The sequence below is a fragment of the Stegodyphus dumicola genome, chromosome 3, assembly GCF_044657685.1.
Source record: "Stegodyphus dumicola isolate Sdum_Otavi_A_Nest chromosome 3, ASM4465768v1".
Taxonomy (NCBI): Eukaryota; Metazoa; Arthropoda; class Arachnida; order Araneae; family Eresidae; genus Stegodyphus; species Stegodyphus dumicola.
In genome coordinates, this window is record NC_140770.1 from 97718449 (window position 1) to 97790537 (window position 72089).

Genomic DNA, 72089 nt, shown 5'->3' on the forward strand with positions numbered 1-72089 from the left:
GTCAGTAAGAACGCTGCTTGCAAAGACGTAATAGTGAGATCGGGCCAGCCCCGAGCGAAGATTCTGTCGAAGGAGGGTGGCGCTTCTGCGGTATTGTGGATAACAAGATTTTTCGAGCTGAGGAAGTCCTCCAGTTCTTTGCCCTTTGTGTCCGTGGCACGATAGCCCCAGGTAGTATTATGGGCGTTATAATCTCCCCCGAAAAGTACGTATGGAATCTTTATCTTGTGTAAAACTTGCTCCATGAACCTTGCAGTGGGCCCAATTTCCACTGTCGGTGGCGAGTAGCTCGAAGCGATGGCCAAAGTAAGTGAATGAACTTCCAGGAGTACTGCAATGTTGTCTTGTTCCGCTGCGATGATAACCGGCGACCAGTCCGGCCTGCAACATACTAAAATTGCTTTTGGTGCATTATATTTATCTATTTTCTGAAATACCGTCCATTTTACCGGGAAACCTACTGCCATCCCCTCTCTGACATAAGGCTCTTGACCAAGGATTATATCTATGTTCTTTTCGATTGCATATTGTATTGTATGAGCGACTGCCGCTCTGGCGCGCTGCATATTGATTTGTAGTATTTTCACCGGTGTTTCTTCTGCTATAGTCTCTCGGTTGACAAGTACATCAGTTTTTGACTGACTTCCGCTGTTTTGTGATATGATGCTATTATCAGTACTGGGTAATACTTCTGATATATGCCGCTGCACGTTGGTACTCTGGACACTCCGCTGCATATGTCGGGTGCCTGCAGTCATACCTAGCTCCGTGTCTCTCATTTGCATCCCGACAGTTAATGCATTCTGGAAGTTCGGCTTTACATTTGCTGGTGTGATGGGGTCTGGCGCAGTAAGCACAGAATTCCTTTTTGCAAGTACATTGGTCTTGTGTGTGGCCGAGCTGTTGGCACTTGTAGCATCGGCGTATTCCCAAATACTCTGTAATTTTATGTGCGTGCCATCCGATGTAGATTCTTCTAGCTCGAAGGACTGCCTGGATACAGGAGGGGTCGCATTCCAGGACCCATTTAACACGCATTGGATTTCTCTCTCTGAGCTTGAAAAGGGCCTTGACATTTTTGGTTGAAATGCTTGTTGTCGTTGCCAATTCGTCGATGAGATCCTCCGGTTTAACGGAGTCTGAGACGTTGGGAATCGTGCAACGCGGTTTCCTTCGTTGTCGTCTGCGTAGGCTGGAATCGATGTTGGCTTTCTGCAATGCCTCTTCTAAGTTGTCGACGTCCTTCGCTGTCTTGCAATAGACCTCTATCTCTCCTTTTGCTGTGGTGGAAATCCTTTCCACTGCTACTTGCAACTTGCTGAGAGGCGCCTTCTCTTGTAGCTCTTTTCTCAGTTGTGTTTTGTTCTTTTGCGCAGAAGGTTTTAGGATTAGGCTGGGTTTCTGCATAAGCTTGACGACCTCTGCAAACGACCTTGGCGTTGTGTCCTGTGCACCAGCAAATGCCTCTGGAACTGGAGGAGTGGCTCTTTGCTGAGGTTCACTTTGTGCTGCCGTGGGCGGCGTGTGCAGCTGGCTGCAGCAAACAAAAGTGGACGTATTCACACCTATCTCTGCAGTAACTGGCTTGGGCTTAAAGTCTTCACCCTCAATTGCTAAGCCCTGTAGGATACTTAGAGATTGCTGGACCCGATCTCGGAGATCCTGCGGAAGAAGATGCCTTCCCCTTCTGTAAGTGGCAGTGATCTGCCAGATGTCTTTGACAAGGGCTTTAACTCGGTCCTCGTGGGTCAATTCCGAGGTTGTCAGCGCATTTGTATCCAGTGGCTCTTGTAAATTTTGGGTGTCCGTGTTCTCTGGCACCACTGAGGGGTGTGTCATGTCACTTTAGTATCGCACGATCCGCTTTACGCTGAGAAAAATTCACTAAAAAACACTTGGTGTAGCTTAATGCACTTTTGCGAATATACACGATGCGGTAAGCACTGATGACACTTTCACTAGAGCACTCTTATGTGAGTAGACACTATGCACTAATTACTGATGACACTTTCACTAAGGCACTTTTAACAGCTAAACGCGATGCCCTAAACATTGTTTTCACTTTAACTAAGGCACTTTAATGCGAAGAATCGCAATGCACTTATTTTTGGTCAAATAGATAACATATGTCACTCTGTGCACAATTAATCAAGAACTATCTGTATACACCATTAAGATAACTTGACACTTGTTTAATAAATCATGAAAATCACTTTGTGCACGATAAATCAACACTAACTGCCTATGTCAAAATAAGAACACTCATTAAATAAATTACACAAATAACATGTGTCACACTGTGCACAAGTCATAAATAGTTAATTGTATATATCAATTAAAACTTCCTAAGCATTTGTTAATGATGTCACATATATCACTTGCACACAATTATCAAATACTAACTATAGATGCTAATTAAATTCACTAAGCACTTGTTAAACAATCGCATATATCACTCTGTGCACAAATTAACGGGAACTGACTGTATGTCAATTAAATTCGTTATTCAATATTAATACACAGTTGTTCAACAGTGAAGCAACTATGTCAATAAATACACTCAAAATTAAGACCACTGAAACAGGTAACGTGAAGATTTGTTAATTACAGATAATTAACTTCATATACATTAATTAATCTATGGCACCTATCAGACTACAGTTTGCTTAGATGTCACGATATGCGGACTGCACACAAAATAAATACCACAATGTTGTGAAATATCAAAATAAAGTTGCTAATAGCAGGTAATTAAATACACAATTAAAAACTTATCTGCGCTACTTAGCAAAAATCTGTCAATTAGCTTAGCATATGCTTCTTACTCAGTGCTACTGCACCATCGAAGCAGAGCAACACACAATTTAAATTTTAAAATTAGGAAAATTAATTACATTAATTAAATAGAAACCTGTATCTTAGTCATTGAAGTAGCTAACAAAAAGAGTACTTGTCCTATTATGTAATTGATTACATCCGGCGGAAAATTAAATCAATTATATAGCTAAACTCGGAAAATAATTAGATATTTAATTATTGTAGAGAATGCCTACCTTGGCCGTTATTATCTTATCTGTGCTTTCTGTACAGGATGCTGCCGCGGAACTGCGTAATCCAGATTATAGTCACACAACACTTAATTATGCAAATCACGGGCACAATCACTGGAAGATGTAAATTCTAGTCCGGAATAACACAAAGTTAATATCTCTAGTTGTACTCGTTCAAAAATTTCGATTTTTAAATATCCGTGATCCTTATCGCGTGAGGATTCCAAATCCAAGGGTCCCGACGAGTTACTCCAATTAGCCGCTTGATTAGCAAATTGTGCTAATAATCCTCAGTCCTTATTCCCGTTTCTGTTAGGTGAAAGGGAATGGCATTATTAACACACACGGTACTCACTGTTGACACAGCACTTTTCGCACACAGATGACGAAAATCCAAATAATTAACTCAAAAAATACTAACTCCGGAACTAAAGGGTCGATTGTCTCCAAATTTAGAATCCTGTATCCGCGAGCGGATGTTAGGAGGATTAGTGTTGGTCCCGAGTCAGGGGAACTAATTGGTTATTAATTAACGGCTTGTTAAAGAATGCCCGCTTACACTTGAACGTCCTTGACTATTTTCTCCTGCCCGTGGTGGGAGGGACGATTGCTTCCAACGTACGCTCCTTTGAACTGGTTCTCCTGCCCGTGGGGGGGGGACGATTGCTCCCAAGGGTCGCTCCTTTGAACTGGTTTTCTTGACGTGCAAAATATGCTAACTTAGAGTTTCAAAAATTTTTTAAAAATTGATAAAAAATCATCCACTTATCCAATTCCAATGAAACAACTTTTGTGGTAATGCTGGGAAGTTGCTCTTTCTGATGGTGTAAAAAATTATCCTCTGCGATGGACAACGGCGTCTCGACTGGGTGATAAAGCTAGCGGTAGCACAGAAAATGGCACAGAACAATGTAGTGATTTTCTATATTCTTAGAAAATTCATAATTCACAAACCACTGGTCGTATCCATGTAAACTTGGTATCCGCGTAATGCTTACGCTCTAGGCTACACAGAACAACTACTTTTATACTTCTCCGATGAATATTGCCAGATCTAAAGGCAGAAAACGCGGAGCTCAAAAAGCTCTAACACTCGCTAGCTGGGTCTATCTCCGAGTATATAGAGATCTTCAGGACAGGTGACAGGTGACGGAGGACGGGGACGCCTGGTGTTTAACAGAGGTAAACAGGCATATGTCCCGCGCCCTCCCCTATCTACCGGAGGTTTATTGAGATCTTAAAAGATTTATTACATTGCCATACAGGGGCAGGTGAGAGATACATTGGCTATTTATATTGTATTACAGATTTAGGTTTGCAAGGTATACGTTACATAACATACTGGTTACACATTTAAGAAAAAAAAAAGAAAGAAAGAAAAAGAAAAAAAAATATTAACATAACACATACATGACATGACACATAAATACTATTAATAAAGAAGGTACATGCGCTTAGCAGAAGGAAGATACTGTATTTCCTTAGATGCAGAGGAGTACTTACATTCACTTAAGACCCTGAATTAGTGGGGTTGGCATAGGTCTTGCCCCAGGGCGGTTATCTGGCTGATTATTCTGCAGATGGTATTTATTCACTGTGCCTTTGTTATTAACGATGAATCGTTTGAAGGCTATTTGGTTGTCTGCTGGCAAGTGGAGGTGATTATCCTCCGTGAGCGGGCATTCAAAGATGTAATGGTCTGGAGTTCCGAGCGACCCACAGACGCACAAGCCTGTATGAGAGATACCAAATCGCTCAAAATAGGTGGGAAAAGGCCCGTGCCCCGAGATGTAATTAGTGATGGGAGGTATGGAGTATTGGCGCTCCGTTTTCACTCTAGGCAGAAATAAATTGGTTCTGCGACCCGTATCACAGGTCTCCCATTCAGCTTGCCACTTCTGCAGACCTTTTTCCTTAAGAGTTCTCTTGAGATACGAGGGTGGCGCTGGAATAGTTACCATCTGTGCAGCTATGTTGCGTGCTGCCTCCTTTGCCAGTTGGTCAGCTGTCTCATTACCCTCGTTGTTAACGTGTGCCTTAGTCCATATTAAATTTACAGTTAGTTGAGGATGTGATTGTAGAATATTCTGGAGGTCCGCTACCAATGGGGAGGTGTGGTTATGGTTGACTAGGGCGAATAGCGTTGACATGCTATCTGTAAACAGCATTGCATCGGTGATCCCGCTGTCAATTGCATGCTGAATCGCAGTGGTAATGGCTATGACTTCAGCCTGGAATGTACTGTTTATTGGTTGAAGATGCCCCTTCCACTCGATTTCCTTGCATCCTCCGTGGTACAGGACGAAGGCACTACCTGTACCCTCGTCGAGCTTGGATCCATCTGTATAGTACTGCATTGGGTACCGTGGATCCTGTATTGTAATTTGCTCGCCACTTCTGCTGACGTGAATCCTTATATTTCTTCCCTTGTGCGCAGGGTGCGTCTCCAGGGTATTCTTTGGATGCTCATACTGAACTGGACTATAAGTGTTTCCGCAGAAGATAGCTTCCTTCTTTAAATGGATAACAGTAGCGTAAGCAGCTTCAGTTTCTGCGCGTATGTGCAGTGGCATTAGACCAGATAATACCACTGCTGCACTAGTGGCCGTTGTTCTGTAGGCCTTACACAAGAGTAAGGCGTAAGGTCGTTGTATAATTCCCAGCTGTTTGACTTTTCTACCACTCATCGGACTGGCCCATATTGCTGAAGCGTAAAGGGCTATTTTCTCTGAGACTGTGAGATAAAGAATTTTCTGTATGTGGGGATTTTGACCCCAGTTTCGCCCCTGAAATAGGCGGGCTTTTCTTGCTATTTCGGAAGTTCGCTGTTTAATACTTTGGAGGTGGGGAATCCATGTTAATTTGTTGTCCCACAGAAGGCCAAGGTACTTTAAGGTGTTATTGATTTTAATGTTCCTCTGCATTAATTTGATGCATGGTTTGCGTCTCAGGTTGGCTCTTTGCTTCGGTATGATCAGGGCACAGGACTTTTCAGCAGATAGTTGAAGTTTAAGTTTGCCGCAGAGTTCTGCAAAGAGTGCACAAGACTCGGTGCCATTCTTCTCAAGCTCGTCGCGGGTTCTTCCTTGTACTAACAGTGCGGCATCGTCAGCGTAGGCGACGATGGGCGTATGTCTTGGCCATGTGGCCTCCAGGATGGCGTTGAAAGTAATCGTCCAAAGAATCGGTCCCGCACACGAGCCTTGCGGACAGCCCCTTTCTTGGTGTTTAGTAGTAACTCCGTTGTTATGAGTTATTAGTAGACTTCTGTCCTGCAGGTAGTGGCAGAGGACGCTGTAGAGATTGATGGGGCATTGCGCTTTCCTGAGTGCCTGCTTGATTGCTGGCCACCAGAGTGTATCAAAGGCACTCTGGAGGTCCAGCGAGATGAAGGCGGTGTGCAGGTTGCCTGATCTATTCCTTTGTATTTCCTCCAAGATAGCGTGCAGAGCATGAGTGGTGGATTGTCCAACTCTAAAGCCGAATTGTCTATTACTGAGATAGCGGCTGCGATGAAGGTGAAATCTGAGTCTATTGACTATTAACTTCTCATATATCTTCCCTAGGGAGGATAGAAGGCATATTGGCCTGAAGGAGCGCGGATTTTCTGCATCTTTATTCTTTTTTAAGAAGAGGACGACTTGTCCCTCTTTAAAGACGCGAGGGAAAACTCGATGGTGCAAGAGCTGATTGAAGAATTTAGTAAAGAAGGATGGTCTTGCCTTGTAGGCTATTCTAAGGATGTTATAATCGATGCCATCGGGTCCCGGTGCCTTTTTGAGAGGGAGATGGCGGTAGATCTGTCTGATTTCTGAGTCACTGAAGGGCTCGTCGGCTGGAGTTGCTGGAGGTGTTGAGTCTGCACGTATCTCCCTTTGCTCTGTTGTGTCCTGTGTTGGATCGTCATTCGGGAACAGTGCGTCTAAGTAGGTGGCAGCTGTGGCTCCTGCGATGTCTGTTGTAAGAGAGGGGTGGGCGAAGATCTGTGATGGCTGGTAGATTTTATTAGTCGACAATTTATGGAGGACGCTGTATGGATTGTTATTCTGCGTGCAAAAAGTTCTCCAACTTGTTATCTTTGCTGCGAGGATGTTCTTTTTGTATGATGCCCTTTCCTTACGGAAAATTGAAAGGTAGTGCATTTTTGTGTCCTCGTCGGTTGCTGTTCTTATTCTGCGCCTTAGAGCACGACATTTCTGACGCTGTTGCCTGAGTTCTTTACTCCACCATGAAATGCTGTGCCGTTTCTTGGCAGCTCGCGTTGGAAGCAAATTTGAGCAGATGGTCTTAATATTATCCAGAAGATGTTCTGTAAATTCTTCCATCTCGTCTTTGCCGTTGTAGGCTTCTAGTGTCTCCTGTTCTGCTGTTAATAAAGTAGAGAAGGCTGCTGTCAGAGGACGGATTTTGGCTTTGGGTAACTTAAAGCGCTTTAAAATACAGATGTTGGTGTCACAGTTGATTGTGAAGGTTATGTAACGGTGATCCGAGCAGCTTAGTTCGTCGCTAACTTTCCAGTCCTGTACTTGCGATAGAGCCGTTCCTGTTGCCAGGGTGACATCTGGCCAACCTTTGCAGTACGTATTATCAAAGGTAGGGGGTGCGCCGCTGGTATTGACCAAATGTAGGTCGTTTGCTGTTAAGTAGTCCTCTAGCGCTTGTCCCTTGGGAGTGATATCTTGGTATCCCAAGTTTACATGATGCGCATTAAGATCACCCCCATAGACTTGTGGCGTTGAATGGCATTTAGATCGGACGTACGTTGCGTTTGCTACGAAATTGTCGATGGAATCTGTTGGGGAGGAGTACGCAGATATAAGAATCAGTTGTGCATTTTTGAGCACAATTAAAACGGCAACAAAGTCTCTGTCCTGTTTAATTAGCAGCGGATTCCAGGCTGGGTTACAACATATTAGACCCGCTCTTGGTGCTTGATCTTGGTTCCTTGCTTTTGACTGGAAGACCTGCCATGCTATAGGGAAACCTGCAATGCGTCCTTCCTGGCAGTACGGCTCTTGGATCATCAGGAAGTCTACAGAATGCTCCGTTGCATGTTGTATCGCCTGTGCTGTAGCAACTTTTGCTCTTTGCAGGTTTATTTGTGTGCAGCGGATTATCTGTGCTGTCGTAGGGTTATTTGATTCTGTGGGTATCGGTTGATTATTACTTGTTGCTATTAGTTGGCTGTTAGTACGCTGTGCTGCGTTGTCGCCGTTCAATATATCGTGCGTATGTCGGGCATGAGGCTGTGTATGCTGCATGCGCGGTATTGATTTTACCACGTGTTCTGAAATTAAAATCGGCACAGTTGATGCAGGTTGGTCTGCTGGCTCTGCATTCCTTAACGCTGTGACATCCTGAGCAGAAGGCGCAATGTTGCTGGAATTTACATTCACTTTGTAGGTGTCCGAATGCCTGACATCTATAGCACCGTCGCGTATTAAAATATTCTGAGATTCTGTAGACTCTCCATCCGAAGCTGATCTTTTTGAGTTGCGTAAGCTTGTCGTATGCCGCAGGTTCGCATTGGATAATCCACTTTGTTCCATTTCGTCCTTTTAGTCTGTACAGAACCTTTGCTGTGGACTTTGTAAGAGCAAATTCTGAAGCTAGAGTCCTTTCGACCTCCTCCCTCTGTACTTCTGGCGGTACAGCGTGAATTGCAACCCTAGGATGCCTTTTTTCCGGGAGTTTCGTCTGTACAAGTTTTTGACCTTCTTCACTGCCCAATGTATTGGCTAGTTTAGAGAGGTCTTCTTTTGTGGGGCAATCTACTGCCAGTCCTCCTTTTTGGATTTTCCTTATTGCATTAACTCTAACTCCTAAGGTAGCAAGGGGGAATTTTTCATTCAAGGTGGCTTTTAGATCTTTGCCTGTTCCTTTGGCGTCTTGGGCCGGATAGATCAGCAGAGTATGGGTTCTGGGTTTTCTAGACTGGCTGGGCTTCTGAATCAGCTTTGCTGCCTCCGCAAAAGATCTTGGGATGGGAACCTGGGGAATTACAGCTGTTTCTACGTCAGTGAAAGGGCTTGGTGCTGCTGAATCACTTGGTCCTGCGTTAGGTTGGAAGTGCGCTAAGCCGCAACAGACGAGGGTAGATGTGTTTGTGCCTGCCTCGTGTGTTGGCGGTTTTGGACTGAAATCTGGCCCTTCGAGTGCCAACCCTTTTAGCACTTCCAGTGAATCCTTGAGCCTGTTCCTTAAGAGTTGGGAAAGAACGTGTTTGCCTCCTCGATAAGTGTCGGCAATTAGACTGATGTCCCTTGCTAGAGCTGCAGTTCGCTCTTCGCGTGTAAGCTCAGACGTCAATAAGGCCTCCGTATCCAAGTTATCTTGTGAGGTAGTTCCTGCTTTATCTGATAAAGTTGTCGGACGTGTCATGTCAGAGTGGAACACAGCACTGAGCAATTATGCGCTGAACACTAAAAGACTAGCACTTAGCACTTCGAGATGACACTTGCGTCACACTTGGTGAACTTATAACACTTGACACACTTTAACACACTTTTAGCGCTATTGCACGATTGTGCCTCTCTGGGTATCTTGGCAGACAGACTTCTCTGTTCTTCATCTGATATTAATTAGTTGAAATCTAATAATTGTTATCCACGGTAAATGTATTTCTAACTTTGACACACACACTTGCACTATATAAACACTGCACTGCACTGAATTCTGCTATTTATTTCTAACTTTGACACACACACTTGCACTATGTAAACACTGCACTGCACTGAATTCTGCTATTTATTTCTATCTTTGACACACACACTTGCACTATATAAACACTGCACTGCACTGAATTCTGCTATTTAATTCTAACTTTGACACACACACTTGCACTATGTAAACACTGCACTGCACTGAATTCTGCTATTTATTTCAAACTTTGACACACACGCTTGCAGTATGTAAACACTGCATTGCACTGAATTCTGCTATTTATTTCTAACTTTGTCACACACACTTGCACTATGTAAACACTGCACCGCACTAAATTCTGCTATTTTTCTAACTTTGACACACACCTTGCACTATGTAAACACTGCACTGCACTGAATTCTGCTATTTAATTCTAACTTTGACACACACACTTGCACTATGTAAACACTGCACTGCACTGAATTCTGCTATTTATTTCTAACTTTGACACACACACTTGCACTATGTAAAAACTGCACTGCACTGAATTCTGTTATTTAATTCTAACTTTGACACACACACTTGCACTATGTAAACACTGCACTGCACTGAATTCTGCTACTTATTTCTAACTTTGACACACATACTTGCACTATGTAAACACTGCACTGCACTGAATTCTGTTATTTATTCTAACTTTGACACACACACTTGCACTATGTAAATACTGCACTGCACTGAATTCTGCTATTTAATTCTAACTTTGACACACACACTTGCACTATGTAAACACTGCACTGCACTGAATTCTTCTACTTATTTCTAACTTTGACACACACTCTTGCACTATGTAAGCACTACACTGCACTAAATTCTGCTAAGTCCAATAAATAGAGGAAAAAAAATGTATCTCCGGATCTAATTATCGGAATGACACCAAATTTGGAAACTTCTGTCCGCGAAGGTGAAGTATGAGTAATGGCGTTGGTCCCAGATTGGTGCATCGAGTTGTTCTTTAATTACTACGTTGAATAAAATAACCCACTTAATAAAAATTCGCCGTTGTGAATGACCTTCGCGAACTTCCTGCAGCTCGCGGGGGGGGCGAAACGATTTCCTTCAACGGTCGCTCCAACGGTCGAAAAGTGCTTGCTGAGCGAAAATTCGCTAACTTATATTAGTAAATTAATTATAATTCATCATCCAGTTTGCCGATTGAGATAAAACCAGTATTAATAGAAAGCTGAAGTAATCATCTTTCCAATGATACCAGTATTGGACTGCTGCGACTTCAGATGGCTTCCTAATGCAGTTGTGAAGATGGAATTCACGTCGAAAATGGCGTCAAGGAACGCTGATTAATGTTCAAAATTTGTAAAATCCACAGTTAACGAACTAATAGTCGTATACGCATAAAATTGATATCCAGGTACTCCTGAGGGTATACGCTATTACGTAACAACTACTTTTGCGTTCGTAGAACGATTATTGCCGCTGCTGTAGATCAAAACGACAGAGCGCTATCCGAGCGTGGCTCAGTACGTGACACACACACAATTTTGATCTTCAGGACACCGCAACGGTCTTTTTCCGTGATGGTACTGAGATTAAACCGTATTCCGACCTCTCTCCAAATCAATTTGGTTGAGAATGCTTGTGGCACTAAAACGACTCTCATCCGTAAGGAGGATACGACTCCATTGATGAGATGCCCAATTTTTGCGCTTCTTGCACCACTGTAAACGGTGACGCCGATGGCCAACTTTCAAATGGATGCAGCGTTCAGGACGGCAGGCGCATAGGCCACCTTTATGAAGGTGTTTGGACACAGTAAACCACGACAATTTTCACCCCGTTGCTGTACACAGGTGTTGAACTATGGAGTTTGGTGACTGATTTCGGGCTCTTTTCGCCTGCAGGACAATATATCGGTCATCCACTGCAGTTGTTGTCCTTTTGCGGCCACCACCAACCTTTCTAACTGCCGTAGCTTTGGTTTGTAAGGCTCCAAGCGCGCGAAAAGACACTTTTGTTGATTCCGAACTCTTCAGCTATACTGGTCACACTTGCCCCTACTCCAGATTTTAGATCATTCTTCCACGTGGGAAGTCATCCAGATCCTTTCTTCTTGCCAAAAATTTGTTACACGAAAGAACTCCTTTTACTTGCAGCGAATGTCTTTAATTGCGTATCCATCCTTCCTTTTATGGCAGTCTCGAGTCGAGCGTGCCGACCGTGCGCGTTTTGCGTACGCTCATGTAGCCTGTGACTTTTTTTCTTGACATTTGCATACGCATGACCTTTCTACTGAATTGCATGTTCATTTCACTAAACACAAGAACCCCTTTTCTACAATTTAATGGCTATCTGATTAAAATGTACATTCTTGCTTAAGTTTTGCACACCAGTGTAGTTGTAGTATTATCAACAATTTAAATGCTTAAGTGGCGATAGGCCTAAAGAATCCACCACTTATTTAGATTTGAAATTCTTAGTAGAATAGTGACTTAAGTCAGTAAGCTCACCAAGTTAAGTGTCTTTCTGCCCAAAGTGGCCGGAATTTTAATGCACCAAAAACTTTGTCTTCTTGCATGTTGGCTGAATTGCTTGTTTTTGCACACAAACTCTAATTTTAATCGTAATTGGTGTTTCCGGTTTCCCTCTATTTTATATTTTTTAATGAAAATGTTTTCGGTTTTTATGTATATTCTCCTTACAGCTATGTGAGAACTGAAGGCGAAATAAGATCGCTTCTTTACAACTTGCGAGATTAATTGAAAGAAATACAACGCGAATTAATATTTCATTATCAACATCAGCTCTGTAACATTGCAGTATATTAAGTGGATTATAAGGTCTGAAAAATCTGCAGGAATTTACAGATTGAGTCAGATAACAAACTCTACACAAAGTATAAAAATTTTAAAAGCAAAGAAAGAGTGGTTATATGATCGGTATAAACTAATGTAGGATTTTTGCAAACTCTTTGTGTTTTATTTCCATTTTTTATCATCAGAACTCCGAAGACTCTAAAATTAGTTAATTTTTCAAAACGTATTTTGTTTCTTAAAACGTTACAATTGAGTAAAACGAAGGAGGTTTATTATATAGAAAGCAAAGTGTAAGCATTCTCAATAAAGAAAATACAGAGACCAGAAAAGCGATTACTCTAACAGTGTTCAATTAATCTTGTATAAGAATTATATAAACGCTGTAAGGAATTTTATTTTTAGTATATAGTTGGATGCTAAATCTGTATGTGTATCTATCTATCTATCTATGTGTATATATGTGTGTGTGTATGTGTGTGTATGTATATAAGGTAGAAGTGATAAGGTTTGATAAGAAAAACAAATAAGCTTCTCACTCTTGAGATCATTCTCTTTATTTTTTGGCGGCGGCATATATTGATGCACAGCAACGAAAGGACAGAAGGAAATTCTTGAAGTGATTTTAAGTAAGGTGACAAACATATCACAAGGGCAATTTAATCACTTCCAAAAAGAGTTTACTTTTTTCGAGGGCGATCTTTTGTTAACAAATAGCTGTCACTTCCTTAAAAAGACAAGACGCATGAAAAAGTAAATTTCAGCAAATAAAATAGGTAACAGACTTATTCTAAAACTAAGAGACATCAATAAATTTAAAAGAAATTTCGAGTTTTTTTTAGTGATTTTAAACGGGAAATACTGAAGTGCGATGTTAAGTTATATTATTCAAAATGCCTTAAGCTTGTGGAAAAAGAAATCATAGGAAAATGTTGGACTTTAGGCTCTCGCCTTAGGGGAATGGGAGGAAAAACTGATTATTTTGAGACAGTTTGGGCTTGGTTTGGGGATAGAAGAAAAGTATTAAATCTGATCATTTTAGTTCTGTATTGTGAAACTCTTCGAAAAGTGCTCTAATTTTCACACTTTTCTGCATCACTTTACGATAGTTATTACTGACTTTAGCTGAAATTTCAAATTAGCATGGACCGCCTAAACTAGTGACATAGATTAGTTTTTACTCTACGATTAAACTGGAGGGTTTTTTTTTTCCAAATATGAACACTCATTAAGTAATCAGCAGATTCTACTACAACTTCGATGGTAATTTTCCTAAACTCGTCAAACTGACCATTTTAGTTGGATATCACTGTAAACTGAAAGGCTCCGGATACGATACGGGCTCAGTTCATTCTCTTAACGGATTTTATCATTACCGTTAAGTACCTGATAACGGCAAAGATTAGGTAAACTACAAAACTTTTCCCCATAAAGTATACAATAAACTTCCAAATGAATTCTGTCATTGGGACACTTCGTATCTTAAATGAGCTCAGTTTTGTAATAAATCAATAGACAGAAACGAAAACGAGATTTACTTATTTGTTAGAAGAATATGTATAAGATACTAAGTTTTATTGGTGAACGATATTAATTTAATCGTGGCTGAAATAAGTTAAACTTGCTTTATTTTTTTTCGTTATCTCTATGTTGCCTGTGTAATGGAAGATAAGTGGTTTCAGCAGTAGTCATTCGAAATGGTTATTTATCGAAACAGTCCAGTTTCTGGATCAAACCTCTAAAAAGAATGCTTTAGAAGCTTTTACCATTCGAAAAGAAGAAACAGGCTTTGTTCCATTAAATGTATCTTTCGCGAAACAGTATTTAGAAGCCCGAAGTAGAGATGTGGGCGTCACTATAATATTTGGAAACACCTATGTATAAAACCGCTGCTCGTTTTCATGATCACAATTACTCTACATCAGGCTAGGCACCATATGATACTTTTTATAGGAATACTCTAAGACAGCTAGCTGTCAAGTACTTTTATCCATAACCCAGTATATACTTGTAATGCCATGTTGCTGTATTGTGATCGCAAAGAACTCGTAGCAAACTGATTTGTCTTGAATAAGTGATAACAGAAAAGCGCAAAACAATCGCTTTTTGAATCAAAAATAAAGAAAATTAACATAATAAAAATGATTAATGATGAGAAATTAACTCTGAAGAATAATGTATGAAATTCTATGATATCAACCATAGGAAAAAAGGGAGAATATATTATAATAATTATTTAGGTGTTAGAAAAAGAACAAAGAATTTAAAATTAAAGACTGTAATTAAAATCTTTGGATGGAAGTAAGTAACACTTTGCATATTATCTGTATAATTACTCAAAACGGTGTTGATCAGAAGTGGGTTAGAATTTCAACACCCTCAACTATATGATATTATACGTTGTGAGAATAATGTTCCGAAATGGCGAGTTAGATTTTGATTTCCTTCAAAACTGTTCTCTCTTCCATTACTGAATCATGATGCCCTGCAATCAATTATCAAGAAAGATGAAAATTCTCTACATGGGATTTCCTTGGGATTAGCTTCCTGTAAAACTAAATACATCAAAGCAATAGTTACTTTCATGCCTGATGAATTTTAATCACTTTATATGAGTCACTTTATTTTTAGTCACTTTTATGCTTTGATTCAGTTATGTTAGGAGGCATTTTTCATGCCTTCTAAGACCTCAGTAGCAGTTAAGGAATGTACTGCTGTAAAAGTTCACTGCCGAAAATCTTGCGATGTAAAGACGCAATATACAGGATACGTGCACAAAATATTTGACGAATTCCTTCCTAAGCAAAGTAAAAAAAAAAAAAAAAAAAAAAAAAAAAAAACTAGCTCGATGCTCGATGATCCAAATATGCGAAGCAGCACGTGGTGTACTGTTATATTGCTTACGCTGACCAGTCTAACCTGTGAGCTAGTATGATATGCTCAGATATAACACTAATTTTAAATAAACATGGGTAGTTAATGTTTCTCACTTTTTTCAAATGATGTATGACACATTTTTGTTATGCTAAAAGTAACAAATTTACAAGAAATTAAAACTTGTTTCTGCCTTTTGCCTGTTATGCGATGGGTTGAGAATCAAGTAAATTTTGGACCATTTCATATAGTAGCTCATGATATCATAATATTTATATAGCTAATTTAACAAAATAAGGCTTCTGCAGCACCTTATTAATTACCTGGTGGAATATATCCCTCTCCTCTGGGAAGAACTGTAATATTTGTCTTATGCTGCCCCTATGAATTCTCGAGTCTCGTTTCTAACTAACAAAATATCCTCTAGTGCATTTAAAAGTTATTATTGTGCTTTGCAAATATGGTGAATCGTTTCATGTTTACGGCACAGTACGTGCACTCGACTTTCAGATTGGCAAGTCTTCTTCCAGTATCAAGCTTGCAAATAAGTATTCATCGAATTTTCATTAATATTTTTTTAGTATTTCAGGAATAGTCAGTGTGGGGTAAAATAGTTACTGAAAAACCTCTTAAAGTATATACTGCATTTTCAGACGAAAACTTGTATTTTGCTCTCACGGTTTTAACGTGATCTGTAGTCTTGCACACTGATAATATGTCTTTTATGGATGCCTTTCCCTTTTTTTGGCCCAATCTGGTAATATAAAGTTACCACGTAAAATTTTACATGTTGAAAAAACATTTTTATCTTAGTCATTTTGATGTACATTAAAATCTAATTATGAGCTCTGTATTTTTGTATTATTCTACAGACAAGGTGCGCCGTTTCCTAGAATAGAAGAATATTATTGGCAGTTATAATGTATCGAAAGAGAAATAAATCTTCATGAGAGTCCAATATCAAATTGTTATAAATAACTTTGTTCAACAGGCTGGATACTCCACACCGCATAAAACAGCAGTGAAGATTAGAGAAGAATTTTCTCTAGGAGAGGATTCATAATTTAGTGAAAATTTAGTCGGTATATACTTATATATTCGTGAATATTTGATTCTTTCTCCTAAAATTCATAAATATTTCAGGATTGAGCTTAAACGACTTCATCAAACTGATATTTACACAAGAGATTTTTTTTGTATCTATTATTTTGAAAATAGTGTTTTCTTATTTTGTATTTAAAAGTATTCAACAGTAATGATTCCAATTTGCATTAATACTTTCTGTTTGAATACCGAATATTTTTGCAAACTAAGATTAAAGAATTATATGTTTTCGTGATTTTCTTCGCGAGCCAGTATCTCTTTAAAAATCCTCCAAGAAAGCATCCTAACCCTCAGTTAGATAGCTTTCGCACTATTTTTCGAACTCGATTAAACGAAAAAAAATTACCGATGAGCTTTCGTCGCTTTTTGTGTGACAGTTTTCATCTTAATATTCTGCTTATATAAAAAACCGTATGATTCGATTACAAAAATTAGTTAAGAAAAGCTTTAGATTAGTATAGATTAAAACTAACCCTATAGATTTCGAAGTGATTTATAAACGCCTTTCTCTGTACGATACAAAATTATTAATTTAGTTTACAAATCGTGCTTTTGTCGTATATTGCTAGCAAAGAGCATTGTGTAAATACCAAGAAATAGTATAATGTAGTTTTTTCTTACTCAGATATTTAATTTATTTGAGAAACCTATCATGAACTTGAAGATCCATCAGAATAATTTACATATCTGCTCATGATATTTTCCGCTCTTTGGAATACTGTATCAAATAATAAGACATGTTTAATTTCAGCATAATACTTTTTACCATTTTAAAGATTAGTTCCTAATAAAATATTTTTCATATTTATTTATTAATTTATCAGAATAATTTATCGCTAAGAAGGCGGGAGAAATACTTTATATCGCTAAGAAGGCGGGAGAAATACTCCCCCTTTTAAAGGGTGACTGGAGTTTTTTTAGGGGTCCCAATCCCCAAATCCTGGGTGAGGAGAATCATCATCTAATACCCTTTTAGTTCGGCCGCCACTGTAGAAACATTAGGACCTTTTTAGAGCAGGCAAGATTAAAAATTAGCAAAGCCTTCGCCGTGAATCAAACCGCGGATTTCTGGAATACGCGCCTAGGGTGGAGACCACCACACCACGAAGGCATGCCCAGAAGGCGGGAGAAATAATATTACCTTCTGCAAGATTATATTTTGTAATTATTAGTAATCATTCTGGACCTAAAAGACATATATGTTGCTTACGTAAGTTCAAATTGTCATAACTTCCTACTCTAACTAAATTCAGGCTCATGTGTTGTTGCTTCTGAAGAGAGGCAGATTTTTATGTCTATACCTGCTTAACTACGTTCACAATCAGGTGTCCAAGTCTTTCGTCACCCACCTGCAAATGCAATGCGCCGTTATGACTTGATAAATCTATTTTATATAGAATTATTGAAATGTTTTATACAGGTGAGAACTGATTTGAAGTTGTCAATGAATTAGTCTTTATTGTTTAGTAACATAATAGTATATTATCCTTTTTATTATCAAAATATGGGCTGTGGTTTTTGCCGAATTCCCCAATATTATTTGTTTTAGGAATGAATTCAGTCAATGAATTTAAGTTAAACAGATATATTTTAAACAAAAATATGATAAAATGTTTCTGAAATTTGTCCGCTACTTCAGAGTCTTAAATCAGTGTTTACTAACTATTGCGTCTCAAAATTTTCAAGTTTTACATATTTCATATAATTCTGAATGTATCTATCCATCAAAATATTTTCAAGTTTTCAAACTTGCGCAAATCTATTTGCATATCTAATGCATTTTCTGCACATAAAAGAATGAATACTAAGTAGAAAAATAAGAAAATGGAAACGATTTCTGAGAACCGTAAAAACATTGTTTGAAAACTTTGAGAATATGTCAAGTGAAGATTTAATGTTTAATAAATAACAGAGTCTTAACATAATAATCATTTGAACAAAAGTAGTAAAAATAATTAAAATATTTATGTCTCAAATTTTAGGAACCTTTAACGAAATGCAACGTCAGCCAAGAAGTGTTTCCAATCAATGATTTAAATTATTCATCCAATAAGTCAAACGAAATGTTGATGCCTGAAACATCAACTTTGCTTCGCAAATGAAATAATTCCTACCATGTTAGTGAAGTGGTACACTTAATATATGTGACGGTTTTGTTAACAAAGAAACAAATATTGGTAAGGTAGAAAAAAGTTTATAAGATGTGCACTTTGGAAACCAATGCATAACTATCCATGTAATCGGTCATGATGTTTTTTATCTGAAGCATAAAAAGATACTTTCAGATTGATTTGAAAGGCAATTACAAAGAAGTAACTACTCGTAAAATCCTTCGGAAATTTTGTTTGAAATGAGTCTTATTCTTTAGATACTTAGATAATAAACGTTATTTTTAGTTGTACGTAATTTACACAGTTTAAGTTTAGCATTTTATACAAATATTTGAAACTTTTGAGAAACAAGACTTGTGCGATATAGTTCTTTCTGAGATAATTTATGTAAACTTCTAAAACACTTCCAAATATAAGCTTGTTTGTAAATAAAAATGCTTGTTTCCGAATGAATGCGTTGCTTGTTAACTTGTTTTATTAAAATTAGGGCAATATAAAATTATAGAGGTTTTGTACCGCATCATTTACGTTTTGCCTTATTATCGACGAAATGAAGTGCCTGGTAATATCCGGGCTTACACGGAGTGAAGAAGCTTCGATTAGGGGGGTATGCAGTAATTCTTTTGAAATCTCAAGTAGACAGTGATTCTGCTGTTAGTTTATTTCATGGTGAATTCTGAAAACATTTACCAAGCTCGAACAGAACTGTAGAACAGTGTAGAACTAACATGACATTGTATAACGGTTTCAGTGAGTACTGGTACATGCTTTGTTATCTTTTATGTATTTTTTGGGCCTCTGGCAGCGAAAACGCAACAAGGGCGACGTGAATCTAAAATGGGTGAAGTAAGCTCAGGGTTCTGATATAAATGCCCTCATCGTGGATACTTTAGAATGGCTTTTTGCAATCTCATACAGACAGTTAGCTTTCTCTAGCTTTGTCAATTTTATTAAGATCGGAATAAATTATGGATTCGCCTGAATTTTACGCTACACATTTTACACTACTAAAAAAACATTCTTCTTCATATATACAGATGATTCTAATGAATTCAATTGGTGTAAGTTCAGAGGTCAAGTTATTTATTAATAATAACTTAAATGAATCTGCATTTATTACTTTTAAATCTCTCAGTTTGTTAATTCATAGCAGTACAAATTTGGAAGAATAATTAAAAATCTTACGCCTTGCTCAATGGCAAAATAATAGGAAGATAAAATTATTTTATTTAGGGCAGTGGAAACACACTTCTTTTAAATCGCTGAGTTTGTTTGTTAAATTCGAAACAAAAATATTTTGTAATGGCAATGCATCGCTTTTATATCGTTTAGTTTTCTGATTGAATTTGAAATATTGACCTTGCGCTTTTCAAAGTGGCATCACAGCTTTACCAATGACCGATGCTTTACCAGCTTTACCGATGTTTTGCTGGCCGATGCTTTGGACAAAATGCCTTACCAATGACCGACGAAACCGGTCTATTATAAATACATTTTTAATTGACTGCTTATTTTTGGAATGTTAGTTATTAACCAAGAATTTCAGCATTCTTCCGCGACGGACCCCTTCATCCATTCCCACATAAAGTAATAATTCCTCAGAAAATAAGATATGGTTTGTGGTCTAGCGGTTCATGTACTCTTTCCCTCCAGATCTGGCTTATAATGATAATTTCGAAATGTAATATTATCCGGTGCTACATGGTCTGCGCGTTCAGTTCTGCTTTATCTTTGCACACATTCCAAGAATCCCCAAACTTCGTATCAATAAACCTCTGTTTTGAATAAACCGCTATCCCCAACTCTCTTATCCACAAAGTACTCAAATATTAACACTGCATCAATGGGTTTGTTGAAGTTTTTTATACTCTAGCTGAGCTCGCAGTTTATCTGTTTTCTCTTGGACTCACTTCTGGTGACACAAACTTTTTGTCTGTAATAACATTACCTTCTTCGAATTTACGTTACATAAATTTCACCAAAAAATCACCAAAATGTAAAAATAGGATATTTTTAGAATACCCGATACAGTATTAAATATTCCCATACACGTTTTAATATTATTCTCAAATATCTCTTAATATCTAACTCAAATAGATAGCTGTTGGCGTGGGCATTTAGCCTAAAATAATTACTATGAAAACGGAAAAAGTAATAAAATGCTGTATTAAATCCACGTAATTTAATTTGATATGTCAAAGTGTTAATTAATAAATAAGATAAAGAGCTACTATTTGTAGAATTTAAATAGCTTAATTTGTTAATCAATAACAGGCAGCTTAGATTTAAAATAAAAATTAAATATCTTATGTTTCGCAAATTGGGAGCAAGCTGACTCAAAAAATTATGTTTTAGTTTAATAGCACTTCCTATGATTAAAATAACTACCTGATAACATGGATTTATAATGGTAAATTATCTATTTAACATCTATCAGCAAACCAAAAAAAAAAAAAAAAAAACTGCCTAGTATTTCCCTGAAAGTAATCGCAGAAACTAAGGCAATCCACCTATACAATTTTCTGAACTTCCTAATGTAAGCAAACATCGCGCACTGCCGTTGGCGTTCCTCAGAAAACCATTCTAACTTCCCTACTCCCCGATGAAAATAATAGAATCGCCTCTCTCATAGGCTGCCGTGTTGGGATGTAGACGCTAGTGAGTGTGTGTATTTAATTATCGCAAAGCACACTAGGACTATCTGTCTAAGGAGAGGGATGCCTTCGTGGATGACTTTCTAAGGGAAACTGGCTCGTATATACGTTACACATGGGGAAAACCACGAAAACGCCCATGCAGCCAGCCCGTTCGCTGGATTTGAACCTCGGACCGAACTACCAGTGTTCAGCTACTTTACCGCTCGGCCGCTGGTGGGCGCAAGTACATCTATAATACAGTACATTATACAAATAAGTTGTACCTGTATATTACATAGTTACCAATATTTAATACAATTGCAAGTATATTATAACTGGTACATTTACGGATAAATGACAGAAGTGCATTGATTACAAATACAGTTATGATATTTATTAATCACTTATTGATTAAATACTCATAAATTACTAGATAAATGCATCTTACAATATGTAATATATATTATAATCGCTATTACATTATACAATTACTATGCACAATATTTCATCACATATAATTTAAATAGATACTATCCTGATTACATACTAATATTTTGTTCAGTTACCACTTTTTTGGGGGGCGGGAGCATAAACTAAAACACAAATACATATTCCATTTCCATCTTACAAAATTCAGTACATTATACAATTATAACAAGTCCAGTATTTTTATGCAAATAAACAATTGCTAATACTTAAACAAATATTGTACCTTATAACGCAACCTAATGCAAGAAACTACTAAATAATTACTTATACAATAGCTAAAATGTTAAAAGAACCTTACAAATGCCAATACTAATGTGCGATTTCTAAAATATAATTACCAATATATAATGCAATTACTGATATATTACAAGGCACGTTCAATCGCAAATACATCATGCAGCGTATTGTACCAGAGCATAGTACAAATCTACTGCCATAGACATGGAGCATTCTAATTTTCTATAATCTTCGTACAATTATAAATGGGATATCCTTCATATTCATTTACAGTATTCCCTTAATGAACTGATTTTGCTAAGATTGCTTTGATAAGATTGTCTATGCTAAGAGTATTTATCTGCACACCAGTCAATAATGTTTTTGAGCCGGATGGTGGCATATTTATTATATTGGAAGCTCTTGTACCACATGGACTTACTATCATCACTCGGCTGCCAGAGTCTCTGATCTCTAAGTAAATTGCAGCTGAATGCAAAATGGTCCGGGCTGCCTTCTTCACTACATCCACAAGATGCATTATCTCTAATCTTAAAGCGGTAGAGATAAGAAAGAAAGGGGTCGTGGCCTGTCAAAAAGTGAATGGTAAAAAGTAAGGCGGAATATGTCTGTCCAGAGGGACCCTAGGGATGTACTTATATAGCCTTCTGTGGCACTTCTATTCCACTTGTCTTGCCATTTAGTCATAAGTTGAGACATAGTTTGATGCTTGAAAAAAGAGACCGGTTTGAGAGTCGGCATTTCTGGAGTGTGGTAGAACATGCCGCTTCTTTGGCAATATGGCCGGCCATTTCATTGCTATATATGCCAACATATGCTGGGATCCAGTGCAGATGAGGCCTATTGCCTCTAGAAGGCAAACTGGTTGATATGAGAATGGGGACGCTGGATCCCTTCCATGTATTAAAAACAATGCGCTACTTCTGCTACCTTTGTATCCTGGGAAAGCGACGAATTCTCCAGCAAGCTATGACAGCTGCCATAAGAAGCTCCGGTATTTTGTCATAAATGACCCTGATGAGAGTGTTATCCACCACATCAGGACCTGGCGCTTTGTTAGTGTTCAGGGCCTTGACAATACGTCCCTGACTCCCGAGCAGTTGGGGGTGGGTTCGTTATGAAAATATTTTCTATTATAGTAATTATCAAAGTTATTTCTAATGAGCTTATGTGATTCATTATCATGAGCAGGGTTATCATCCTGAAAATGTTATCAAGTAGATGCTTAAGTACTTCCACCTGTGATGACGCTGTTTGTAGCATGTCGCGTGCAATAGTCGATGACCTAAATACTTGATTCGATGCAATTTTAAATGCTTGTCCGTAAGCTTTCGTTTTCTGCGTGCAATAGGTACGCCAAGAGGAAATCTGAGTCTGGTAAATATGAACTTTATATAGTGCTCTAGCCTTTTTAAATTCTGTCATATGTGATAATCTTAAATCTTACTGGCTAGTCGCTTGAGCTCTTCTACGCAAAGCACGAACTCTACTTCGTTCCGACCTAAGTTGAGCCCACCAATGTGACTTAGTACTGCTGCGATAAAGCTTAGTTTTGTATGCATATTTGCATGCATCTTCTATGTTCTGAAGAAACCGTTGGTAAGCTTCATCCTGCATTTCTTGATTCGTGCTCTTTTCAAATAAGGCCATTACGTTGTGAGAATGTTGAAGTAAGTGGTCCACAAACCGCTTATGCCCACCATATCTAGTTTTATATCTTTTCCTAACTAAGAAATTGGTAGGTAGGCCTAGTTCAAAAGTTATCAATTGGTGATCGCTAGCAGTGAATTCATCCGCAACTCTCCAATTTTTAATAAAATGTGCAGTATGTGATAGTCTGGCCATCCTTCTGCTCGTGATGTCCAGAACGTCGGTGGAGAATCAGGGGGTTGATGATGATATAGTTATTCGCTGAAGCGAAGTCTATAACCGTTTATGCTCTCGAATTATCCCTTTTTGCTCCCCATAAAGAGCTGGTGGCATTGAAGTCTCACCCGATGATATTATGTGTTCCTGAAGACGGAAGACACAGTTCTGTCTCTCTGATAGCATGATCTAAATTTGCACTAGGAGGAAAGTAAGCCGAGGTAATAACAAGTTTTTGTTGTAAGGTTTCAAAGATGATGGAAACCGTGTGATCTGTACTCCTCAGTAGAACTGGAGTCAGTGGACCATCATAGACTATACCAGCCAGCTTATTACCTGACAGGTAAAATTTACTGGTGGCCCGTAAATCTATAAGTCTATCCTGTCTATAAGATTATTTTTGAGTTTCAAGACATTGATTGTTGCCGCTCTTGAGCGTTGTAAATTACGCTGCATAAATTGCAATCCTTGCAAGTCTTGAACGCTGTTGTGTTTCTGGGCATTCATTTCTATATAGGAGTGCTTTCCTTAGAGCGACGAAGTATCTCTTGAAATGTTGGGAAATTCCTACTGCTTGCAGAATGATCTACCGGATGAGCCTTACCTTCTGATTGGTTAGCACGTGTACAATTAAGGCAGCCCTGTATTTCTGACATAGTACAGTCTGATGATTTATGCTTAATTCCGCAGTGGACACAGGCTGGCTCGTAAGTACAATATCTGCTCAGATGCCCAAATTATTGACAATGGAAACACCTCAGAATTCTTATGTACTTCTTCAAAGGGCAGGAACAAAAGCCAATGTAAATTCTTCCAATGGAGGTTAATGTTTCTTACAATGCAGGATCTACTTCTACAATCCAGTTGACCTGATAAGAATGACGGGATTTTGTGTAATGACTTGGTCGAAAAGACTCTGGGGAGTGCTCTGGTACAAGTCCCGATAAAGCAGCAGAAATTTGTTCAGGCTGAGAGTCTGCTGGAACTCCAAAAATGATTATCCTGTCTTTCCTGGAACGAGGCTGGCGCAACAACAGAGTGTCCTTGAGAAGTGGAATTTCTTCAATTGCTTTCCGTATTTTATGGATATCAGTGTCCGTACGACACCGTATTAAAAGCTCTCGACTTCTAGTAGGACGAATTTGAATAATAGCTGCCCCCAATTGATGTGTACTTGATTCCGAGGCAAGCTGATTCCGTATACTTTCGGGGGTCCTATTCGAGTTCCTGGAGTTGACCAGGAGAACGTGTTTCGAAGAAGGAGGTTTTGACGAATTTTGACTTGCTTCAGGTACCGAATTGATTTCCGCCTGTGTGCTTCTAGCTTTTTCGGTTTCCTGCGTCTGACGACTTCTGTGAATTGTACTTTATTTTTATGACCACATTTGAGTTAAATAAATAGCCCCATTTATTTAAGTAATAAACCTCAAATAACTTTTATTTAAGTTAAATAAAGGGTTCCATTTATTTAACTAATAAACCTCAAATAACTTTTATTTGAGTTAAATGAGTTTTGTGGTAGCTTACCAGACTTAGAGATAATTCACTTAAGGTCTTCAGACGTTTCGTATATTTTATGTTTCCAAAGAATACAAAACTTTACGGGGAGCGTTTCTAAACTCAAAAAGCAAACTGTCTTGAATTGTTCCGAAAACAAAAAGCAAATTGACGTGAAGAACATGATTAGCTATCTAAAACCTCTTTCTTTTCATTTTCTCCTATTTTTTTCCTTCAAAATGTAGATTGATGTCCCTTAATGCCAGATTTTAATGATTTTTAAGTTTGTCCTATATATGTTGGAGCGTACTCACATGCTATAAATTTTCTTATAGCTGTATACATATGCTATGTTAAAAATTCCGATTACGGAATCCTTTAACGTTTAGGAATCCGACAAAGATTGTTACTGAATAGCATGAAAATATCCTGAAAGTCAAAGTTTAAAAACTCACTCATTTCATAAATGCTTTGATGAAACGAGATGGCAAAAATACTATAGTTATTTTTAATATCGGAGTACCTCTTACGATTTCAAGAGCAAAAGTTTTTAAAGATAATGGGAAACTGTGAGAAAAAATTCTAGAACAATGATAAGCAAACGAGCTATTTTATAAGAAAATAAACATTCTGCAAAACATACCTTGAACGTATACTGTACGTTTATATAAGAGGGAGTCTTTTTTGTTAGTTTGTTTAGCAGGGTGACATGATTTAACTTTGAAAAGCAAACAAACAGACAAAGAGTTACTGTGAGACAGTAAATTGTTTCACTACTACGTATCGCATATGTAATGTGTTGCTGTATATGCATTACCATTTGTAATGCTATGTATGCATTTATTGCGTAAAATATTTTCTCCCTCCTTATAGCATTTCTTTATGGTGTATTTGGAAGCACATCTGGCTTGCATTCGAGAGGTCTGGAGTTTGAATCCGTTACAGGACATTTTTCATTTTTCTTACTTCGACAAACTTAATTACTCTACAGCTGTACGTATATTTTTTATTAAAATTTTGTATTCCTTGTTTCCATTTGAGCGCTTAAATGTATAGGTTAGAAGGGAAAGTATAAGAATTTCCTACCACAATTGTCAGCTGTACGTACATTTTTCAATTAAAAGTTTTCATTGCTTGCTTCCATTTGAGCGCTTAAATGTATAGGTTAGAAGATAAAGTATAGTATAACATAAAAAACATGACAGTGAAAAACTTAATGTGGTTAATTTATTTGGTCAAATGTGACAGAATTTAATTTCGTGATAAATTAACATACATAACGAAATACATAACGAAAATTTACCCTATCGAATGAAGAAGGTGGAAACAATCATCCATTTTTTAAAATATATATAATGTTCAACACTTCAAAAGGCACATGTTTTTTCAACTTCGTTCATTTCAAACCCCTAAACTTATATGAGCTTGATTTTTGTCCAAAAGCACTTGTAGAAAATATATCTGTAACGTATCAAAATCTATGCTTTCAGAAGATAGCAGTTCTTTCAAAAGACATCTTTGCAAATATAACGTGCATATTTAAAGAAGATAAATTAACTTGAAATTCCTATTCTTATAAGTTCTAGGGTAATGTGTGCGTATATTAGTTCCAAAATCTAGATTTATAAAAAATCAAGATCAAATAAACGTATAAGAGTAATTATTAAATTATTTAGAGCGTCGCTTCATGATTACAGTGAAAACAAACACTTCTGAAATTCAAATACCTTGTCTTTTATGCGAATGCGTTCATACTGGTGAAAGAGAAATCCTTATTGCTCTTCGTAAAATAATTGTATTAGGATAAGAATAAGGAAAAGAAAATAATTAAATAAGGAAGAAAAATAAGTTTTATTTCTGAAGTTCATCATTAGTTATTCATTTTCTTGTTACATTTTCATCTGAAATTGAATGCCTCTAGATAAATATTTTAAAGTAATATAATGTTTTGTTTATCATTGTAGCGTTGAATTATATTTGAATATTCCTCACATTTAAAAAAACAGAACACTAGCTTCGTGAGACTTTTGAATCTTGCTGTTAAGATACTGGCCTAAATGCTTGAAAGTATTATCTGATTAGAATATAAACACCCTCAAGTATTGACTTTTTGACATTTACATTAACTAGAATATTTTAGTCTTCGAAATGTGACGTATTTAACGACATCGCATGAATAAATTATAAATTCAAATTCATCCAATGATGTTTGAACTAAATCACCCATTAATTATTACATGATCTCATTTCGCTTACACATTTTTCCGACAAACTTCTTAAATTTTCCCCAAAATTATATAAAGCGGAAATTTCGATGGCATTCCATCATTACTTACCATACGAAAGTTTGCCGTCGTGGGTAAGATGGGAAGTTTCCAATTCGAAATTACTTTCCCTTCGTTACCAAGTAAATTGAAAATTCGTTCAATTCCCAGCGGTTCACATATTTAACATATTCTAATTTGAACACGTCTTTTGGATTTCTCACCTCTTTGACAAATGCCTAATTCCTCTTTCCCTGGAAGGAAACGCAATTTTCTTCCCGCGGAATTCCCCTGCAGGACATTTGCAACGCAGTGACAGAAACTTGAAAAATTTCGGGCAAGTCTAGTTCGAGCACAAAAATTGCTTTTCGCTTCGCCTCAAACGTAATCAGCTGAATATAATACAGAACTTATACGAGAAAAAGGCCTAAAGACATTGCAGCATGGCTAATGCAGGGCAATGCTGTAATGCAGTTATTTTCTACTTTTGGAGTATTAGACCTATTTAAGAGCCTTAATGTGTCTTAAATATTGTTCGTATTGCATGATTCTTTTAGCTTAATCATTCAGTACTTATCTTCATACACTGTTGTTTTAGATCATTATTTTTCAGCAGTAATTGTCTGTGTTTATTGGACAGGCACTGCATTTGGTGCAATACAGCACTGCTAACGCAACACAATTTTCTAATAGAGTTGTTCTCTACGTTTTGAGTTTAAGAGACTTAATGGTATTCATATTGTATGTTCGTTTAGTTTAATTTATTTAGTACATAATTTCCTGAATTATTCTTTAGATTCCTGCTTACCAGTAATTAAATATCCATATTTATTGGACCTGCATTGCATTTAGTGCAATGCTCTAATGCAGTTATTCTATACGTTTTGAGATAGAGCTGCTTAATAAACTTATAGTATGTCTTAAATGTTATTCATATTGCATTACGTTTAGTTTAATTCATTCAGTACTTATTTTGATGCATTATGTTTTTTAGATTCCTGCTTGCCAGCAGGTGAATATCTGTGCTTATTGAACGTGCATTATATTTAATGCAGTGCAGCATATAGAACACAATGCAAGACAATTAATCTCCACGTTTCGAGTTAGATCTGTTTATGAGACCTGCAGTATGTCTTAAATGTTATTCATATTGCATGTATTTTAATTCATTCAGTACTTACTCATGCTCATTATTTTTTAGATCACTGCTTTTTTTCAGTTAAATGCCTTGCACTGCATTTATTGAAATGCGGAATTGTTAATAAAACACAATGCTCTAATGTAATTATTTTCTATGCTTTGAGTATTAGGCCTATTTCGTACCGCATGATTCTTTCAGTTTAATTCGTTCAATTCTTATCTTCATTCATTATTGTTTTTAGATCCCTGCTTTGCAGAAGTAAAATGTCTGTAGTATTGGACATGCACTGCATTTAATGCAGCTAATGCAATACAATGCTGTAATGCTGTTATTTTCTAGGTTTCGAATATTAGGCATTTAAAAGACCTATTGTATGTCTTAAATGTTATTCATATTGCATGATTTTTTTAGTTTAATTCATTTAATGCAAATTCGTTTCATTCATTTATAGGTTAATTGATTCCTTCATTTTTCATTCAATTCATTTCGTATTTATTTTGTTTTTAGATTCCTACTTTTCAGCAGTTCAATGTCTGCATTCATTGAACATGCACTACACTTAATGCAGCATTGCTAATGGAACACAATGCTATAATGTAATTATTTTCTTCGTTTCGAGATTTAAGCCTACTTTACAGGATTAATGTGCATTAAATATTATTCGTATTGCTTTAATTTAATTCATTCAGTACTTATTTTCATCCATTTCTTTTTTTATATCCTTGCTGTGCTAAATATATGTTATTGGACATTTAATCGCAAAAATAGAATGAGTGAGCTTTTATTACATCCTAAGAAAATTAATGTCAAATATAACTTAATTTGTTGAATCATTAAGATTTTAGAGTAGCATATTTTGAAACATAAACTGTACTTACGTAAGTTTTGAATACATTCTGTACTTGCAGGTCTAGAATACGAAACTTTTACACTAAAATACTCGCTTTATAAGTCCTTATATAGCTCTAAATACCTAAAAGCTCTCGTAGAACGAAGACAAATTACAGAAATCAAGTTGGTGATATATTATTAATTATTGTATTTTGTTGTCTGAAAGTGGAAAAATCAGTAAAAGGATGAATACCATTGAGATATTACACGAATTTAGCGCATCGTTTCCTCCCTAATATATATATATATATAAAAAAAAAAAAAAAAAAAAAAAAAAAAAAAACTTCTTGCTTATCTGAAGGTACTTTGAGAGAAAATGTAAGGATTTGCGTAGAAAAAAAGGCTAATGTATAAGAGTCCGATATGTTGAAAGAGCTGTTTGCTTGTTTAATTGATTATTTCGCTGCTGACTGCTCAAGTAAGCGCATGTTTTCATAGTTAACTTTCTAAATAAAACTGCTTCAATTCACGTTATATAAGGGAAAATGCCTAAAATATGATATGTAGCTTGCATTTCTCCTGATTTCTGTGAATGAACGCTGATGTTTTAGCTGTGGAATCACCAGCGTTCGTAAGTTTTCTGAATTCAAACGCTGATTATCTGTTGAATTTATTATCATGAATTTATTATTATCTGTTGAATTACTATCTGTTGAATTTATTATTGTCTGTTGAATTACTATCTGTTGAATTTATTATTAGCTGTTGAATTACTATCTGTTGAATTTATTAAATTGTATTTCATGTATTCACAACACAGCTAAATAGATGTGTCTTGATATAATAGTTAAGTAATATGTTATAAATTAGATTTTCAAATATTCGACTGTGCATATAAGACACGTATAATTTTCACAAAGGCACTTTAACGTTTCATGTGGGCTATAGAGACTACTTTTTATGTATTACAGACATTTAGTTAAATATTCATTCAGCAAGGAATAGAAAAACAAATTGACAGGGTGTGACGTTTACTACTGCACACTGAGTAGCAAACTGTAAATCTCCATAAAATAAACTAAATTTCTTTGAGCCTTACTTAATATACGGAAGATGTGAAGCCCACAATGAAAGATTCACATAGAAGATTTGAACAAGCGTTGCCTTATATTGGAGCCAATAAAGAGGGAAAAAAGATCACCGAAGTTTATCTTAAACATTTCTTTTCATATAACTGCATTATATTTATACGTAAAACATTTTTAATGTGCTCAGTTTAATATAATCTCATCGTTAATGGTATTCCCAATCACGCAATAAAGTTTCATTTCTGTTTGGAAAGCTATTTCTATAATAATAATACTAGTGATGTATAAAATGTGTATTATACTAAAATATTATTTGCTGTAAATGATCTTAGTAGATAATCTTCTAAAATTCTTATATTATTTTACTTTAAAATTTTACTATAAAATAATATTGTCTTTTAGAAATATGGAAATATACCCTTTTCTAAAGCTGCAACTGCTTTTCCAGCGGAAAAGATAAATCCAGGGCTTCATTTTATTATGAAATAAACATCCCTATCAGAATATTTTTATTGACACAACTTTCAACAACGGCATTTGATTTAGAGATCTTTCTTCAAACTACAGCAATTCGCATTTGCTGTAAGAAAGCAAAGTGTCTCAATATTCAATAAAGATCACTTTTATTTCAGGCTTATCATAAAATCCTAAGTGAGCTTAGAGCAATGCGAATGCTTGAAATTTTCAACGACTATGAATCTTCAAAGGTAAGGAAAAACGTAGCTATTATTTAAGTTCAGCATAGATATAAAATCTTTTTCTACATTTATTGGATGTTTCCAAACTACAGCGATGGGCTATGAAAGAAATACCTTTCGTTCACAATTCTCTCATAAGTATGTTTTTAGCTATTAAATAAAAATATCGAATAACTCAAGAAAGATGGAGTGGAGAACATTTTCAAGTAAAACATCAATTAAAGCAGTATTATATTTTAGCCCTGTTTTATTGCTAGACTTGAGGACATAAGTGTTACTAACAGCAAATCAATGTATCACTCAAAAACATTTATATCATTATGCAAATTCTATGGAAGTCAAACTTCATTGTGAAAGTGAGAAATTACAATATTTTGCATTTAGAGGAAAGCACTATTATACTTGGAAATTTTCACTAAACTTTAGAAAGCGGTTATTGTTTATAAACATGAAAATATTTAAAATCCTTATATTTTAAATATTGTTATAATTTATATTACACTCAGTCTTATGACATATTTAATTATATCGTAAGGTATTTTCTTCCTCTTTTCCCCAAGCCTTTCTGGAGTAGATGGAAGCATACTCGACGCGTATTTGATCAAATAGTAGAAAACGAAATTTTAGAATAGTCTTTTAAGAGAATATTTTTTACATCCGTTTAAAAAATGGAAGAGATAATTTTTCCCTGTTCAAGATTTTACAAATCCATTTAAAGATTAAATTACGTTCCTGGCACTTGTAACCGCTAAACCATAAAGACAGCTTGTTATTTATTGAAATTTCCAATAGGCAATATGCGAGGGTAATGTAGCGAATAGTTTATCCAACAGATGGCAGTATCTGCCAAGCTCCTTTGGTAATTGTCATTGCGCATGCGCAAGCGGAGTGTAAAAAGAAGTATGTTATTAGGAGAATGAGCTTTCGTTAATAATGTTGCTGCGCGTTTTCGCTGTGTAAATAAAAGTATATTTTTATATCATAGATGTTCTTTACTCTCTAATGCGAAGCACTAGGTTAGTGCACGAATCTCTTCTGATTCAGAAACCATTTTCAAACCGCGGATCACCACAACAAAAAGTGGCGTCCGCGACAGGACGCATTAGTTAGGTAAAGGACACTTTTGATGGTTTAACAGCAGAAATGGAAGCCTTGAAAGTAAGAAGAATACCACTGCGTGCAGCCTTCACGAAAGCATATAATAGCCTACATGGACATTTGAATGAGTCAGAATTGAACAGTGATGTTCTATTATCGTCCCTGGAAATTCTGGAAGATAAAGGAATTCGACTACAACAGTTGGATGAAGAAATATTGGATCTCCTATCAAAATCGAAAGAAGTCTCGCAAGAAGAATATACTAAAGAATTTGAGTCATGTGAGACTTACAAGGAGAAATTAATAGCAGCCAGGATGAAAGTGAAGCAAATCACTGTGAAACTAGAGAAAAATTTGCTGACTCATGCATCGGTAAATGAAACCAGAACTGTTGATTCAAGAACAACGGCAACGAATTTGAAGCTTCCGAAAATAAATTTGATTGAATTTACAGGTGATTCACGACAATGGTTGAATTTCTGGAATACCTTTAGTAAGATACACGAAGATCCAGTGCTAGATGATCATTTGAAATTCGTATATCTGATCCAGGCTACTGCTGCCAAATCGAAAGCACGGGAAATAGTGCAGAGTTTCCCGACAACTAAAGAAAATTATCCGAAAGTCATCGAACATTTAAAGAATCGTTTTGGACGTGAAGATATTCTTATACAAGTGTACGTTCGGGATTTATTGAATCTTGTGTTGATAAATAATAATGCAACCAAAAAGGACTTTGCGCTATCATCGTTGTACGACAGTTTAGAAACAAAATTGCGTGCTCTGGAATCTCTCGGTGTGACTGAAGATAAATACGCTAGTGTTATTTTTCCGTTAGTTGAATCTTGCCTGCCCCCTGACATATTACGCGTGTGGGAGAGGGAACGGGAGAGCTCGTCACAACAAGGTAAGAGCGATCTTGAATCTATTCTTCTGTTTTTGAAAAATGAAGTGATATCTGAAGAGAGAATTAAATTAGCGCGTTTTTCTTTTGATAAAAGTAGAAAATCTAAAAGTTACATTAATGATGAGTCTAATATTCCTACTTGTAATGATTTGTATACAGGAGACAAATTTAAAGAAAATGCTCCTATTAAGAAAGTTGAGGAATCGTGTTTATTTTGTGATAAGCCACATTTAACAGAAAAATGTTTTAAAGCTAGTACGCTTACATATCAGGATAAAAAAGATTTAATATTTAAGAAGGGTTTATGTCTATTATGCTTGAAGAAAAACCATATTTCTCGTAACTGTAAGTCCAAGGTTAAGTGTTTAATTTGCCAGAAAAGGCATTTGGCAGTAATGTGTCAACAAGTTCCTTCTCAATTGAAAGAGACTAAACAAGTAGAGCCTGTGGCGAAAAATGAGGTCAATGTTTTGGCTAGCAGATCCGCGAGCTCCGATGTGTTACTACAAACATTAATCGTAAGGGTAAAAAATGGCAACAGGGAAAGGATAGTCAGAGGGATTATAGATACGGGTTGCGAGAGAAGTTATTTTACGAAAGATATTACAGATTCTTTGAAATGTAACAGTGTTGGTGAAGTGAAATTAGTTCATAAATTATTCGGAGGTGTAGAAACAAAAGAAAAATTGCATTCTAAATATATAGTTAATTTGAGTAGCCTTGATAATAAATATGTATGTAGTGTGCATTGTTTAAGTGAATCTGTTATCTCTTCTGATGTTAAGAAAATACTTAAAGGTCCTTGGTTGAAAGAACTTCGTAAATTAAATATTCAAGTGTCAGATGTAGAGGGTAATGCTCCCGAAACCGAAAGTGACATTAAATTGTTGATAGGTTCTGATATTGCTGGAAAATTATTCACCGGAAATATTAAATGTTTACAAAGTGGTCCGGTCGCGATGGAAACAAGTTTGGGATGGATTTTAATGGGTAAAATTCCAGCGAAGGAATCTTCGGGTATAAATGATTCTCTTGCATGTGTTTCTTTATTGCTAAACGAAAGATCAGCAGAAAACTTGTGGACGTTAGACGTTATTGGTATAAATGACCCAGTTGAGTCTAAAAAGAAAGCTGAAATTCATGAGGAGACCATGCAATATTTTGAGGAAAATTTGAATTTGGATTCAGACGGGAGATATGAAACTGCATTACCTTGGGTACTGGACCCCTCTCGCTTGTCTAATAATAAAACGTTGGCAGAAAAACGCCTGACTAATACGCGAAGGAAATTATTAGATTCGAATCAAATTAAAGTTTATCAGGAAGTATTTAAAACTTGGTTGAAGGAACGAATTATTGAAGAGGTAAATGAAGGCGAAGTAGATAGAGAGCACTATTTGCCACATAGGCCGGTTTTTAAAGAATCTAGTGAAACTACGCGAGTAAGGCCAGTTTTTGATGCTTCGGCACACGCCAAAGGAGAACTTTCCTTAAATGATTGTCTTGAGAAAGGTCCCAACCTAATAGAAATAATTCCAACATTGTTGAATCGTTTTCGGAAATATCCTCTTGCAGTAATTTCAGACATTGAGAAAGCTTTCTTGCAGATTGGTATAAGAGAGAAGGATAGAGATTATTTGCGTTTCTTTTGGAAAGGTGCAGAAGAAGAGAATACTAAAATTTACAGACATTGTCGCGTGGTTTTTGGGCTTAACTGTAGTCCATTTTTGTTAGCCGCTACGTTGAACTATCATTTAAATCGTGCCCCTGATCAGTTTGCAGTTACAGCCAACATTTTGAAGGAGTCCTTCTATGTTGATAATTGCCTGACTAGTTTTAAGAATGTTGAAGAATTGAATAGATTTGTACTAGAATCGAGAATGTTATTGTCACTGGGAAAGTTTAATCTTAGAGGATGGCAGTCGAATTGTGAAACCGAAATAATTCCCAACTCTAAATTAGATACATTCGTTTGCGTTCTAGGGTTAAATTGGGATTTGTAGGATGATACTCTTTCTTGTAAAATTGAGTCACTAAAGAAAGAGGAGATTGTCGCGAGTAAACGAACACTCCTTTCTTGCGCGCATAAGTTATTTGACCCAGTAGGCTTCCTTTCTCTCGTTACCCTGTTCCCAAAGGTGATATTGCAAGAGTGTTGGAAATTACGATTAAATTGGGATCAAAAATTGCCAGAACATTTAGAAAAGAAGTCCATACAATGGGTAAAGGAAATGAAACTGCTGTCCGATGTCAAAATTCCTAGATGGCTTAATATTGACAGATCGGTTAACGAAGATGTAAGTCTTCATGTTTTCAGCGATGCCAGCAAGCATGCCTATGCTACCTGCATTTTCTTAAGAGTGAAGACCGAAAATAAGGTTTATTTAAATTTTGTGCAAGCACGCACTAGAGTTAAGCCTTTAAAGAGTATATCCATTCCTCGTTTGGAATTATTATCCTGCTTAATCGGAGCACGCTTGGGACGTATGGTCTTTTCAGATTTGAACATGCCAAATTTAAGAACATTCTTCTGGACTGACTCAACAACCGCTTTGTGCTGGATCCAGCGAGACGTACGGTGGGGAACTTTCGTTTGGAATCGTGTCCCAGAAATCAGAACACTTACAAAAATAGAAGATTGGCATTACATCCCTTCGGAGCTGAATGCCGCCGATCTCCCTTCTAGAGGCTGTTCAGTTAAACAGCTTTTGCTGTCGAAATGGTGGGAGGGCCCATCATGGCTGTTAGAACCAGAATCGTCATGGTCAAGAGGCACCGATTTGCCGGACGAAGAGATCATAAATTCAGAAAGGCGTAAATCAGTATTGACAACTCTTAACAAAGATTCTAAAACCTGACAATTGGTATTACAGGTACTTTTCATCCATAAAGAAAATTGTACGCATGTTAGGTTGGATTCTTAGGTTTTACTTTAAATTACGAAGAATTACAAACGAAACCTCCAAAATTTTGTCAGTTTCGGAAATTGAAAGAGCTGACATAACTCTTATGTTATTTGTTCAAAGAGAATCATTTAAGAGTGTGAACGATGATAAAATTAAAGACCTCAGACCTATAGTTGATCGTGATGGTTTGATCAGAGCTAAAACCAATATTTCTTATCGCGACGATACTGATGACTTTAAGTTTCCTGTCATTTTGCCATCTGATCATGCAGTAGTAAAATTACTAATAATGAATGCACATAATGAGCTGCTGCATGCTGGTACTTCTATGGTGATGTCTCATTTGCGGGAAAAGTATTGGATCCTCAAAACTCGTAAGACAGTACGAAACTGCATTAGAAAATGTGTTAAATGTCAAAGATTTAAATCCAAAAGTTGTGATGTAACTCCAGGAATTTTGCCGAAAGATAGAGTACGTGATGCAAATGTTTTTGAGATAGTGGGTGTCGATCTGGCAGGACCCCTCTACCTTAAAGATGGTCGAAAAGCTTATATTGTTCTTTACACATGTGCGGTCTATAGGGCCATTCATCTGGAGTCAGTAACATCCTTGACAACTGAAGCTTTTTTCCAGTCATTGAGACGTTTCATTTCTCGTCGCGGAAGACCATCTATAATATACTCAGACAATGGCAGTAATTTTAAAGAAGCGGAGATCCTTCTGCATACAATTGATTGGGAGAGTCTGCGATCAAAGGCCGCTGAGCAAAGAATTCAGTGGAAATTTATTCCTCCTTCCGCACCTTGGTGGGGCGGTTGGTGGGAACGTTTAGTTCAAATGGTGAAACAGATTCTGTGAAAAGTTCTAGGTCGTGCTGCCCTGGATTACGAGGAGTTGCTTACAGTACTATGCGACTGTGAGAGAGTAATCAATACTAGGCCACTTATCTACGTGTCGGAAGACGTTGAAGATTCATCCCCATTAACTCCAGAAATGTTCCTGCGGGAGATTTCCAAATCAGGAGTACCTGATATCGATACAGTGGATAAGGAAAAACTGAGTAAACGAGCTAAGTATCTACAAAACGTGAGAGAACAACTTAGAGCAAGATTCCGTGTGGAATATCTAGGACAGTTACGTCAGCAGTCCATTAAAAACTCTATAGCTAAACCTCTCCAGGTGGGTGAAATTGTTCTACTTGAAGATAACAACAAAAAACGTGCTTTTTGGAACCTGGCGCGTGTCATAAAGCTGCTACCTGGTCGTGATGGACAAGTAAGACTTGCTGTCATAAAAACAGAGACTTCTGAGTTTCTGAGACCAGTGCAAAGACTGTACAGACTTGAGCTGGATAACCCAGTCCAAAAGGATATGACTGAAAATATTCCTATGACTACCAGCAGTGGTAGAACTGTGAAACCAGTGATACGTCTGTGAAATGTTTTGTACTTGTTTGAATACTTTTTAATAATTTGATTTATTTTTATTTTTCTAGGTTTAGTATTATCTGTTAATATGTCTAGAAAATTATGGAATGCTGCATCTCCAGGTAAATTTGTATTTCAATTTAATTAGAACATCTTGGTAGGCATAATTTTATACTTCAATATTGTATACTGTACTATTATGCATGTATTATACTTAACAGATGTGTGAATTTACCTCCCAGTAAATTCAGGTGGGAGGAATATGTAGCGAATAGTTTATCCAACAGATGGCAGTATCTGCCAAGCTCCTTTGGTAATTGTCATTGCGCATGCGCAAGCGGAGTGTAAAAAGAAGTATGTTATTAGGAGAATGAGCCTTCGTTAATAATGTTGCTGCGCGTTTTCGCTGTGTAAATAAAAGTATATTTTTATATCATAGATCTTCTTTACTCTCTAATGCGAAGCACTAGGTTAGTGCACGAATCTCTTCTGATTCAGAAACCATTTTCAAACCGTGGATCACCACAGGTAATATGAGCTGGGATACGCAAATGATTAGCATATTCATGGTTTTGCACACTACAGGCAAGAGTAATGAAAGCCCAAAGGAATATAAATCGAGATGCTAATTTTTCATTTGTAAATCGCGTTTACTCTTTTTTTTTTTTTTGTCTTTATTTAAGATTATAGTATGCTTCATGTAAGAAATAATCTTCCGAGCTCATATAAGAACTCGATCACGGGAAACTCTTAGCCTACTAGGACAGTAGGTAACAAACTTGTCACTGCTCGATTTGTTCGGGAACTATTGAGCATGAGCACTGTAAGAATTTGCAAGGAAGGTAACTCAGAATGACATGGAGGAACTCAACCGCAATACATTAGTACAAAAGACGATAGATAACTTATCTGCATAGCTGTTAGGGACCGTACGTTACATCACGTACGTAGGTAGGTATGGCGCGGTCCACCCTCCTGACAAGCCCAAGCTCGCCTTATGGCTTATCTAGACCCTCCATAACATTGCATATAGGACAACACAACATGAATGAATGAAGTCTCCAGCAGCAGCCACATTAGGTATTCTTTGTTCCTAGTCTATTTCAATTACGACCAGGTTTTTTATTAATTTTTTCCATGGTCTCTTTTGCTATGTTTTTGCTTCATTTACAGTATAAATAGGTCTTTAATGTCCTTCTTGCTATTCCTAAAATATTCTATTAATTCACATTCTTCCACATAGTGCCTGTTATTTCCCAGCTTTTCGCATAGTAAACGGTTCATCCTATATCTTAAGATTGGGTGTCTTGCGCAAAATGAATCATCCGCATAGGATGATATCTGCAGTGTTACCATATGTAACGCAACGAATTATTAGCAAGGTCACTTTTGCTTCGGTTTCCTTGACCTACAGCTTAAGAATTGGTGCATACAATGCATCCAATTAGCTGACGCATGGACGCACCAGTAGCGTTATATCATATTTTTCTGAAGATTCCACTTTTGCTTACAACATCATGACAGCCGTATAACTGTCGAGAGATACCGAGTGATTGTTTGATACGTTAGATGTTGATATACTTCATCGTCATACCGCCCCATCACCAGCATTGATTACAAAATCGCATTGAGTATAAATTCGGTTCATCTACAGATAACGTTTCTTACTGAGATTTTGATTGCATTTTTTAGTCAACAGGACAGTCTCAGACCGCATATTGTTCAATTGTTAAACGTTTCTTCAATACGTAAGGCTGGATAGGTAGAAGCGAGCAAAACACTAGAATTTTATCATTTGGGGGTCCAAAGAGGCAATTTGAACAGAAGAGCTATTAATTTCATTTTGACGTTTTCTAAACTGAGTTCGCTAAAACTGAGTTTCACTTCTCTAATTGCTGCCAGCAAATATTAGAGCTTTGCATTATATTTAAAGCAATTAAATACATGAATGTATTTATGTTTCAACAAGCAGAAAAACAACCTGTTCAACAAATAAACAATCTAATATTTGCAGATATTACTATGTATAGAGCAAATGCAGTGCTCTATATGCATAGCTCTAATATTTGCAAAAATAAATAAATAAATAAATAAATAAATAATGAAGAATCTGCATGAATTCATTTAATTATTATTTATGTTTCAATAAAAAAAAGACATGAATTTAGAAACATGAATTAGAGAAGTGTAACATGAATTTATGTTTCAACAAACAGAAACACAATGTGTACAATGAAAGAACAACGGTACCTAGAGACACGAAATTTTGAATAACATAGTATTCCATTCAAATATGGGAATCGAGAAGCTCAAATTTGGAATTCCTTTTATTATCTATTTCACAGTTTCTAAAACTTTAACGAATTCTTGATTAACAAACTTGACGATTACAAAGCGAGCAATGGCAACACAGTAATAAGAGAAAAAAAAAAAAAAAAAAAAAAAAACTCCTACTCGCTAGAATGTTCATTGGAAATTTTAAAGATATGCAGTTTTTAAATTATTTTGTAATATTGCTGTTGAAATGAATTTTATTGTTTACGGGCGAAGAACATTGTATTTAATAAATAAACGTAACACACAAAAACGTTAAAAAAGCATCCTCTTGGGCGTAATATGAAATTCTAAAGCTTTAGTCTCAATACTGGTGGAAAGAACCACTGGAACGGATCCGAAGGATTGATTCTATATGCTTCTTCCTTTAAACAATAATCTCACAAGAGGTCTTCTGAATCGCGCGTATTTTAAGGGCCCAGTCCAAATCTTACCTGGCCATGAATCTGAACCCAACGAATCAGCAGCCATTGTCAGCAAGTTTGGATTTTTTGTTTAATTATGGCAAAGCACACAAGAGCTTTCTGTTTCAGGGGAGCAATACCTTCGGGGCGGACTTTCTAAGGAACTGGCTCGTATACATGTTACAATGGGGAAAACCACAAAAACGTCCACGCAGACATTCCGTTTGGCCAGGTCAGAACAGCCAGTGTTCGGCGACTTTACCGCTTGGCCGCTGGAGGGCCCTCGTTTCGCCAAGCACATTATCAATCACAGCGATTCCCTAAATACATGTGATTTTACTAATTGCTGCCCTTCATAGTACACAAAAAATTCAAAAATTAAAAAATATTAGAAAAAAAAATAAAAACAAATTTGAAACAAGTTTCAGATTAATTGTGCGAAATTTAGTATCTTTTGTTTACTGTTTTAGCTTTTAAGACATTATTAAAAATTCACAAGCTTTAATTGATATAACAAAGTGAATAATTGGTAATTGAGAAGAATATTTAAATCCACTTGCACTAAAAGTAGTTTAATTACTGAATTTTAAATTTAAATTTAGAAAATCTATTTTCAAATGATTTCTTCGGAGAGAATATATGTCTGAATCGTTGCAAACAGTTAAATCCCAAATAGCTTAATGATGATACAATAGATGGCGCCAGGAGTAGATAAATTATGCTGTTGCTGCAAATACTTTCCTTCACTTTGTGTGGGTTAGGGACTGCCAAGAAAATGATAAATCACGCGCTGGTGATCGTCAAAAAATTAACGCGAGGTAAATAAATACATTAATAAAACTACCTTTACTAATCATTAAGTAAAAATCCAGTAACCTTAATCGACCGGTAAATCTTAGAATTCGCCAGCCCAATTATTTTTCTATTATGACATACTAAAAATTCATAATATCTACTAACATTAAGAGCTTTTACTATTGGTATACTAGTAGATATTGATAAATACAGAGATGTATTGATATTTATACTAGTAGATAACGATAAATCCAGAGATGTATTTGGTAAACATTCTTTAAACATTTTTCAGTATGACTTTCGTTATCATTAAACGAATTTAAGGCGATTAAGGTTTTGGTGAAATAGTAAAAATAAAACACGAGATTTAAAGCAAAATATCATGTTTTGTTAAATGATTTTGTATATATCGCATTCTCACAAATCACAATCGATTAAATTAATCTGTGGAAAATGAGCGAAGTTGGTTAATAGTTTTATACAGGTTAATTTGCAAGGTAGCTTGAAGGTATAGATTTATGTCCGATTCTTCAGAAGGTTTGAAATTTTTATAAGACGCCAACCAACGAGACTTCTATGGTGATAAGAAGCGTTTCCAATATCATGTGTTTTTAGCTGGACATTCTGTCCAGATAAAGACTGCGATGGGTGCACCCGTTACATCAAGGTCTGATATACTGGTCAAGCTCAAATTGCTAAATCATCATACAGCAATAGAAATTATTCTAATGGTTCAGACATTTAACCTGATAAGGTCATCTCCTGTTGGAGAGGAAGTATGATTAATGTTCAATATAAATCTGTGAAAAATGTCTTCTTTTTGGCTAGAAGTTTATGCTATAGAACTAATTTTATCTCATACGTTAAGGATGCCTATTAGTTTTTAGCGTCAAAAGCGAACTGTTTAAACTTTTGCAATTTCGTGCTGAACAAAAATCAATATTTTTGTATCATCATATTATTATATTGTTACGAAAAGATAGCATTTGTATTATCATATTATTACATTGTTACGAAAAGACAACTTCCCTGAAAAGCGGGTTGAAAAATAATTAATCGAATTATGAGCACAAAACAGTTTCCCAAAACGCTTCTACTCCAGCAAAACACAAAAGATACATAACTACACTCTGTTACTTTAAGAAAAGCAATTCAAAGCTTTTCCCATTTGCAATTATAACATCACAGCACATTTTCTCCACATCATTTGATGCTATAGCTGAAGGTCAACGCGCGCTTTCCCCGCCCTGCAGTGAAATACGCAAACAAAAATGAAATGGGGGAAAAAAAAAGAAAAAAAAAATTAAATAAGCGACTCTTTTTTTTTTTTTTTTTCCGCAGCTATTGCTCTGATAGTTACAAGTCAAATCGGGTGACGAAAAATAACCTTTAAGTTCTTATTTTAAAGTAACTGACTACAATTGGGAATACCGTTTACTGCCCCATTTAAAAAGGATATCACAAATTCACTAATCCACTGTATGACTAAAACTGTTGGAGCCTAACTTATCTTAGCCTTCAAATACAGCAGGTTATAGATCTAAGTTTAGTATTCAATAATAACAATAATAATAAACGAAAAGGATAACAGAAATATGCAATTATATCTGCAATAATTTCTCATTTTATTATTAATTTTTAAATTGAGAATAAAGAGAAGGTCATCAATGCTCGTGAAGCTGTTGGTTTCCTGGTGTTAGACAGTGGCTATTCCTGGTGACCCGTCTGTATGTCACCGGTGACTTGCAAGTTGAAAGACACTTGAACTTAAATCGTAGTCACCGTTTTGTGGCGGTGCATTAACTTAGATACGAATATAAATTAAAATTAAATCAATGTACATAGATGCATGTCATGGCTGTTTATCTACATTGTACAGCCGTGCTCAAGATCATCAGTGATTCAACATGTGTGCTAAATTTTGATGTATTTTAGAGCAGGAATCCACCGGGGTTTTGCGGGTCACTAAATGGCATGCAAACTGTCGGTCACATGTAATCAATCCATAGTCCGTCACCGCAGAGTACTGAAGTAAATTTGGATGAATATTTAGTTGAAGATTAAATCGAAGCGCAACTATGACCGTTAAAAAAGCCTGGTAAACCGCAGTTTGTAGGTTTCTTCGTTCAACAAACTGAACACCAATGCGATGTGTTGTGGTGAATTCAGGTAGAGGTTTAAATTAAAATTATATTGAATATCAGTTGTCACTGATGACGGTCAACTTCAAGAGACTTAGAAGTTGATGGCCATCACCCACATATTAGCTAATGGATTACCTACATTAATTGCAGTAAATTTATACAGATTTTAAAATCAAAATGATAATGATGCACATCAGTTTTCATCAAGGCCCTTAATGATTTCTAAGTAAAAATAATGTTTCTAAAATTAAATAAAATAACTAGAAAATAATTGTATTTAGAGTTTGTACAATTGTTAGCTTTAATTATATTTCGTCTGTCATTATCTTGAAAAGTTACTATTAATGAATATGTAAAATATAATAGGAGTAAATTTAATCGTGAAATTACATCAAATTAAAATTTTTTATTGATTCATATTACCACAATTATTATTGAGACTATAATTCAAGTTTCCAAATAATTACATAGAATCTTTTCATTAAGTAATTACTGAAATAAAAGCGTATTTACAGTAAATGATTAACGAAACGATTTGAAAATAAGGTAATTCTGTATGAATTAGTTTCAATCAAATATAAAAAAATTGAAGATTGTATGTTTTAGATGCTAGTCTCATTCCAATTTTCCATTATGTATTTCCTTATGCAAACTCTAAATTTAGGTCATTACTACTTGGTTTACCTTACTCAGCTTAAATGTACGATATCATTTACGAATGGTATATTTTAAGCTCATTATGTTTGTTTTAATTCATTCATTTACATATTAACTTGAATACGAGTATGACCCATATAGGATTACATAAACTATCGTCAATCGTTAAATGACTTTCTCAGTTAAGCAAAATTTATGACGATAATTATTTAATAAATGATACAATGTTATAGCTCTTTTAATTTTTTAAATTTCATATTTCTGATCTTTATTCAGATATTTTTCGTTATTGCTTCAAGTATCCTCCTTTTTGGAATGGAAATTGTCGTTTGTTTTAATTACGTAATTGATTAAAATTGAGACGTAAAATACATACTTCGTAAAAGAAAGCGAAACAATTTACTTATAAAAGGAATTTATTATTACTGACATCATAAATTATAAACTTTTATTTTTTTTAAATTTTTCCTTTTAGCGAATTGAGTATCATCTGTCTCAAGCTTCTTTCATAATTAAAATAACAGAGTAAACGGAATAAATGTAATTCAATATCAAATAATTTTCAAAGCCATTTTAATTGTTACAATCAACTTTGAAGGGGTGTCGAATAATGATATTAACATAAAGGCTTCAGCAACTAACATAAACCACAATACAGCACTGTAAGACTGTTTTATTTCACAGTGCTATATTTACACGAGTAAATACAAAGTAAAAAGCAGTTAAAAACGTAATCCAACTGCATGCTAATAACAGCAACAAGAGGTGGTAATAATGCAAAATAAGACAAAAAAGTACGCTTAAAATTCATAACATATTCAATTTGGAATAAACATATGCAAAAAGAAAAAAAAAACGTAAGCACATTGGTAAACTCTAAGGGGGCAAAATTATGCCAAAACTAAAAATGAAATATGAAATTTACATCTTTCGCTGCATCGTCATCAGAAGTTTGGTGCAATGAAATAAATAAATAAATAAAGCAGTCTACTTCCGAACAGACAAAGATACAAATTAAAGTTTGAAATTTAAAAGTAATCTTAGGAAAACAATAAAAGTAATCTGTGCTTAAGTGACCTACAGGCCGAATTAAGAAATGCAAAAAATTGCAGAATAATAGTATCAAAAGCATAGACAAATACAAAAGAGTTACGAAATACTAGTCCAGTTTAAAGAATTATTGTAAGCAGACAGAACGGATTATAAAAATAATTTATAATAATATTTTTTAACCTGGACTCTCATATTCGTAAAACATGTACTAATTGAATTAGCTACAGATACTTTACAGAAAAAATACGAGAAGAGCCATCATTCAGACAATGTAGTTTTTGTTGAAGTAGGAGCGGAATTAAAGCGTTTTCAGACTATTCCTTTCGGAGGTAGTTGCAAGTTTAACAATGATACTTGGACTTCTTTCAGGAATAAGTCCCTGCCTTTCTTCCATAGGTATTTTGTTTGCAAGATTTCTTAACCGCTGATCCCGTTTTTCCTTTTCATCAAGGTGTTATAAAGGTCAATGTTTTCAGACGTTTCTAGCTTATAAAAAGATGCAAAAACTAATTTTTAATGCCTACACTCTCTCAAGGTTTCCAAGAATGGCAGGATATATATATATATATATATAGGAGATAACAAAATACGATCTGCTTTTAAAATAAATAGCGAGCTAAAAATTAACGAGTCTAGATTTGGTGCTCTCCCCCTAAATTCATCTGTTCTCCCAAATTCGAGATTCTTCCATGTTATATAACGCTGTAAGGATCTTAAGTTTTACTAACGTTTATTTTATTTTAAATCTTTACTATCACTTCTTATTTTCTACTTCCGGCCAGAATTATAAGCGTTAATGTATTTTATGCAAAGTTTGTCTGGCGAACGCCAAGTATTTAAGTTGTGGCTTTTTGCCAAGCGAGAGAGAGGAAGCAGTTAGTCGAAGCAGGCCGCTTACCTTAGAAGTTTACTCAGTTGCTGGTTGCCTTCCAGGCCAGAGGTTTTAATCCTCTTGATAATTTTTAAACGTATTGTAGTGTTCACAGTTCTCTGTACTACATACGGCTTCCTGTTAATATAAGGCCAATCTTCCACGTTTATTATTTTAAAGTTAAATTAGAGTTTAGTTCTATTTTTTATATTTTTACGTTAGACCCCAAGTAGCGGGTCTGTGTATTCCGAAGTACGGAAGTTATTGTAAATAGAGAAAAATAAAGGGTTTTGTATACCCTTCTTGTGTATCCTGTCTACTTCCCACAGTTTTGAACATAGCTTTAGTAAACTCTCTGTTCCGAGTCAGGTCCTTGCATGTTCCCGAAGAAGGTTAGACGGAACATTGAACCTGATAACGCTACTTAAAAAAGGCAGCTAAAATTAACGAACATAGCTTAGAGTACTTTCTTCATGTACTTAGAATTTAATACCGCTCGCAAAAAACTACGTCATTCCTTTCTTTAGCTTCACTCTTGCAAGCATCTCTATGCTGTAATGTCCTCCTTTGTTCTTATTCTAGGATGATATAACGTGCATATAAATACTCATGATATAGCATATGCATTTTAATTGTTTATGATCTAGAAATATCTTATCAACTAAGAAATGATTTGATCATGCGCGAAAATAAACATTGAAACTTCTTCAAAATTAATTTTTTGTCGGCATCATCTTCCTATCCTACCACTTTGCCATCACGACTACGCATCAAAATTATTACATATATATATATATATATATATATATATATATATATATATATATGTATATATATATATATGTTAGCGGCAAAGTATGAAAGGCCGGCATTCTATAGAATTATATTCTATAATTCTGCATGCATTATATATAATGCTAGACTATTTTAGGCAAGGTATGAAATAAGAGAATTATTACGTACTTTACCTAGACATTGTATATAATATCTAGGCTTTCTATAGAATGACAAATGCTCCTTAGGCAAAGTATAAAAAATGTTATCATAAGGCTAAAGACGTTCATTCTTCTAAAATACAAATGTTATTTTTAAAAATTAATGAAAAAGTGCCATTAAAAACTGTTCTTCGAAATATGTAAATAAAAAGATAGTGAGGCGATCTTGATACAGCATAATAAACTTGTATTTTCTGTCTGAGACTGAGAATCGGTAATATCTATCTGATTCAGAAACAATCATAAGTTTCACATCAGTGCCCTTTTTAATACCTTTTTGTTTTTTTCTGGCAGGACTTACAAAGGTGGTTGTTACAGTTCAATATCATTACGTGCAACGTTTTTGGAATTGGTTGAAAGTTCTTTCGACATTCTGTCACGTCGCTTTTGTGCAGTACTCAAATGAGTTTTCACGAAATACGGAAAATAACTCAGCGTCCGTGACGTAATACTGTATAGTAGTAACGCTTTCTTTTACAGGGTAAATGAATGCACTTCTGTTTTCTACAAATATCTCATCCTAGCGATTCAGCGGCAAGTAGTCCCGTGGTTCCTTCTTAGTAGTCATTTTGGCGCTTTTACGTCATTTACTAACTTCTAATAAGTAATTTAGGTTCTTTGAAATGAATCGGAAATGTATTTCATACTTTGCCGGTTTGTCATTTGGCCTTCTATAGACTGAATAGGAAATGTATGAAATATGAATCGTTTCGTATATTACCGGCTAGTTTTAGGCATTATATACAATGCCTAGGCATTCTGTAGAATGCCGAATTTCATACTTTGCCGGTAACATATATTTATATATAAAATTTTCTCTACAAACACGAGTATTTTGAACATTGATGCATTCGTACTGTCGCTCACATCAAAAAGGAATGAAACGGAGACAAGTGCATTCAACAGTGTTTATTGGTAATGAACGTGAATCGAATATTTTGAATAAATATAATTTATAAATTTTGTCCCGAAATTGTTAAGTAAATGTTAAATAAGATTGTGAAATTTCTCATTTGAATACTTCTTGTTTATAATTTTAAGAGGACTTACAGCTTCTAAATGAAATTCTAAAACAAATACCAGCAATAACTTGCAACGTTAAAACTTCAGGTTACAACCTTGCAACAGCATTTATTATTTTTTAAAGTTAAAATATATAAAATACATAATAACAAAATATAAGAATATTTCATTTCTCTTCTTGAAGCAATATTTATTGCAAAAATAATAGAAACAAATCTCTGCGCCTGAATAAAATAAAAATTCAACTCGAATAGAATTTCAGATTTAAATGCTGTAGAAATTGTTTCTTGTTCGAATTGTGCATAGATGATTGCAGTCACTACCTTCTTACAAAATTTCTTTATCGTCATTCAGTTTCATTTTGGAAGCAGTGTGAAAAAAGGATAAGAAGAAATAGACTGCGAAATTTTCTTATTAATTTGTTATAGGTTAATGAAATGCACTTTATATTACAAAATTGACGTATAAAATAATATCTTGATAAATGCTATTGAGAAATGAAAATAAAAATATTGATGAGTAATACGCTATTATAACATCTAAAACAAATAAAAGATTTTAAATATCATCGACTGGCAGCAAAACGGTTTGATATGGCCTCAGATTATCATTTGGAAGAGTCATTGGCCTTTTGAAAGCAAGCAAAATGTGCGGATATTACAAAACAGACAGTTTCTACGCTATAGAAACAATTTCAGAGCTCTGGAACTGTTGTAAAAAGCTATGAACAAGGTATTAATTGAATTAAAACTGATTCTGAAAATCGATATCAGTCAACAACTGTCCTAACAGGACGTCTACGTCTCAGTAGTTAAGATAAGAGCTCGCAGACGCCAATAGAACCTGTTGTATAATGGCAAACTGTAGGCTTAATGAAAGAAGCCTTTACGCCAGAAAGCAAGGGTATATCTTTCACTATCTTCACAGTGAAACAAGGATTGCTTTAATATGTGGAAAGAACATCGGCACTGTAGTGAAAACCTAGCGGTCCAGTGTTTTTCCTGTTGAGTCGAATTTTCCACCTGAACAACTTATTCTAACTGTGTTTACATTCAGATGGATTTAGGGTCGTGAAATTCCCTTAGAACATTATAAAACGTGAGCTTTTCGGTAGTGCAGGTATGATTGTATGGGAGGGTATAATGATCGATGAAAAGTATGCTCTTCGAATTTTTTCAACAGCGGACATACGGCATGCCAGATGTATCGGGAGGAGGTCATAGAACCTTATGTAAGATTTTTCGGACGTGGATAACCCTTTGAATTTTATTTACTGACGATTATGCCCATTTACATCGAGAAACCTCGTTGACGAATTCCTTAAAAGTGAAGACATTGATTGCAGATAAATCTCTTGATTTTAACCCGATAGAGAACTTACACTACCTTGAAAAAGCAGTTACACGGAGACATACTTCTCCTAGAGATGCTCATGCCCTGAAGACCGCATGGTTGGAGGAATGAAACTTAATTGGCCAAACTGCAGTTAACAAAGTTATTGCCAGCATAAAAAGACGTTGTGATGTGTGAGTACAAGTCAAGGGAGAACACATTCCATATTAAATTCATAAGCCTAAAATTTTTCTGAGTTATTCCTTTTTTTAACTGTCCGTCTAATATATTATTACAATTTTCAATATTTCATGTTACAGTTTTATGTTACATAATGTGCTCTTAAATGTTTTCCTTTGTATCAGTTTGTTATGATGTTTTAATCACTCAATGTAAATTTATAAAATTATAGTTCACAGTTTCTCATAAATTCGAGACTTCATGCATCTAAAGAATTTTAAGCGTGTGTCCATTACTGGTGTACAGCAAATTTAAGAAACTCTCATGGCTATTACTTAAATCGTGAAAGTGTAGGGGCCTAGCGTATTTGGTTTATTTCTTAAATTGAAATCTTGGGATTACGAACAACATGTCAAGGCACATTGAAACGTGGAACATGTTGAAAACATATTGTGTTAGTGTTGGCTGTATATTTAATATTTGCGTTTCCTTTTTCCTTTTGCCTTATTTGTTTTCTCACTGCTTAATTTTATGTTATGAATTACAATAATCTTGTTACTGGCAACCTGCTTTGATTTACTATTGAGTTTGTGTGAATGGCAACAGTTGTTCATGTTTATGTTTCAGTAGAATAGCGTTCTTAGCCGCACTGTGCTGCAGGTAATTTTTCTTAAAGAATATTTCATGTTTTAGAATATAAATAAAGTTTTTATACAAAGCTGATGTTTTTAGTTCAAGGCAACTAGTTAGAAACAAAATATCCACGTGATAATTTTTTGTATATAAAACTAATCATATCTTAAATTAGAACTATAACAATGACATAATACCTTGCGTATCTCTTGCGTTAATGCTTCCTGATTTCTAAAATTCCATTTATCCTTTAAAACTCAAAAACAGCGAAATATTTCGCATATCACTTGAAATTAAATTTAGCACATGCACGCACATACCCTTTATGATGAATAATATAACTATCGAAGGATATTATGTAATCATTAATAATGGATGCAGTTATTTTGTCAGACCTTAATTGTACCTTTAACCTACCCTAATTTTGTCTTCATCTCATTATATCAATACATGAGTCTTAAGGGAATTTAAATCATTAAACGTCCAACAAAGGAACATCAAACTTGGTAACATCCCTGATATCAAGTTAAGATAATATTGAATTCTCCGACTGCTTCAAAATACAGCTACGTTTTAATTTACTTTTCTAGATATTTCATAATTAAATCTTGGTTTTTAAATTCTTTTTGCGTGTTGTTTTAATTTTGAAAGAAATTCTTTCAAGCTTAGGTATTTTATCTGTTGATTTACTAATTTTTGATACACATGATGTACTGAATAAGCCCCAATTAATTATCAGTTTTAAATTTTTTATAAATTTATTATTAACTCACTATATTAACTTCATATTTGTTTATAGATAATTATATTATATGGATAATCGCCCACTAACTTCAGCAACTACGTTTCCTTTTCACTGTTATTCATATATAAACAAATAAAAAAATATACGAGAAAGATATTCGTCTGTCTCATTATAAGAGAAAATCTGAAAGGTTTAAGATTTTAATAGTCACCCGAAAGGGTTTGTTAAGTTTTTCGCCGTCGCTGAGCTCGCACTATACCAGTCTCCCGTTACACTCACTCCTACTAATCCAATTTTTATCCCAAAAGGGCTATTTATTTCGTTTTGGTATTTTGCGTTGAAAACTTTAAATGTAGGTTCACTTTTCAAATTGTTGCCACCAAATATTATCGCCATGTGTCATTCAAAGAAATTAAATAATTAAGAATCTGCATAAATGTATGTACGTTTCTCGCATTGTGATAAAACAACGATACCGAGAGCCATAAATTTTCAGTAACGTAATCTTCCACCGAATATGAACATATAGAAGCCCCAATTTGGAATTTGAAATTTATTTTATTATCGATTTCATGTTTTGTAACCGTTTAAAGAATTTTTGATTAAACTCAACGATTTCAAAGCGAGCAATGGCAAAACTGTACGAAAATAAAAAAAGCGTTTTTATCTCCAGTGCGCGAGACCGTGTATCGGAAATTCTAAAGATAGGCTCATTTTAAGATTATTTTTTTATATTGCTGTTGAATTGAATTTTATGGATTAAGTGCAAAGAACATTTAATAAATAAAGGTAGCACAAAAAGAAAGGTTTAAAAAATCATTTTGTGTATAATATAAAATCTGAAAGCTTTCAGATGTTTTATATTTTTATTTTTACTTTCATTTGTTTATTTATTTTTGTCTTTTAGCTTTAGTATTAAGCATCATTTTCTTCGCACTTACTCCGCCATAAATAGTTGAGCAGCGAAAAAAATAAAAATTTAAAAAATAGAATAGCAGTATACGTTTATAATTCCTGATGCAGCGATGATGATGATGTATTGGCATAACATTTTTCTGTTTCTTCGTTTTTAGTCTTTTCTCAGTTTATCATTTCAATTTTCAGTTTTTTTTTTTTTCTAAGATGGGTTTTCAAAACTTTTTTGTTCTTTTAATATTAACGTTTTGGGTTTTACTTCTTTATTAAATATCATGTTCTTGGTGATCACGACACATAAAATTCGATTAAACACCAAAATCATAAAATATTTAAAAACGGTTTTAAAATTTCCGATAGACACTGCAAAGATAAAAATGTCTCCCCTCTGGAGATAAAAATGTTTTATTTTGCACAGTATTGTCTCTGCTTCCTTTCAAATCGTTGAGTTGTTAGTCAAAAATCCGTTAAAGTTTTACAAATATGAAATAAATAATAAACAAAAATTCGAAATCAAAATTCAGGTTTCGAAGAGCCCATATTCGGGTGGAGAACTGCGTTATTCAAACTTTGATGGCTTTAGGTACCGTTGTTTCTTCACAACGCAAGAAACATCCGAATATTCAACAAAAAATTAAAAACTGTATGATTCAAGATGATGATATTTGGTGGCAACAATTTGAAAAGTGATACAACGCATTTAATTGTTTTGACACAAAATACCGTTTCGAGACTAATATCCCCATTCGGAAATAACTTCACTTTTGGGATAAAAATAATAGATAAATAACGGAACGGAAGCTGCCTATCTGTATTTTAATAAAATAAATAATGTTTTTAATACACCGTAGCATTAATTTTAATACTCCTGGGTAACCAAATTATGTTATCTTGCTGCTTATAAGAGGCTGTATTTCTTCGAATGAGTAGAAGTGATGTCCTCTACTTAAAAAATGTGCCTTAAATGTATCGCTCTGGTCAGTGAATTATGGTAAGAAAACTTTTGCATATATTAATTTCAACAGGAATTCAAGCGCTCGAACTGAAATTCAGATATGTGCTTTTAATAACAGGCGTCAATTTTTTGGAGAATAACTCTTCAATTATGTTGCAGCTGAACAGATCATCCGTGGATGTTTCTGTGGCGAATCACACCAAGATAAGAAATTCATGTGCGGTTCCCTCACAAGTCGCAATTTTCGAGCTCTTGCGAGGATTCAGACTACATGCTCTGACACTGCAGAAGAAATAACTTGCACACTTGAAATTACAAAAGCCATAATTTAACGTCCGATGTCAGGAATTTTAACATTCTCGAAGTGTCTATCATCAAAGCCTCTCGAACATTTTTTCCCCAGTGGCCCAAATCGTCCACTACTGAGGCTGGAAGCACTGGTCACTTTATTATGGAGACACTTGATAGGTGGTCCCCTTTGCCTCCTATGATGGGAACGACAAATACAACCATTCTCCTGCATTCGAACACGGGCCCTTTGGTATCGCAGTCGGCTCTCCTAATCACTATATCGCCTGGGCGGCAGCCGATAGAAAGACAACGAACTCATTAAAAAAAGAACTCTATAACTGCTCTGATATCGCTTCCAAGTATCAAAGGACGTAAAGTACAACCAAAAATTTTAAACGGTGTGACTAATTCAGTGTGTTAACTGTTCCAGACCGAGCAAATAACCAGAATGCTCTTCTACTTGAGGGTCTTGATGCTAGCAGAATCCTTGCATAATGAGAACAATAACTTACCTTCAACTAACTATTTCTGTGCAATCAGTATTAACTGTCAGTTGTCGCACTATATTGCTAAAACAGCTTCTTGTAGATATATAATAAATGTGCTTCTAGTTCAAGGTGAACTTACCTACCAAGGTTACACCTAATCTAACCTAAAAGTAAATCAGTCCAGCTACCAGTCATTATATAGATTCGCTTCATTAGCGCTATAGAGCCCACCCCTACGTCTAAATACAGAAAACGAACTTTGATAATACTAAAAGGTAGATTAAAATCGATCACAAGATGGAAAAAAAAATCCTGAGAATCTCTGTTTCCTTCCAGAAAAAAGTTGGAATACATAATTTCGTATGTAGATAAATTTGTTTACCTTTGCCTGTTCCTGTTGTTTGTCTAGAGGAAGGAAATGGTATTTTATTTTACGATTTCGCCTTTTACATACATTCTTACGCTAATATCAGTTAATCAGATATCATCAAAATTATAATCTTTAATCTTAACAACAAAATTTGAGAAATAAATTACTTATTTTATTCCGGGAATAGCAGCTGATCAGCGATCATATGCCCTCTTCAGCAGACTACTTTTCAGTTAATTTATTTTAATAATTATTAACTAGTTTTATTAATTAACAAAGCTTATTTTACAAGGTATTTCTCCCGCCTTCTTAGCATGCCTTCGTAGTGTAGTGGTCAGCACGTTCGGCGCGTATTCGAAAGGCTCGTAGTTCGAATCCTAGCGAAAACGTTACTTATTTTTCATCTCTCCTGTTTCGAAGTAACCTAATGTCTCTACAGTGGCGCCTGAACTAAAAGGGTGGTGGATGATGATTCTCCACCCTCAGGATTGTCCCCTAATCCCCAGTCACCCTTTAAAAGGGGGAATGTATACGATATTTCTCCCGTCTTCTTAGCATGCCTTCGTAGTTTACTGGTCCGCACGCTCGACGCGTATTCGAGAAGCCCGTGGTTCGAGTCCCGGCGAAGGCGTTGCTCATTTTTCATCTCTCCCGTTTCGAAATAACCTAATGTCTGTACAATTTTAGTTCAACATGCGGAAACAAAAGACTTTAATGACATATTTACTGCAAATATTTGGCAGAATTTTGTTGAGCAGATTAAAATTGGAATATATTATTTACTGGAAAAAAGAGAAAAATCTGTGAATAGAAATGATACATCATTATCGGCATTTTTTTATTCTGAATTGATGTATGCATCATCTTAGTATCGTCACAAACACATTTCTAACTTCATAATCTTGTTAAAATTTAATGCCCGCTATGGGGACCCTAAAATTGATTACAGTCGACATACTTCTTGGCAATGCCGACATAAATGTATTGTCATTTCCTCATGTAATTAACGAATTCAGAATCTATGGGCGTTCGTGTTAGGATCTCAACAACTTGGCAAGTTGAATATTTCTTTAACTTATAATAAATTAATTGCATTTATATTGTCCTAGAGCAATATTTCAACTGCAGTCTTTGATGCACATTATCGACGTGATTAGAACAGAAAGTTTTAAACTATCTTTAAGTCGTTGATTTTAACCCTACTGCTTCCCCGAACTGCAGTCGATAATTACATCTTCTCCTCCTGTTATCTTTGGGGCAAATTCCTAAGAGTTCTGTGAGCGACTTCATTACCCCGTTGACTTCCACTAATCTTGAGGGACGAACGAACAACTCCGACACATTTCGCATTAAAGAGCGATCTACTTCATCGTTTCCTTCTTGGAATGGAAGTGTATCATGGGTAATTGAGGGGTGGAGAGGATAAAGCCTTCCCCTGATTTATTGCTTCATCGGTCATGTGTTAACCGCGAGACAGTCCGTTCTGGCCGCTTTTAGCATCCCTCATTGAGCCGCGCTGGGAAACGAATTCTAAAGGAACTCTGGATCTAGGAATTTGTTTGAGTATAAAAATGAGTATTTTCCATTCCGTGAGGCTTAATGAAAGATTTCATGTTGATTGTATTTGCACTTGGAGAAGATGCTGAAGTTATTAATCTATGTGTATAGAAGATTTACAAATATTTGTTTTTTTGCTTCGTTTAAAATTTTGGACACAATTTCAGTTTCTTCTTATAAAGTAATTTTTAAATATATTTGCGCTAACAGTGCTACTTTTCTGTCATTTGCCCTAAAAGTGAAAAACGTGTTAGTCCAAAAAATTCAACATCCACATATACATTCTTAATTCCGAATGATATTTGATTTGATTTGTAGGCGGGGCTCTGATCCACCTAGAGCAAAGTTTGACCAGGTCCTGAATTATTCGCTTAGATTCGAATACTAGAATAAAGTATAAATGTTTGTAACTTCAGTGTCTATGCGGCACAAAAGAACATAAAATTTGTTTCCACGACGATAGAAAATTTTAAGGGTACAGTGCAAGTTCAAATCCTTTTTTTTAATTATTGTCATAGAGTTATGAAACTTTGCAAGCATATATATTTTACTATGATTATATCAGATATTTTTGAAAAAAAATTCTGAATCATTGCGATTTAATTTTTTTCTTCAAATTTCTTTTGAATTTACATTTTTTTTTTCAAAATGCTCCATGCAACTTAATTTTTTACTGATTCTTGTTATTTTTGCTTTATTTTTATTGAAAATGAACTTAATTAGTGAATTGCATAATATGTTAGTTTTTAACTAATATTTCTTTCACATTTACCTAAATTTTGGACAAAATTTCCCACTTTAGTAGAACTTTTATGCCCTTAATGAATTTGCATTACAAAATGCATACTAAGTTTTGTTACATGTATAAATGGAAATCTAAATCACAAATTACAGTCATTTTGAACAAAAAATAAAGCGCATGGAGCATTTTGAAGATGTAATAATCGCGAAAATTTCATTATGAGAAAAGTACATTTTAGGAATATTTTTACGCTTACTTTTAAATATTTACTTCTCAGTATGCCCTAATATATGATTTTATTTAATATAAAATATTCTAACATTGTTTTACGCATGCATAAATAATTTTTCTACTAATAAAATCGTCGAATGGTAAGAAATACTTAATATTATTTTAGAAACTTCCTCGAACGCTTTCAACCAAATACTTTTTTTTTTAAACTAAGAATCACTTTAAAAACGTCCTGCACCATATGATTATTTACATTTTCTTTATGTTTAGCTACTTTACACGGTTTTTTTGGTAATTCTTCTTTTCTTGTATCCAATCAAACGCTTCTTTTTGCTTTGGTGTATACGACGTTTTTATTGCCTCTGTCCAATAGATATTGAACATGAATTCATATCTTTCTGATCCATACTTAAAATCCATACTTATATTTAAAAAGTCAAAATTGAAGTCACTAATTGCTGTGATAACAGCTATTTCGAGTCTGTTATCAATACAAATGTTTCCTTTCGACAGTTCTTCCAAATGGCGCTATGTAAACTCTCGTTAGTGTTTTTGTATTTTTCCAGATATGCATCAGACTAAAAGCTAATTACTGGCTAGTCTTTGATACATTGGCAGTATTTTGGATAAAACATTTGCTGTTAATTTGTTTTTCATTAATAAATGAGATTTAGATTTCATATTTTTAGCAATGCTACACTTAAAAAAAATCATGTGACACCTATTGGGCATTTGTAATGTCTGGGTGAGTCATCCGTGGAAGAACAGTGAAACAAACTTGCATAAATTGCAGTCTTTATATCTTACACATTTATATCTTACCAACAGTAAAAAATATTAGTCACGGAAATTAAATACTTTTTCTAAAATGTTTGTTTACATTTTTACTGACATTTAAATGACCCTTTAAACGTCACAAAAAAGGTAAACAAGTGCATTCAAATGCTTATAACTTCTTTAAAAAAATACATATAAGCGGTTTTTTGTAGACGATAGAGTTAAAACAGTAGAGTATTATCATATACAACTTTTATTTCCGAATTTTTAGTCGAGTTTTGTTAAAATCATCGTCCGCTGTCCTTAAAGAGATAAGAAAAATACAAAGATAAAGAGAAAATCAGCTAGCAACATAAGATTAATTTCCTATTCATTTGCAGCTCAAAGAACTATGTTACGGGCATTAGATAGAGTGTTTACATTTTCTGGTTGACATGTTACAGCAAATATATGTATATATGTATCCCCCTCAAGTCCTGCAGGTAGCCTGCAAGTGTGCTTATAGCTGGCGAGTGTCGTACCCGGTAGGGACGGGCGAAGTATGTCAGGAGAGTAAACTCCTGGAAGGGTTACCTAAGGCCTGAAGGCAGTTTCGTTATGCTCACGTAATGCCTGCAGGCCACAGGAGCAAACACAGACTTCTAACCTTGGACTTTCCACAGCGGGATCCAGTCTTTTTGAAGCTGCGCATTTCCTTTTTCTGAGGGTTTTGTTTAGACTACTCTGGCTAGACTAACAAGTGGCCACCTTAAATCATTTCCTTTGATAATGGCAGAAAAATCCACCTCACTTGTAATAAATTCTGTGACCATCCAGCTTCACTGGATCACATTATGAGCATCATTGAACTTTCTCAGGGGAACTTATCCGATCCCCTTATTATTATAGATTTTTTGGCGGTCAACAACCTTGAGCTGATCTGACCTATGTCAGATCTATCGAAGATAAGCAACAACAACAATAGATATATTTCTTCACATTGAAACAGCAAAAAAGAAAACTTGTCATGGAAATTTTATTTTGAATCTTTCCTAATTCAATCCTATTGATCCTTTTTAGAGATATGCATAGCTCTGCGACTCCAAAGTGCCATAACAAATAACCCCAGTTTCATAGACGATGGCAGGAGCTCAGATTCAAATCAGCATCAAAATTAATTAGTGGGAAAATTATTAATAATTTCAGGCTCTTCTTTAATTTCTTTTATTAACCTAGAAAATTACATTGAGTTATGAATATTTCGAAATTGAAAGTTGGCAAAAAAGTAAACAATCTAAAAATTTCCAACATTCAGAGAAATAATTAAAGCTTTACGAGTTTTAAGAAAAGTAAATAGATTTAAAACTATTGAAAACATTAAAAAGCAAACGAAAATTAGTGGGTTAAAAGCAACATGGAGAAACAAAAATAACCGATGAATATATAAAAATAATTGTTTAATGTTTTTAATCCTTCAGAGTTTGTTGATTGAAGAACAGAATCCAACTCAGAAAGTTTATAAATCTTTTTGGAATATGTCAAAATATTAGGGTGACGTTATGATTAAATGACGTTATGACTGTAAACTCTCAAATGCTCTGCTTCAGGGTTCCCCAACCTTTTTGTCCCTAACAGCAGGACATTCTAGAATATCTGTTGAATGGCGAGCACCATTTACCTTTTCAAGGTGAATTTATCCATTTTAATGCCAAATTACTACAGCAGCGTTTATAAAAGCATTGTTACTGTATTTGTACTACAATAATGTTTGTTAAAACATTGTTGCTGTATTTTGATTTGTACCTCTGCGTACAAGGTAATCTTAAAGAAATGAGCCTAATATCCGTTTCATTGCTTTAGAAATTTTTATAATGAAACATACAAACTTGGAAGTTATTAGAAAGATGGGTTCTTATTTTAATCAAAATATTCTTACATTTTAATATTAAAGTTATAAACTGTGTTTTACCTTCACTGCATTTGTTGAATTCGCAAGCATACATGAAACACCTGGATTGAAGAGACTTAGCTAGACAGCGCTTACTATCCATGTTTCAAACAGGAATTTTTGTGTTTACAAATATAGTAGTATGTTTTTTTATTATTATCAAGCAAACTGACATCATTTTACGCGGAATGATTTAGTTTATAATTATACTATGATAATGGTAGTTAGTGTATGACAGATGAATGCACGTTTGTCTTAAAGCACTTCAAGTACTTAAGATTGAATGTTCAAGTCTTTTCTGCTGTAGAGTAAAGAATTAAGCTTACTTAAGAGGCAAGATATACTTATAAATATGTTTTAACATGCTTAAAACTACTAACATGCCATCTGAACTCCTATCTAACTTCCAAGCACTGAAGTACACAGTCCTTTGCTTTGCTTGTGAAAAATTTGGGTATAAGAAATTTGGATTGTAAGGAAGTGTGTATGTGTGTGATTATGGCAAATCCTCGAGGGCTATCTGCCTAAGGGGAGGGATGCCTTCGTGGAGGACATTCTAAGGGAAACTTGCTCGTATACACGTTACACATGAGGAAAACCACGAAAACGCCCATGCAGCCAGTCCGTTCGCGGGATTCGAACCTCGGACCGAACTACCATGTTCAGCGACTTTACCGCTCGGCCGCTGGTGGGCGGATTGTAAGGAAGAAATATAAAGTTATATGTATATAAAATCATTAGATTTATCTAAACAGTAGACGTATGAGTAAAAGCTGAGCAATGCTCTCGAGATATGTCCAATTGCGTACCTTTCATTACTAACCGAATGTGCTTCCCGTTAAACCATGAAAACACACGACAAGGGAAACAAAACTAAATTTCATTCTTCCCACTTAGATGAAGACTGAGGAGGGAACGCACGCCATTAAACAGCCTTTGTTCAGAAACATTTTGAAGCCAGAAAATATGAAGAATCAGCGAAGCCTTCGCCGGGAATGAACTCTGGAACTTCCAATGCTAGCTGGACATGAAATCCAATAACGCCACGGATTGACACGGTAAAAAAGGAGAAAATGGTTACAGCCGAAAACATCGCGGACGAAATTGCCGTGGAGAAAACATTTCAAGGCGAAAACGTCGTCCAAAAACATCGTGGGAGAATATAAAGCAAAGAGAAAACATCGCAGTTCTAAAACGTCGTAAAATCAGAAAAAAAAAAAAAAAAAATTAAACAGAACAAAAAAAATAATCTTCAATATAACAGTATCAGATTAACAAAAGTGAAGAAAACAATCATAGCATAGCAATTTTTATAGATAAAGTTATGCAGTTACCAATCTTCCTTTTTCTATTATTTTTTCTATTATACTTTTCATGAATAATTACCAGTAAAACTTTATAAAAAATAATGACATTTGTTACTTAACTATATCAGTTCAAAACTCTATTTAAGCGCTATAAGTTGCATTAATTTTCTATGCTTAAATTGCCATTTTGTATTTTCAAGAAATATTTATTAGTTAATAAAAAATAAGAAAGTAAAAATTATCCTTCTTTCCATCTTGCGTTCACAAATCATTATGCGAGTACCCTTTTACAATTATTAAAGCCTGAAAAACGCACGTCTGCGATGTTATCGGCATGCGATGATTAGTAGGTACTTTATTTTTTTACCACGATATTTTCGACGACGCTGTTTTTAAACTGCGAAGTTTTTGAACCGCTTTATTTTCGAGTACGATATTTTGTATCACGATGTTTTAGAACTGTGATATTTTGGCTTTGGTTTATTTTCTCAGACGATATTTTATTCCACGACGTTTTCGCTTTGCATTGTTTTCGTCCGCGATGTTTTCGGCGGACACCGAGAAAATACCTTACGTATTAAACTTTTCTTCACATATACTCAAGAATTCAAGAGATAAATTGTCAAATTCTTCCCACTTTCCAATCATATAAGAAAATAGTTAAATCCATAATACAGTTTAAATCGATGAATTTCCAGGAAAATTAAGTTTTAGGCATTCCCAAATGTAAATCACTCTCAGTTTTTCTGAAATCGGTGTAACTAATGCAAAGAGTGCTGGTGTGTGTGTTCGTTCATCTGGTGTATATTGTTGCGTTCTACGGGTGCGTGGATTTGGAGTGACTGATGACACCACTTGAAGAAGAATCAAAACACAATTTATTTAGCCAGTATTACTGGGGACAGTTACAAAATCACGTTTACAGTCATCGAAAAACTCTGACAAAGACGCTGATACAATCAGCAACACAGCCTTCAGGATACCACGCGATAACGGTGAAAACAACTTCACGACAGTGCAATAAAGTACAACTCCTGACTCGATCGATCGCTCTCGGAACTCAACACACTCGACGATGCTCTTACGATATACTGTTACTCAGCGTGCAGTTGGGATTTATATAGCTTTTGGCTTGCCTTCAAAAACATTATGGGCCAAATTGGTAAGAATTCGTTCTAGAATGTTCTCCATCCGTCTATGGCATATAGCCAATACTGTCGCCAAATGAGCGATTTTCCGCCAAATATGGCAAGCTTTTCTTCTTTTGTCATTTTATGGCAACCCTAAACCCGCCGTGAGTGGAAGCTATCTTGCCGCGGCTGGACTTCATTATATTAAAAATGTTCACCTCTCTTGGTTTCTTTTGCCATCGCCATGCACTTTAGCTTCTCTCTTTCTCTTCAAGACAAAATTTTCGTAAGAAAATGTTATACGAACACGCGAAACACAACTAAAATTGTGTAAAAGGAAAGCAGATTTTAAAATTATCAAAGCTTTCTATCATTGTATTTCACCAAAATCCTCGCCTTCAAATGTTCTCAGACTTCAACTATTTTGAACCAATTTTTATCACGAGAAACCAATTTTAATTTCTCTTCAGCTCTCTTATATGGGGAATTCTTACGTATTAAACTTGCATAGTTTAAATACTGTTATAATTTGAAAAAATAAGCTTTAGCAGTTATGGATGACTACACAAAATCTGCATTATTAAGTAATAGGGCAACAAGTTCGCTTCCTAAAATTAATTGTACTCAAAATTAAAGTTACAAATAAATAAATAATTTGAAATGTAATTTCACTTTACTACATAATTAGCATTTTAGTTTTAGTTTCATATTTATTCTCTTATTTCGTCGATATGCAAATAAAAGAAAAATATTAATAATAAAATATTGATTTCATTCAAGTGAACTGCGATTTTGGAGGGCTGCATTGTTTTGTGTTGTCGATAAAATACAGGGAAATTAAATTTATATATAACATGAGAATAATGACACAAATAAATTTGACAACAAGAAATGAATTCTTTTCAAATTTAGATTGCATAAGCAACAGTATCTAACGCGACACAAGTAAATTTGCATATCATGATATCAAGAGTACATTATCGTAAATACAGTGCTACTACTGTCATCTCTAATAGAAAAATACTTTACAAAATGACCAACATTTCTGAGAACTAAGCGCTATTGCATAGCACTGATAGTTCTGTTCCCTAAAGCTCTCATCTCCGCAAAAGAATAAAATTATATAGAAAACTGGGTTATCATCTTTAAAAGGTTTAACTGCAATTACCTGAATTTACACATCATTATCATGCAATATGCAATAATCATAGTGTTTGATCGTGAGTTCAAAAATTAATAATTTTTAAAAGGCGTAATTTAGAACTTTAACAACAAAAAACAGGGTTATATTCGCAAATACAGTCGATTCCGGTTAATTGGACCACATCGGGAAGTGAACGTACTGGTTCTAATAACCGGCTGGTCTGATTACACGAACATGTCCTATGTTGTAAGACGAGACGTGCTATATGTAGCAAACAGTAAATGCACATGTAAATCATTTACTAAAATGTAATTATAACCTTTATTGTGGGGTACACACGTATGGCGAACATACATGTACAAACAAGAACTACAGTCGAACTTTTTTCATTTAGAAAATTAATTTAGAAACAAATTCTAAAAAACGATTTCCAGATTCTAAAAAACGATTCGATACTTAGCATGCGAAGCACAGTAAAACCAAGTTCTTACCACGTTCTAGTCAACATTTAAAGTACTTATCCAATATAATTTGACGTGCTGTCTTGACGGATTGCACGTGAACGAAATCGCCACAAACATCCATCGCAGCAATGGGACTGTCTTCATTTCCTTCCTGCATGAAATATCGACGCAAAGTTTCAATGCATTTCCTCGCATCCCGTGTTGCCCCTTGCACCAACTTATTAGCGGCTGCATTATCATCATCACTTTCTTGGTCTTTCGATGTTGTCGTATGTTTTGCTACAACTCGAGCAATGAGAGCAGCGTTGTAATCTTCATTTTAATCGTAGCATTGAAGCTCGTTGTCGATGGATAACAATTCTTCGCAATTTTGTACCTATTGAAGTTCTATATGTCCGTCATCATTTTCACATTCAACATCTCCAAAACCAAGTGCTTAAAGCTACTGTGAGAAAAACAGTTCTGAATTGTCTCATTGCTCACTTTTCGCCAGCTGTCGGCCACAAATGTAACTGCTTATAAGATGTTGACCTTTAAATTGACTTCGCTGGCTTCTGACGATGAGGTCAGCAAACTTTCTTCAATTACTTCAAGGATGTAATTAACCAATCTTGCAGGATAAAGGGTCTTCAATTTTTTTATGATACCCATGTCCATTGGCTGGAGGGAAGCTGTGGTCCTGGGAGATAGAAATTCCAGCTGGATATTCTTCAAGCAATCTAAATTAGGATGTTAGGCAAAGGTTTTAAGAAGAAGCAGCACTTTTCTCGACTGGCGTTGTAGCTCTCTGTCCCAGTCCTTCAATCATTCTTAAAAAAGTTCAGGTATCATTCAAGTATTTCTCTTCAACTGGTAAACTGTCCATCCTAAGTCCCTTTAAAGCAGTGGGGCTTAGTGCTTTTTCCTATAACCAACAGCTTCCTCTTGTCTGTTCCTGACATGTTTGGGCAGTACAAGACAGTTACGCGATTCATCGCTTTATTGGAGCCAGAGAGTGCAACATGTTTGTTCACAGTACGGCAGTTTTTTTTTATTTCCATTCTTTAGCACCTGCACTCTCAGCACTTTCTTTCTCTCCATGTGCTTTCTTGAATTTTATGTCATGTCTGTATTTCCATCGAGACAACCAACCGCCATAGTTTTAACGTCATCGTGGCCCAGCTTTTTAGCGAGTTCTTCTGCTTTGCATTTTAACATTGAGCCGCTTACTTGCACAGCTCGTGCAGTAACAATGGTTAACCATTCATTAAGGGCCTAATCGACATGTGGATCCTGTCCTTCATGCTTCCGTTTTTTGAAAATTCTTCCTCGTCCTTCACACTGTGCCCATTCTTCTCACAGCTTATTATCTCATCTTATGAAGCGCGAAATTGTAGTGTTTTCAGATCCGGTAATTTCCACCAACCGACGCTGACTAGTGTTTCGTGGTTGTTGCTTGATCTTATCCAGGAAACCAATTTTTTCAGCTAACGTCATGTCCCGTCGTGGCATTTCGGCTGGGGAGACGCGCACAGTTCACTGACTAAAGTGGTCTGAAGAAATGTTTCGGGGTCAAGATGTTGAGATCAAGAGGGAGATAAAATGCTTGCCATTCAAAACTTTGATACTAAAATTATCCCAAAACGGTGGTGAAACGATAGCTTTCTCGGTGGTGAAACGATAACCTGTTAAATAAGGGAATTAAACATTAATCATGGTTGACAGGCAGGAATTCCTTTGAAGGGAAGCCGGCGACTCTATTGTTCATTTCCTCGAAACTCGGAGACGCCGTGGAGCCAATAACCTCGCTGGCGGCTGGCTCTGTTTTAAGAAAGGTCACAGAAAATGATGCGCGTGTTCACCTCCTACTAGTTTTGCTCTTGTCATGCACTTTAGGAATTCCTGACCTTTGATAAAGCATTCTTCTGGGGAGCGTAGCTACAGATCCTCCCGTATGTCGCGGACCACCTATACATCCGCTGTACACGGCAGACTTGTGGCTTCTGTTTCTCATTCGCTCTCACGTCTTTTGGTCCGATTAAACGGAATTTTGGTCCAAATAAGAGAATAATATTAGGCTTATGTACATAGGATTTGGTCCGAAAAAGCGGCTGGTCGGATTATCCGGTGGTCCAATTAACAGTATTCGACTCTATAACCCAGATTTTTGTTGAAGTGTTATTTTAACCTATATTAAAAAGTTTAATTTAATTTTTTTAGATACCTGAAAAAGACGTCGACACAAATAAAAAAGGGCACAAAATAAATAAGATATGATACTTTTTTGGGGACTGGTAGAATTGTTTATGTATTGACATTTACATAGGATACTGAATTCTTGCGTCTTTAGTTTTTCTTTTACATCTTTCGGCACAAAAAGCAAGAAATAAAATTAAAATTGAACCATATATTTCATATCTTAGCAATCATTTAAATTTTCTAATAACTATTATTAGTAAATGACTCGCAGTATTCCTTTCACACTGATAGGTCAATAAATGTAAAATCGATAAATATCAATGGATATAAAATCGGTTGATACTGGATAAGCAAAGAAAATGCTTTCAACTCAGTTTCTGAGATTCATAAGATTTGTGGACCCTTTCTTACTCATGTTTAATAAAATGATATAATTAATAGTATTTAAAATATTTAAAGCTGCTATAGGCAGTTTTATTGCTTTATTTATTACTCTCACCATTAATATATTCCCAGTACCGTCATAGTCTTTGCTATTTTTTAACACTTTAGAACGAAGGAATTTATTATCCATTATTACCTTACTAGCGAAATTCTACTGATTCAGCTCCAAGAGAGGTGTTTTATTTTATTAGGCTTTAATAGTCATGGGATTTATTTTTTTGAAGTACTTAGTGAGCTGCACCTAATTAATCTGAAGCAGCTGCAGATAATGAAAAGTGAATTTATCAGATAGGGATTTTGAATGTGCGTCTTACATTGCTATTTGATTTTATTTCCTAGCTAGCTCTTAAAATTAGCAAAGCATTCATCATCTAAAGCAGCTGCAATTCAAAAGACACTATTGATTGTTTAATAATTCTATATTTTTAACGTTAATTTCGTTTTATCTATTGCTTTAAACTTATTCTCCTCTTTGGAAAAAAAAAAAAAAAAAAGAGATTCTGAAAATTAGAATTTTATTGTTGGTGGTATCATTTTCTTTGAGTAGAGCGCATTCGTGACTGTGTACTAATTTTTACGATATTGCATAGATGATTTTCAGACAGAGAAATATCGTTCATCTATAAATGTATACATACAGATCCTTCCTGATCCAGATTTTGTTTCAGAGTTTTGACTTTTGCACTACCGTGTGTCACACATATGTCAAAATTCAAGTTTTAGGAAATCAGTTCCAAATTGTTCCTCCAAAATTTCCATGCTATCATAGTTCATTCCAGACCTGTTTTTTAATTTTAGATAGAGTAAGGATGAATTTCCGCTGTACGCTGTCACAGCAAGCTCATCTCAAATTCCTATTATTATTCACTATTAGTTCACTTATAAGAATTATGATTTAAATTAATGAGTTATCAATAATTTCGGCCTTTAATATAACTTCTCCTTTTCCTCTTCTCGGCAGAATATATATGTATTGATTTAGAGAGCATTTAAGCTGATATTTTTGGATTGCAAGAAAGAACATGCTTCTTTCCCTCGTAGCCCCGTCACATCGTTCTTGCCAGCACTGATAAGTTAGTAATTATTCGGGTTTTCGTTAATTGCTAACGATATCTGAATTGTTAAGCTGCGTAGAGCTTTTGAGCAAGCTTATATTTAAATTTAGAATCTGACTGTTGCTTGAATTACATCCCAAACTGATTCTGTTAGCTTAAGAACTGAATTTATGCTACGTCTTTTAGGAGTTCAGAACTAGTTTATGCTCCCAAAATGAACAAAACTCTAAACATTTTAAATCTGAATTGAGATGAGAGTCTGTAACACCCACAGTCCCAGGCGCGTGGTTCCTCAAAGCTAATTTGTGTAACAGGCAACATTAAATCTACCAAATAATAATATAAGGAAATAAAATGTTGAATCTATAATATTTGTGTAGGTGTTTGTAGAAAAAAGTGACACAGTGTCTAAGTGTCTCATTTTTTGGGGAGAAACCACAAAGAAAACTCGATGAAACTGAAACCATTTGATTATTTGCACGTTAACGAATATAGAAAAGTGTTCACCTACTCTCTGAAACAGGTACGGATAATAGGGAGCCAGAAAATGGGTTATTTGATCAGCTAAAGTAGCAGCACGGTCGCTTTTGCGCTGAAACACTATGATGCGCCAAAATCGAGTTTGTGCCCAAACTTCTGGTGTGGGATGCTCCGCTAGGCATTGGTACTACAGCTATGTATTTTCTGAAGTATATGTGATTGAAAATGTTTTTAAAAAATCCAACGGTAAATCATTTTGAATTTTCTTTTGCATCTAAGCTGGCTGAATTCAGTGTCTATAACTCATGCCGCATTTCGTTGAACTTGAAGAAACTCCTGCTGCCTGTCAAAACTAGAAGCCACCACCGAAGTTGCGCACGCTTTCAGTTCCATCTCTGAAAGCCTTATTTCACTTAAGCTACCATTTATGCAAATCTGACAATACAATTATAATATAGTCGGACTCGTGACCAACATATCGATCGATGTGAACAACATGGTTGGTAGCTTCCACGAAGATTCGATGATGATTATCTACTTGACATGAAGAATCTAATTAATGCATACATATTTGCGTCGCTTCGCCCGAAAATCAGTTTATTCTAGGTTAGCACATTTGGGAAACCCGTAGTTTCGTAAGCCTTATAATATTAAAATCAATTTGAGCGTACCCACGTCATTGTACTGATGTAGGCTGGAAGCCATGAAACTGCTGATAATGAGCAACACCCAGAGCGTATTCCTATCGAAATTATGTCTGAGGCAGAGTTTCTGAACAGAATACAGTACTCTGGAATAAACATCAATATTTGGCTATAGCTCCTGGTCAACAAACCACGCACATGAAATAAATATATCATCAGCGTAACTAGCACTCACTTTCCATTAATTTGTATAATGGACATTCTTCCATATGCATGGATTTTACTTCAGCTAAAAAAACTTCAGTACAAATGTTACTACATGTGCCCTACTTCTGATATCATGCATTCGTAATTAATAAATAACTTGTAGAGACAATTGGATTTTTCTGGAAGCAATGGGAAAAATGAGCAACGCCTTCGCCGGGACTCGAACCACGGGCCTCTCGAATACGCGTCGAGCGTGCTGACCACTACACTACGAAGGTATGCTAAGAAGGTGGGAGAAATACCTTATAAACTGATAAATCGCAAACGACAAATATGATCATAATATTATTTTTTTATAAATATGTATATAAGTAATTATTAAATTAAAATCGCGAGAATTATTAAATTAAAATCCTAAAGCTTATTAATTTCCAACACACATCATGTGCAAATCTAATGTTCTTAATTTTCCGATTAGCTCTCAATATTTCGTTATTTTTAAAAATGGCTTTAGGCTAACTGATTAGCTCTTCCAAAAAAGAGAACTTTTATTGTAGACTTGATTCGGAAAGAAATCGCAGATATTCGAATGAAACAAATCTAATTATCCTTAACCACAAGTATCAGTTGTGAAAATGCATGGAATTTATTTTAGCTTCTCAAATTAAAAACTCTACAGAAACGTACTGTAAAGAAGAGTTAAAGAACATGGTAGAGATATCCCTGGTACTAAAACATAGCAACCGTAAAATTCTGAATTTGTGAAGTTTATTTCAGATAAAATGTTTCAGTGCGTTTTTAGAGAAAAGCAGTGCTATCCTCCTTCATCGAAAACGAATTATAATATTAAATCAAGTGGAAGAAATACAGAATATGACAAGCTCTTATTCAAAATCTAGGGTTATCATTTAGCATCACAATGGCTTTCACTGAATTCATGAAGATTACTATTTACTTCCTAAATTTTGACTTGCTTCTAGTAGTACAATTTAAGTCCAAACTTTTAACAGACTCGGAGCGAATTGCAGTTACGTCTGGTGTTAGAGATTTGAGAAAGTTTAAACAAATCTTTTTTATTAAATCAGTCCTTTGAACATAAATGCACGACGTGTGCTTAGAAGTCAGCCAACTACTTGTGGCGATGTAACTTCTAGAAATAATAATTTCAAATTAAAACTATACTAGTAGCCAAGGGCGGCACAAAGAATTTAACGCAAAGTTAGAACAGTACTTAAGTACTTAAATATCGCCAACTACAATGAAAAGCTTAATAATACAATTTTATCTGAGCTAGTTAACCCATTAATTATTCCGTTCGGCTAAATTAATTAAAATTCCGTTCGGCTAAATTTACTAGGTTAGTAACGTGGGCTCGATAGGCAGAACTCTTGCTCAGAATAAAACTCTTGAAACATTCCTTTAAATACTCTCTCATTCTACCTCATTTGCATTCTGAAAACAATAGAGACAGTAAAGTTCTAAAACTTAAAATAACTGACTATTTTTCCTCTCGTTTTCCACTGGCTTCTAAATTGTTTTATTCTAGCCAATTTATAATCTGTTGGTGAGAACATAAAAATCATTTTCTTTTAACACTTACAATGCATTATAATTTATATTTTTTTCCCTCTAGAGAACACAAACTGCAGTGTTTTTTTATCTCCTCTTAGTTTCGTTAGTGTAACCAGGAAAACATAACTTTCCAATAGTTATCAAAAACACATTCGTTCTACTTTCGAAAACTGCCAAAAGCTAAGCAATGGTTCGAAAATTGCTATCTTGCAGAAAACTATAAATACCTTTTCGAATAGGCATCCTGAAAATATACTATGGTCTGACAAATATTTCTAAGCGATGCGGAAGAAAAGAAATGTTAGCTAAAGATTAATAGCGCCGTCAATAAAAAGCAAAAAATAAAATAGAAGAAAAAATGCAGTGTGTCGTTATACATGTTCTTAGACACACTTTTCTTCTTCTATTCTTCAGCGTGGCAGATAGTTTTGCACGCTATTACTCTTCCCGCGTTTGTCATGTCCGAGTCCATTCCCCAAACTGCCTCCGAACGGGGAATGGGAGGCTATGACGTCACTGAGTATAGTGTAGCTATTGTTGAGGAGGATGTAACAAATGAAACATCCTCTTTTCGCCACATAATTCGTCAATTTCTCGGTGAAAAATCGGCCGAAATATTCGAGAAGCTCCGCTGGCATGATATGTTGTTTCAAGTTCTTTGAATGGCGGAAATATTTCACGATTGGACATACAAACACTAAGAATAAAGCTTTTTCACCCTTTTAAGTTTAAATACGTAACACAGAGGAGAATTGCTGAAAGAATTTGTAGTTCTATTAAAATGCAGATCAATGAACAACTTTTGCATTTTTTCACTGTTGTTAAAAATACAATGTGATATACTTTCCATATTAAGAAATATACGAAATAATTATTAAGTCAGCATTAAAATATTTATTTCCGTTCGGATAAATTTATAACACTTCAATTTGAATGACACTGTAGTTCCTGCAATGAAGTTCACATTTTCTGAGTTATGCTTGCTTTAATTAGGAGACAGAATTCTTGAAATAGTTACGACAAGTATACTATGACAGATTTTGCAGCTATTTGAAGCAAAAATGCAAGATTAATCCAGAAGCAGCAATATTTCTGCAGTTAACAAAGCATTCTTTTCTGCGTTTAAAATACAATCAAAAGATACAGCTTGTTAATAATTTATCAATAATGAGCAATGAAAATGTTTAAGTAATAAAATTTTTGTTAATACAAAAATTCTTTGCATTATTATGAGTGCCTAGGAGTTATATGTTATATATATATATATATATCATTAAAAGTTAAGTTGTAAGAGCAAACGAAAAAAGACAAATTTTGGTCAAAATTTTGCGCATTGTGCTGCAAAATTAAGGAAATTAGAAGATAGATTTTAGTACGCACGCAAAAAATTACCCAAAACTGTGGTTTCGTGAAAACTTTAACATAAGCATATTTAGTTGCTATGGAATGTGTGAAAGAGGAGAAAAATATAATATTTGAATATTTACAAGTAAAATTAATAAAAAGTAAGCTATAAACTAAACGATTTAAGTAATTTTTAACACAGTAAATATAAATCAATTGAACGAGGTAAAATAAAAATAGTAAGCTATATGTAAACGAAAAAAGTAGATTTTAAAACACAGTAAAATACTAATCAATTGATCAAAGTAAAATATAAAAATATTAAAATTAAGAAGCGGTAAATGGTTAATTAGCCCAATTCGAAGTTCATTTTGGCTTGTCAAGGGAAATTTTTAAAAATGAATTTCGAACCAAGCTAACTCCATTACGCGTTTCGCCGAAACAGACAATTGAAACTTTGAGAGACAAATGTTTTAATGAATTAAATAAACTATGTCAAAAAACTACCTCAAATATATATATATATATTAGCTCTTGGACAGTGAAAATTCCTTTTTTCCTTTCTTAAATTCTTAATCATAGCGACATGACAATTAGCCAGAAATTAATTAATTTCCATTCACTAGTATTTTAAAAAAAATCTTAACAGAAAGTTTCACTCAAATAAGAACTCCATATAATACATCCCTCAAGAATTCCGAGTCCCACCCACTACCATAAATTACTTCATCCAAGTCTTACTGACTGATATTATTCAAAGCCCCCACTGCCGCTAAGAATTTTCGGACACCCTACACTTATGAGTCAGACACGAAGAGAACACTTTGCCAACTCTCCACTAGAAAGAATGCAAGTTACTTAATACCTTTTCTGGCCTTTATACCTTCATGTACATTCACTGTTCTTATTATACTTTTTTATATTATTTTTTATATTATTTTTATTTTTCATATTATTTTTTATTTGTTTTTACAAAGTTTGCATTATTTATCTTATTTTGTAATAT